Genomic DNA, 72089 nt, shown 5'->3' with positions numbered 1-72089 from the left:
AGTAACCTCAAGTTTTATTGCCAAAATATCAGGTGTGTCTACCACCTCTACACTCTTCGTAATGTTGTCCTTGATTGGTTTTATGCTTGTGCATCCCAATTGAACCTTTATTGAAACTTTGTTTCCCTTCTTCATCACTTCCCATTATTCTTTGATAATGCCCTCCTTTTTTCTAATATTTTCCACAAATTTCTCTACCCTCATTTTTCTATATGATTTGTATAATTATTCCCTTGTCTAAATTTCTCGTTATAAGTCCCCCATATTTATGCTTCCTTATCTCTAGGTGAGACCAACATAACCTCAGCATGTTTTTCAAGAAATTCTTGGCTAACCTATTAACCAAGAATGGTGAATAAATATCTTTCTAGGATCAATAACCTCCATGCATGCCAAATTATTTTCAACCATAAAGCAATTTATATCTGTATACTTCTCCACAACTAACCTAGGTATTGTATGCATATATTTCATCTCTATTTGAAATCCCTTGAACAAACCAAGCAGATCACAAATAATGTCACCTTTGTATTACATGTGGTAGTGTTTAGTTACCAAAGCATTTTTTGGTACATAATTAGTCAAAGCATGTGGGTGCATGTTTCTTTTCTTCATTACAAACACAAACATTTTAGTTTAATCCAATGGCTTTGCTCAATCGTTTATTGCTTAATCGTTTAATGTTTAATGCTGATCATATGAGCCCTATAATATCTAATGCCATAGAATTTTAGGGCCACCAGCCGACATCCCCACGTTCCGTATGAAATCATTTGAACATAGGGAGATCTCCAGAAAATAAATGATTTTAGAGATAACTAAAATAAATGTGAGTACTTCAAACTTATCATAAGAAGGAAATCACTTATTATTTTCTTTTTTACGTTATGGATGATTTCAACTTTCAACTTCACCAAAAGACCAAGGATGCGTTGAAATATTTCACTATTTTGAATGCAATTGTAGTCAGTATATTCTAGGTTTAAATGTGTCAGATTATAGCAATTCTAATTTTTTTAGATACACTGCTGGATATTTTTTGTGTAGATATTTTGTATTCAACATTTTGATTTTGTTGATAAGTTATCCTTCTCTAATTAACATACTCTTTCAGATGGAAATAATTAACATACATTGTCTATAAATCCACATTTTGCAAACATCTATGCCTTCTAGAAATTATAGGATCATTTTAGTTACATTTGAAAACAATAATCAAGAAAAACCATGTGTGCCGATATAAACATTAATCACAAAATTTCCAATTTATTTGCAGATATATTTTCCTGTGAAGAAAGACCACGCTTGACAATATGAATGCTGAACAAAATGAGACAATGGTTGCATTGTAGGCTCAGTTTTGAAGAAAACCTAATAAATGTTATTGTCCTTGCAAAAAGTGTAAAGGGTTAAAGACTTGAAGAATTCTAATCACAACAGCCCAGAGTCATTGTAGGAAACATGGTCATGTTGAAGGGGGCCATGATTTTTATCCATTGCTAAATGTGGATTTCGTATTGGAGGAACATGGAGGTGTGAATATCCAAGCTGAGGATAACACTCTCATGGAAGAAGATGATAATGTGCCAGAGGACATGATTGAAGAAGATGGTATTGGGGCAGGTGATGAAGAGGCTCACAATGATGGTACTAGTGAATCTGATAATGATGATGAAGATGGTCTTGATATACCTTTACTTGAGAAGGCACATGAGCCCTTATACGAAGGCTCCCAAACAACTCTGCTCTCGGCTATAGTGTTGTTGGTGAACTTAAAGGTTATGAATGGTATATCCAATGTAGCAATGTCACATATGCTAAGGTATGTCATTTTTGTCATCTTCAATGTTAGCATACAATTACTATTCATTATATTAACAATGCATATTTTTTGTTGTAGGTTGAATAGTGAGTTTTTGTTACCACCATCAAACATTTTGCCTCGTTTGTACTGAGAATTATCTAACATTATGGATTAGATTGGAATGAAGTATCAAACAATACATGCATGTCCCAATGATCACATTCTATATCATAAACAACATGAATTTGCAACAGAATGCCCTAATTTTCATAGTAGTAGATATCAATCAGATCAAATAACAAAAAAAGTGCCTCACAAGGTTCTTCGGTACATTCCCATTATTCCATGTCTTCAACAGTTATTCAGGTGCGCTAGCTTGGCACAATTTATGGATTACCATGCACGCAATAGAAGTCAGGATGACATTATGTGAATGCCTCCTGATGGTTTTACATTTGAAGAGATAGAAGAAACATGGTCACATTTTAAAGAAGAACCTCGTAATTTGAAGCTTTCATTGGCAGCAGATGGTGTCAATCCATATGGAGATATGAGATCCGTTTACTCAGTGTGGCCTATTCTTGTTATTAACAATAATATTCCTCCTTGGATGTCCATACAGAGGGAGCATATAATGTTGTCAATGGTTGTGCCAGGTATTTTTTTCATTTTATAGTTATCTAAATTAATTTATAAATAGTACATGAAAATGGTCATAATAATAATGTAATGTTTATTTTCATTCAATTGCTAGGTAAATACCAAGTTAAAGATATGAACATGTATATTGAGCCCCTAATTGACGAGTTTTTGAAGTTATGGAATGGCATCACTATGTATGACATCTCTAGACTGATAGGACATCGACAATTTCAATTCCATGCAATGCTTGTATGGACAATACATGATGCCCCTAGGCTAACTCATTTTTGTGGTATGTTATATTGTTAATATCACACATTTTTGGTCTATTATAGTGCTTACACATTACTATAAAATTTTTAAGTTGCACATGATAATTGTACATGATCCACTTGTACATGATCTTTTAGGTCTTTAGACAAAGGGAAAATTTGCATGTCCAGTTTGTGGTTCGAAGATGAAATCTTGTCATTTGAAAACTTTAAGAAAGAAGGTGTTTGATGAGCTTAGACACTTTCTCCACAATAATCATAGGTATCGAATTACTGAAAAACATCTTTTCAATGGAAAAGAAGAGACATCATCAAGGCCATGAACAATGACACCTCATTTATGGAAGTTGGAATATGATCGACTAAATTGTCGAGGTAATATCCAATTTGTCGTTTGAATTTTAAAATTTGTATTTTGATATTGTCTTATATTTACTAATGTTGTAATTGATGCTTGTGAAGGTCGTCAATGCATCAATGACCAACTTCCTAGAGGAATGAAAAGTTATCCTACTCAATTTAGTAGGTTACCATACTACAAGGATCTTCTAATTGCGCATTTATTTAATGCTATGCATATTGGAAAGAATGTAACAAAGACACTATGGAAAATGTTGGATGGAAGGTGTGATAGAGAAAAAATTGCCAAAATTTGTACTGACATTTATGAATCCAATCATGCACTAAAAGCTTCCATTGAATCAAATAGCAATGGAGACTGCATAAATACAAGTGCCCTTCCTTGGTTATTAACGGAGCAACAAAGTGATGCATTAAAAGGAGTCATAAAAAAAACAAAATTTCCAATAGGATTTGTTGCAAATATAAGCACTCTTCTATCAAATAAAGGTGATTTTGGGCTAGGGTTGAAAACACATGATTGGCATACCTTCGTCAAGGTAAGTCATGTTCTCTATTTATAGTATATTTGTAAGATTGAATGTACTACCTATTGAATTATTTAATAATATATTGAAATGATGATTTTTAATGATTGCATATCATCCTACCTCTATCCTTTCCACAATAGTTTGACAACAGTATTAAACAAATTAGATATGATCTTGGAAAATACACAAGGTTAGAAGTGTTTTTTCTTAGATTTGTAGCTTTTTCTCTTAAATCTATTGTAAAAATTTATTTGAAATCTCGCTTATCTTGTTTTGCGTGTTGAATCTCTTTTAGGTGGTTATCATCTAAAGAAATTGAAAAAAAAGATATAAAATATTGGAAGAGAAAAATTCCACTGCTTATGTGTGAAATGCAAAAGTGTTTACCTCCAACCTTTTTCAATGCTCAAGAACACTACCTCATACATCAAGTTGAGGAGATTAAATTGTGTGGACCTGTACAAGCTAGATCAATGTAGATGGTTGAGAGGCACTTGAAATTTATGAAGGGCTTGGTTTGACAAAGAGCACGTCCTGAGGGTTCTATGATAGAGAGATATATGATATACCAGACCATGGTGTACATTACTGAATATCTTCCAAAGTTTGCAACAGATATCTATGTAGATCGCATTTGGGATCCCAACTCTAATGACAAATTCAAAGGGGAGTACCTGACAGGGAAATGTAGAATGAGAAGGTTGAGAGGTAATTATAAGTTTTTATTTTTAAGTTTAATAATTATTAGTCATCATCAATATATATAAGTTGTTTGTAACTAGTGTAATTGTTTTCTTTATAGTTGGTCATGAGTGGGATGCACTACACTTGTATATTGCAAACAATCTTGATTGGATGATAGTATGGATTGAACAGTCTCAAGAAAATGGTCACTCATTAACATGGGATGGTGTTGTATCATTGGTTAAAGAAGCTCATCATAATGGAGATCCCAATGTTACACAAATGGTACTTGATCTAATATATGGCTTAAGAGATACAAAGGTACGCATAAGATTACTAATCATCACACATAAGTTTAATATCAACTCACAGATCAATGAAAATAATCTTAACATGTTTGAATAATTTTAGGTCAAACACCACAAAGCTATGTACTACCATGGCTATAAATTTTGCACAAAAAAGTTAGATGAAATGAAGAAAACGTGTGATTCCAAGATAAGTGCTATCTTTGCGGTCACCAATATTTCATCTAGAACTGACATACATCCTCAACAATCTGAAAATCAATACTATGCCATTTTGGATGATATACTTGAGTGTGACTTCAATTCATTCAAAATAGTTCTATTTTTTGTCAAATGGTTCAGGTTACGACTGAATCAAAATTATCCTGATAGGATTGTTATTGAACATGATAGTGGATTTACTATGATTAATACAAGGTCATTTGAGCCAGTCAGAGATGAGCCCTATGTTCTTCCAATCCAATGTGAGCAAGTGTTTTATTTTGGTGTTCCACACAAACCAAGTTGGTCATTTGTTGTTAGACATGACCCAAGAGGAAGGCCGGTAAAGTATAATGTGATTGAAGAAGAAGAAATTGAAGAAGTAGAAGAGGAAGTAAATGATTATCAGGAACAACAGTTACCCAGTGATGAAGATGAAGAAGATGGTGATGATTTTAGTCATGCTGATGATAATGGTGATAATGATGATGATGATGTTGATGATGATCATGATCATGTCGATGATGGTCATGATGATGATGGTGATAAAGATGATGATGATGGCGATGAAGATGGTGGTGGTGATGACGATGATCAAAGTGACAAGTACAATGATGGTGATCATGATGATGACATGGATGAAGATCGTGATGATCAATGAAATGTCTAGCTAGGATCAATGTCAACTATGATGGGGTCTTGTACGACCAAAATTTTTTCTCTAAACCATATGTGCACATATAAACATTAAGTAGAACATGTAAAATATTTTTTTAAATATACACATTAGTTACACTAAATTTTTAACTTAAGACAAATGATTTACATATACAATCTACTTTATTATTAATATTTTTTTTTGGTAAGTCTATTACTTTAATTTTGCTACTGATTTCTAAGACTTACTAATTTTTTTCACAGGGCGATATGGATGCACCATCTCAGACACCTTCAGTACAGGTAAACATTCAATATTGTAAATTTTAATGTTAATATGGAAAAAATTGTCATTATTATGTTCTTTTCTTTATGGTTTTGGAGTTTTTTTGATGAAATTTTACTAATATTTGATGTCACAAATGATAGGAAAAAGCTAGAATGACCGCTGATCAAATGTGATCTAAAATACGGGCTTCATATCTACATAACATTGCCCTTAGTACTAACCCTGTGTTCATCACCCATAAAATCAAGAAAATATACACTGATGAACTTGTTAACATTATCATCGAGGCTGATAGAAGTGAGGAGAAAGAGGCACTAACAATAGAATTGGGTTGTAGAATTCAATCTTTGCAGGTAAGCAATAATTCAACTAAAGCAATAATAGAAGTTCAATAGATATGAATATTTTATACTATCTTATGGATCATGATCTCTAATTTTATGTGTACTTGTATAGACATTTGTACCATTTGTGACATCACATGGTGAACATGGTGATGGTCATTGTGCACAACCTTCATGTAAGTAGCACTTTGTTTGTTTTCATCAACATTATAACACTTTGTTTTTTTTCATGGACATTTGTAGCTATTATTCCATTTGATCTTTATCCATTGCAAATGCCTTTGCTAACAATATTGTATTCTTCAGCTCATGATGAAGTGCGGACTCCTCCTTCAGTTGCCGGTCCACTATTTCCTAGTGCATCGTCAGCAACAAGGGGCATGCAGACATCCTCATCTATGCTCACTAGAATTGGTAAAACCTTGTTTTGCTATATTTTGTAATGTATTTGTACAAGTTGATGAACAATGAAGTAGCATATCAATGCTTAAATGATGTCTATAGAAGCCTCCATACACACAAACACATGCATACACCCACCATGCATACATACATACATACATATTTTGCATTCGTGTGAAGACCCTGCTGAGATGCAATGATTGCTATATGTTCCATTCATGAGAGATGAATTCTTCTGAACTAACTACTCATAAAATCCTTATAAACTATTGCAAAATCTAATTGTTAAAAATAGGACATGCAGTCTAGGACATGCAATCCTTAATGGAATGCAAGAAAAAAACATTTTTGCTAGTCAATTTCTTCAATTTGATTATATCCATAAGTGTGCTTTAATCCATTTGGTGTCTGCTTTAATTGTCACGATGTTTTAGTATCTATACTAGTAGAGAGCAGTACTGCTAAAGCTAATCCATTTCCTGGAGCAGTTCGTGTGATTAGTACTGGTTCATATGAAGGGACATTATTGCTGAATAAGAAAACTATGTTTCCGTTAAAAGAACGAAAGCTTCCAAGTGCTTTAAAAATTTTTTTATTTAAAGTGTAAATTTAATTTATTTTTATATTACTCATTTTGGATTGATAAATCCTTTATGTTTTTGTAGGTAATAATGTTTTATTTGACCATCTTTTTCATATGACATTGAGACTATTCGGACCGACCATACGTAAAAGGTACATATTTTCATATCATTGCTACATAATTTTTCTTTCCTTCCATTTATTGTAATATATTAAAGTTATTGATCTAACAATCTATTTGTTTTTACAAAGGTGGAATTTACAAACTGCGGAATTAAAAAATCAGCTCATTGCATCTTTTGACGAGAAATTTGGAAAAAACATTTTTGACAATGGCCTACTTCTGAAAAGAGTAGCAAGGCCTATGAATAATGTGAGGGATCAATATAGAAGGGCTCTTAAGGATAACCCAAAGTATGTCCGTCCTGCTATGATTCCACCAATGGAGTGGAATGAAATAGTAGAAGATGCAAAGGAGAAAAGGCTATGTGAAGATAGAGATAATGAAGCTATACAAGGCAAAAAGAGGTATGTCATGATAGTATTAAGTACATTGTAATCATGCACTAATTATTCATATTTGTAAATATATAATCTAAGATGTTTGAAATTGTTCATAGATTGCAGGACACATCCGTGGCTATAAAAGCGAGACTAGAAAAATTTGGCCAACACAAACTTGGCTCTAATGGCTATATGAATCTCCAGTCTCAAGTTGTAAGTAGGAGCAATGATATGAAATAATTTTTTAAAATATAATGTTGCAAACAATTTTGTCTAGTGAAACCATACATACAAAAATGATGATATTAAGCAAAAAATACAGGGCACAGAATTCAATGTGGAGGTCACAGATGAAGATAGAAAACTTGCCTTGAAGGAAGGCTATAAAGTCATGGCCGAACACCTACATGAAGAATCTGTAAGCCTTGCCCAAGAATCTAGTTCACCAAATGATATCTCATGGATAAATTGGTTAGATGAAAAGTAAATGAAATTGAATAGTCGATTCTTTTCTTTTTTGGTATTAGTTTTGAACGTAAATTGACTGCATAACAATGTGCATAACATTTTATTGTAGCCTTCACATCCTACCATAGAACTTGCTTGTGACAAAGGCCATAATGTGCATTATAGTGGTGGAGGTATTAATTTGCTATTGGAAATTAACTATGCAATTATGAATACAATTTAACATCTTCAATTGCAATTTGACGTGCATCCTTTTTTTGAATATTTCAGAGCATGTTCAACATCAATGCCGAAGGAGTGGAACATGTTCCAAGTGTTCAACATGTTGTCGTGGCAGTGGATCAAAATGTTAATGTACATGATGTGGCATTGTCAGGTAATAAAAATGCATGTTATGTTGTACTAGCACTTAATTATAGACTAGTAAAAATAGAAAAAGAGTATGCCAATTTATCCCATTCACTTGTTCTTGCAACAGAGCCCCCTTTAGTGCAACAACCTCCTACTCCTGCAAAGAGAAGGAGCCATCATAATTTGACATTACACGTGCTAGAAGAGGAGGTGAATGATGCAGATATGGATGCTCCTATGAGCGCTTTTCTTAAGAGAGCTCAGAAAAACAAAAAGAAGAAATGATGTTTTAAAAATCTTGTTTGATAAACCTTATTGGATAATGAAAGAATTTTCTTTTAAGTAATTATGTATGAATGATGCGTATTAATACTGATTTTTATTTTATGTTAATGAAAATTGTTATGTCTTAATGATGTCTTGATTAGTATTGTGTATTAATGAATTTTATATCAAATTAATGAATGTTATGTGATTGTATTGATGGAATGTTATAGTTCATAAATGGATGAATGAATAAATGAAGTATGTAATTAGATGATAATGGCTACTTTAGATAGATGTTAGGGGGAGGGGGGTGAGGCTAGATGAGCTTCCACCTTCACGTGGTTGGCCTTGTTAAGTAGAGAATATTATAGTATTCTTGAAACCAAGTGAAGCTCAAACTAACATAAAATGGACTCTTCACATGTGGTAGGTCTAAAATGATCCATGACTACTGCTGCCCATAACATGAATTTGTGAAATACATTCTAATATCACCAATTTCAACACTCTATTTGAAGCATAGGAGTGGTCTATAGTCTTAGCATGAATTTTGAGTAATGCCTCAGTCTAGATTGCCTCAGAAGTGGCTGGAAGAAGCTTGCATGAGTCCGAGACTATGAACTCTCCCTGCCTTGGCCAAGAGAAACTTGCCAACTCTCTACTATTATGGAAAACTACAAAGCGGTGTGGCTAGTCTGCAACCAACCAATAAGTTCACAATTAAAGGAATGAGCCTTTCTTCGCCAAGGATTGCCAAGCAACGATCTCAACTGTACCAATTTGATCAATGCTCCAAACATGTGAATGTTGAGGTTTGAGGTTGGATAAGTGTGAAAGTTAAGCTTTTTTTATAAACTTCACCACACAGAGGGAAAATGACTTGAAAATTTTTAATTTTTGGTGTCTTCAAAAAACAAGGCAACAACTAATTCTAACTGGGGTCAAGGACTGCGAAGAAAGTAAAGAATCAACCCAGGATCTCCCAGAAACCAATGCATTATCCGATGGGCACTAGAGTCATAATGGGAGGCAACACAGAGTCTTACTAGGGAAACATGCGACAAGCTAAAAATGAGACCAGCACAAAACAATTTGGGGTGGATATCAACTTTGGGTCTTCTCAAAGATTTGGTGTCCCCTTGGACTATGGGGGCCCCTCATTTATATTGCTTGGTTACATCCTAAGAGTAAAACTGAATGATGTCTGGGAGGATTATTGGAGTTAATGTGGATTCCCATAGGAATCCTGTGCAAAGGATGGAAATGTAGACAAGGGAGCAATACATCAGGCAAGATAATAGCACTAGAAATATCTACATGATACAGGCACTAATTACAATATATCTTCTATGTATGCAATCTATCATGGTCTGGAAGGATTGAAAAAAATGTAGAATGTGTACATGGTTTGGCGGGAGCATTTATTAGTGGATTAAAGAAATTGGGCACTGTTAATGTTGAGGATGCTCCATTCCTTGATATTGTAAAGGTTATATTCTTATTGTTAAGCAAGGGGAGATGGGCATCAAAACTTCTATAATCACTATCTTAGCTCATGGAATGAATCCTGCAAGTGCTACAATGTGTGGAATGAAAATTTTTGTTGTTTGAACTGTTGCTAAAGAAAATATCAATATGGAGAAACTAAGGAAGGAGGGTGTTAAATAAGATATGTTAAATCATTCAAACTTTAGCTGATAATTCTATCATAAAACTCTACAGGTGTGCAAACTGTGGACATAGAGATGAGCATGCACAAGATAATAGTTGTTGGGTATGTGGATCAGAAGATGGTGCTCAAGACTGTGAGAAAAATAGGAAGAAGAGTAGAGCTATGGCAATTGAATCCTTATCAGCCTGGTCACATCACCACTTCTATATGTACCAAAGTTTATAATAATTATAGAAACCACGGATACATTGCGAGTTTTGGGTATTTCAAGCTTGTAGATGAAGATGAGATTTCAAATAGACGCACTTTCGTGTAAGTCGGAGCAAAACCCAATAAAGTAACTCAAACCCTATTTTATGTTTCATCCTAACCAATGTTTATAAAATGTGCTGATGGATAATCTTGTTGCAAGTTTATGTTAAGGTCACTTGCTAGATCTTTTCACCTTCCAAAGAAGAAAATAATCAGACGTTCCAATGTTTAATGCATTATTGCAAATTTATCATCTTTAATCAATTCCCAACCCAAGTAGTCTATTACACAGCCCCACCTTTGACAATTTTCTGAATATTGTGATCATTATGCTTAACGTGGGCTACTGATATTTTTAATAGTTGTAAATGCTCATTCTTGAGCATATTCTAATTGGAAAATCTCAATGAACAAATACACGTGATTTGTAGATTTTGATTATAAAATTTATTTTTGTATAAGGAGTTTAAATTAAATTTTTCAAACCAGTTAGAGGAGCTAATTATTTTGTCATGTTATCACAGTTTTGGTTCATAGATAAATTTTATGAAATCGTCTCCTAATACTGAGCAGAAAAGTTAATTTTATTAGAAGGAATAGACCAATACTTTGGGAATAGACCATTACTTTGGGACATTGTCAACGGCCTTAAAGAGGTGATTTGGTGGTGCAGATTGGTGAGCCTACATAGAGAGGCCAACTTGGTGAGACGAGATGGTGAGTCGACTTGGTGAGATGACCTAGAGAGCTAACTTGTTGAGAGGACTTAAGGAGTTAATCTTTATTGACTGAAAATCAGTGGTTAATTGTCTACAAATTTGGTTGGAGACAACTCCTTGTGTTTTTCTAGTGCTTGGACCAATTTAGTTGCCTCTTTGTCAGTAGTCTTTGATTGTTACCAAGTTGAGCGCTACATTTGTCTAATTTCACTGCCATGTTTATGGTGACTCACTACAAGTTATGTTCTCTATTGTTTATTTGTATCTTGAATCCTTCTCCCCAATCCTCAACCTCAATGTGGTTCCACTATCTTTTATCCCTGCCTTATGTTAGTATTGTTCGATGTTTTAATTTTGTAGCTTCTATTGTTAGTATTGTTTGATGTTTTAATTATTTTCTTCATGTATTTGCTCAATGTAGGGGGTACTTCATGATGGAACTACAGTGGTAGTAAAGAAACTTTCTTCCAAATCATTCCAAGGACAAGAATAATTTTCCACAAAGAAACTTTTCATTAGTCATGTGCAGCATCAAAACCTTGTAGCATTAAAAGGGTGGTGTGTGAAGGAGAAAGAGAGAGTACTAGTTGGCTGACACTCCAAGCTTCTCCAAGAAACACACTGCACAGATAGCTTCAGTTGCACAGAGTTCACAAGTCAAAGACACCACGCTGTGATAGATTAACAATAGCTAGTGCACGTTGGAGTAATTGGGACTTAGGAGCCTTGAACTGAGATCATTAAAATCATGCCATAAACAGTAGCATAGTTCCTCTATTATCTGCAATTTATACTAGGTTCTCTTTATCATTTGTTTGTGTTGGTAACTTGTGTTAGTAATGTAAACATAGATTAGTTTCTTGGGATACAGTTAGTGATTGCTCCTTCATGGTTTCGGATAGATTAAATGTTGTATGAGCTCTGCTGTAGTGGAGAATAATAAAAATTCAGAACTGTTATCTCTTGAGTTTTCATATTTTTTGCACATTCCTTTGGTCTTGTTACTATGTTCCCATGAGTGATTTCTTACAGTAGTATCCAAGCTTAAGACCTGGGTTACATGCTAACTATTTGATAAAATACTTCTAGCCCAAGCTTGATCTCCTTGATCAGAGCAAGCAGGGATTATTACACTGTTCTTGATATCCGTTATTCGCATTTCAATTTTATGAGTTTCATTGGTACATTCAGCATTACAAATTTGATTCTCATATTTAGAATTGGCTTCGTTTGATGAAGTTTTAGTACTATCATTTCTTTCCAACATATTATCTAAAATTCAATCTAGAAGAATCACTTAAAAATCCCATAAGAAACTGCATAACGGTGAGGGTTAGTCATTGTCAAAGTGTTTGATGAAATGTCAAACAACTGAATTGAAAAGGAAATTGGTGCTTATTGAAGCCATACCCAATTGGGGTTATTACATACCATTGATCTTTATGTAGTTTTGATAGTTTTCTTGACCACTTAGAACATTTTCATTGATTGTTCGATATGGCTCATTTGATATTCACTGTTTCAAATCATAGAGTAAGGTAGTTCATTTTCTTGTTTGAATACTTAGAAATTATTTGATATTACCTCGTTGAAAAAGCTTATTTGCCTTCCATTCTGAATGGATAGATCTGATATGTATCAGTCATTGTAAAGAAGTAAAAGTTGTGTTTTCATTTTCATAATCTAAATTGAGATAAGATTGATTTGTTTAGAAGGCTTTTGAATTTCTTGTTTAAATGTAGACCTAAGTCTTTGAGTGTATATACAAAGTTCAAGAACATGCATATGCACGTGTGTTTCCTTTTATTGGTGATAATATTTCCTTTTGCAAATTGTGTTTTGGATCAGATATAAATATCTGATCTACTTAGTTTTATCTGTGGGTGGAACTGTTACAAGATGTTGCAATTGATTGTCAAATTGCCTAAATGTCTTATATTATTGCTTTTAGTTATCAATTGACATCAATCTTCTAAAATATATCCAGGTTTCCATGTTGAAGGGAAGAGTAAATATTGCTGGTGGCACACCAAGTAGGTATTATGGTAATCATAACTCTGATGCAATTATATTAGAGTTTGGGTTATGAGCAGACTTTCTAAGTCTTGATAGTAAGATTCAGCTAGGAAAAATGAGCAGGAGACAGGAAAAAATTTAAAAAACTAAAGCCAAAAGGATAAGACACTAAAAGGAACCTTTACAACTCTAATTTTCCATTTAAGGATACTTCTGGTTTTTGTTTTCATGCCATGGATTTTAACTTCTATGTGCCTAAGCTAATATTGCTAAATGATTATAAATATTCTAGTCCACCCTGTAGCTCTGATCCATTTTAAATGTGTCCTCCAAACCTAATGCCAACCCTAGAATGGAGTGATGCCACCCTGGATGAGGTACGGCTAGCCATGGAAGCTAAGGGAAAGTCTAAAAATTTCTCCTTTGATCACTGATTTGCATACTAGAGTACTCATTCTGCCTGATACAATCCAACTCAACAATTGACCCATTTGAACTTCCTATATGAGCTCATGCACTTGTGATTGTTGTCCACTATGGTCCATGCAACCATTATCAAACATTGATTTATTTTCTATCCGGTTGGAGGCATTGTCCTAGGTTAATGTAGTGTTGTAGAGGATAAAAGTGCATACTTAGCACTTCTTTCAACTTTTGTTATACACCCTTCATCCATTTCATTAAATGTGCCATTCTATTTGATTCAATGGATTTTAAAATTTAATTGTATTCAACCTCTTCCTAATCCTTTTATTTATTTTTCCACTGTGGTCGAAAATGTGGATATGATTAATATTGTAGACACAAATTTGTGCAACTAATCCACATTCTAGTTAAACTTTGTTTGAGTTGGCTTTCCTCCAAAATTGGTTTGTTTCTTTTTTGCTTACCTATGTAATCTAAGAGAACCACTTTTTTTAATAGATCTTGTTGAAGAAAATGGGGAACATGTTAATGAGGAACAACCTTCAATGTTTCAAGTAAATACTGATTTGGTTTTTGCAAGTGTCCATGTTTTTCTTATGTATGGAAATTGACATAGTTTCTTTCTCTTTTGTTTTTAGGAGGCTCTGTTTGGAGGCTCTAATTGGAGCACATCTGGTGGGAGGTGGTGTAAATGCAGCTATTGAGTTAATGCAGTGGATGAATATGGAAGTTGGCATTGAAGTCAAATTGGTAGAAATTGCATCCCAACGCTCTTTCAACTATCCGAGGGTCTTGGACACAAATTTGGATGAATTGGAATCATACCTAAATTACCACTTTTTTAATCAATGTCTTTTAGTAGAAGCACTCACACATGGTTCACTTACTAAAGTTGAGGGACCTTCCTATTAGGTACACTTTGTTTCACCTTACCTTGAACAATCTGTATATTACTTTGGTAGTAGTTAATTTAAAATTCTTTTAGTGTGTTGATTTTGAATGTGTAAATTATAATTATGACGTTCAAATATTACCTACACCACCACTCACACCTTTGCAATATGAAAACATCAAACAAATGGGTACCATTTGCAATCAGACATTACATCTCTCCTTACAATATGGTTGTCTAGATTGTTATTGAAGAAGACAATAAAAAGTTTGTGTGGTGCTCAATTTATTCTCCCATTGCACATTACGAGAGAAATGAGCTGTGGAAATGGATATATGGGCTTCAATACATCCCTTGGATTGTGGGAGCTAACTTTAACATGTTTGAGAGTAGGGAGGACAAATCTATAGAAAGTGAGATAAGTGCAAAGGAAATGAAAACTGTTAATAGAATAAAATGAAAATTAAGCTCAACCTGTTCAATCCTCTTGAAGGATATAGAAAAGAAAACCAAAATAATTGGTTTACTGGGTGTAATTGCCAAAAAGTGAGTATAATGATATACTATAGATTGGATATATTTTATTGCAATAAAGATTTTTTTAGCTTTGATCAAACTGTCATGAATGTAGTGTCAAGGTTACCCCTTGTTCTTTATCTGATCATCATTATTGCTACTATTAGATTCATATATCTAATGATCAACATTAGGACAATGAAAAGCAAGATAAATTCCTTCAAAGCACCAATTTACTAAAAGATGATTGCAATTACCCAATCTTTACCACCAGGGAAATTAATAGATGGACGTTATAAGATAAAAATGCAATTAAAATATGGAATGTCAACAATAAAAATTTGGCCACTATATTTCAAACTATTGGACAAAAGAACAGCCTTAGACAATAGGAAAACAGAAAATGACCTTCAAAAAGATTTGTTCAAACTAGAGAAGAAGATTCAAATGACCCCAATAACTCAAAATTGAATGAGGAGTTAATCATAGCAAAAAAATTATTGAGAAATCTACATGCTAAAAATATACAAGGATTAAGAGTAAGAGCCAAAATAAATTGACTTAACAATGGCGATAAGAGTTCAAAACTCTTCTTCAAATGTATGGAAGTTAAGAATGTCTGAGAAAAAGTTGACTATATATGAGTTGATAATAAATTGCTAAGTGATCTTAAAGAGATAGAGAAGAACTTTCATTTTTCTATAAGATACTTTTCTCATTTCAAGGACATAGTGCAAGAGATCTAAGAAAAAATATAATTCACAGTAAGATTACAGATGATATTGCAAAAATAATTAATATTTAAACTGTATCAGAATAAGAAACAGTAAATGCAATTCAAAAGCTGAATGATGAAAAGACCCCAGCAGCAGATAGTCTCCCAATTGAATTGTATAAAGAGAACTTAAATTGGTTTGGAGATGACCTGCTTTAAGTCTCTATTGAAGCCATTAGATAAAGGTTGTAATTTATTCATTTGCCTAATGTTTTCATATTTTTAATCATTTCCTTGTTTTCTTCTACAAGGTTGATGAATTATATGAATGAATGTAATCTTTTATGACTGAAGTGTGTGTGGTGTGTGTGTGGATGCAAGCCATACATCGATGATCTTGTTCATCTAACAAGAATGAGTGGAATCCAATGAGCTTCAATGAAATTGAACATGCATGAAGAGGATGATATCAAGCACTTTGTGAACTATGAGTTGTTGTCCATATATGTAAGGCAGTAAGACATTTTTTTAATTGAGCAGTGAGCTCTAGGCATTGTGTCTAAATGCAAGTGCATCCCTATTTGTAACAAGTTAATACTTTTACTAGAGTATAATTTATTGTAGGTTTCAGCCCCATCATCGTCCCTTGTCCCCTCCTAACATGGTTTCCATGATATACTAGAATCTTTTCTGAATCACTAGAACATGATATTAGATCTTACTGGGCTCCCGTGTCAAATGATTTTCTTTCAGATGAGGCCACTACTAGTTTTGAGGCTATTGTGATATGTAATGATATAACCAAAGATAATAAGAAGACTTCTATCATTTTCAGTAACTCTCATCCTTAGACATTTGATGTGTGCCATATAAGGGTAGGTTGGTTGGGGTTGAATGTCATGAAATATGATCTAAAGTACTTTGATTATAGTTCCAAGGATGTTTGTGGGGTGCTTGTTCAGCACCCTAGGATAGAGAGGGAAGTTATTGATTACTCTTATTTTGTTAAGAATGTTCATGCTAATGGTGTGAAGGTTGTCATGGCCTCTGATTTTTCTACACTAACAATACTAAAGCCTCCTGAGGAATTTTGGGGTGGATATCATCTTTGGGTCTTCTCAAAGATTTGTTGTCCCCCTGGACTATGGGGGCCCCTCATTTATATTGCTTGGTTACATCTTAAGAGTAAAAATGAATGATGCCTGGGAGGATTATTGGAGTTAATGTGGATTCCCATAGGAATCCTGTGCTAAGGATGGAAATGTAGAGAAGGGAGCAACACATCAGGCAAGATAATGCCACTAGAAATATCTACATGATACAAGCATTAATTATAATATATCTTCTATGTATGCAATCTATCATGGTCTGGCAGGATTGAAAAAAAATGTAGAATGTGTACATGGTTTGGCGGGAGCATTTATTAGTGGATTAAAGAAATTAGGCACTGTTAATATTGAGGATGCTCCATTCCTTGATATTGTAAAGGTTATATGCTTATCGTTAAGCAAGGGGAGATGGTCATCAAAACTTCTATCATTACTGGTCTCAACTCATGGAATGAATCCTGCAAGTTCTACAGTGTGTGGAATGAAAATTTTTGTTTTCTAAACTGTTGCTAAAGAAAATGAAGGATGTAGAGGAAAATAAGGAAACCTTGTAGCACTTATGATTACCTATCCTTCAATGCATGGTGTGTATGAGGAGGGTATTAAATAAGATATGTTAAATCATTCATGACAATGATAGTCAAGTGTACATGGATGGTGCAAACATGAATGTGCAGGTTGGACTAAGTAGCTCGAGTTGAATTGGAGTGGATGTATGCCATCTCAATCTTTACAAGACATTCTACATTCTACATTCTGGTATGGGGCCTATAGGAGTAAAGAAGCATTTGGCACCATTTTTACCATCACAAACTCTGGTACCAATAAATGGAATTACTACTCCTGAAGGGAATCCACAACCACTTGATATGATATCAGCAGCACCATGGGGCTCAACCATGATTCTACCAATATCAATAAAAAGGGAAATTACAAAAATTGAGAATGGGAAAATGGACATTAAACATACTAGTTTGATGGCAGATAATGTGTATAGAGAAAAAATTATAAATCCTTAAGTTTTGGAATGACAAGTAGGGTAGATAGAGTTGAATGAAGGCTCTGACAGGAATAAAAAGAAACACAAGGCAATCAATAGTCGTAGATAGTTCAAGAATTGACTTATTCCTAATATAGAAAATAGTACAAAACTTAAAGAGAGATTAACATTTATCAAGTGGATTTGATCGTCTCAGGGTCAGATAAACTTCTATTAGTTAGGAATAAAATAGAAGATAAAACTCCATTGTAAAATAAACAATTTGTAAGAAAATATTATCAGACCCCAATTCTTGAGTAAATTAGGAACCAAATGTTGACAAAATATCCTCACAACCCTATTCAAGAGAAAATTTTTACTAACAACCATTAATATGATCCCACAACTTAATTTTGGAGTTACCTATAGATATTTCAAATTCACTATCAAGGGAGCTTCCACAAATTAGAGTGGACAGTCCATGTCAAATCTCTTTAGCGTATAACTTGTTGTGCATAGTTGCCAAGTTTGTTTATTGTATCAGGCATATTAATGAACAAGCATATTAGTTATTGTAGGTGTTTACGACAGTTTGATTAGTTGCTATCGATATTTTTTAGGTATTCTATAAAACAGTTCACATGCCTTGCATATGATATGACATTTTGCATGCATCCTGCACTCTCTCATTCAACTAATGATGGATTACAGAGAGTGATCTGAAACGTTGATGCTAAAAAACACACAATCAAATCTAAAATGAACTTGCATTACAAATGGATTATGGAAATCTAATATTGTTGATTTTGCATGCATGTCTACCAGGACAATCACAACTTAAACATATATGCATGTTTAAGTAATCAACAATATCAGATTTCCACAATCCATTTGTAATGCAAGTTTATTTTGGATTTGATTGTGTTTTTTAGCATCATTGTTTTAGATCACTCTCCCTAATCCATCATCAGTCGGATGAGAGTGTATGATGCATGCAAAGTGTCATATCATATGCAAGGCATGTGAACTATTTTATAGAATGCATGAAAAAAAAATTTACCCAGGCATTGGTACAAATTTCTACCTTCAATGGTCAAACTTTTTGACCTTCATTGGTAGAAATTTCTACCTTCATTGGTCAAAACTTTCGACCTTCATTGGTCGAAATTTCCAGTTTCAATGGACAAAATTTTTTACCTTTATTCGTCGAATTTTCTAACTTTCTTGGTCAACATTTTCTACCTTCAATGGTCAAAATTTCTACCTTTCTTGGTCAACATTTTCTACCTTCAATGGTCAAAATTTCTACCTTTCTTGTTAACATTTTCCACCTTCAGTGGTCGAAATTTTGACCAGTTCCAGACAGAGTTTGCACCATGGCTGTGAATGTTTTTCGACCAATATGTTGGTCAAAATTTTGACCAACTAGTCAGTTGGTCAAAATTTCAACCGAAAAAATTTTGACCAATGAGTTGGTCGACGTTGGTCGAAGTGTGGTGGAAAAATGAGTCAAAATTTTGACCTTCAATGGTCGAAAAATGGTCTCCGATGTAGTAGTGGTTGTACAACTATTCCAACTTTTTTAAAGCAAACAATTCATAAGGTTAATTATGAACTATTACATATGTCATTTAAATTAATTTTGCTTCAACTCCAATCCTTATGTAATGGTTTATATTGATGATTGTGATTTGTGTAAATGGTTTAATAGCATATTCTTAAAAATGATCAAAATTAAAGATTTAGTTTAGATTCTAGATAATGGTATTCAAAAATATTATAATTTGACTTATATATGTCCTTGAATATATAAGCAATTATGAAAAATATATATTTTTGGTAAGTAAAATGTAAATAAAAATTTAAATTATGATATTGAAAATATTATAATTTTAATTACTATATATGTCCTCCAAGTTAAACTGAATTATACCTAAATATGCAAATTTTTTAGTATAATTAACATATAATATGTTTCCAATTAATAAAAAAAATAAAATATTGTTGAAATACCCTAGTCCAAAAAATGATGAAAAATATATAATCTTTAAATACATTTTTTTTATTAATATGTATTTCTATTTAGTAATCAACAAAGTATTGTCAATAATCTTGTATATAAAAATTATAGTTATGATACATGTATATCATGTGTGTGGCTACTCTTAGCTTATATATATTTATTCAAATAATATCTATATTAAATACAATGATTGATATCTTTTAGACGCACCAATCTTCAATCATATTCAAGTAAAAGATATAATAGGCGCCTCAAACAACAAATCGATCAGCATATTTAATTTAGATATTATCTAAATAAATAAATATAAGCTAGTTATAAATACATATTTTTTAGATATATGCATTTTAAAGTTCATAATAACGACTCTTGTTAATTTTAGATTTAATTGTGTTAAGACCATTTCTAAATCATTTTAATTGACTACACTTATTCTACCCTCTTTTCTTGTTCTACCATACTAGAAAATGATTACAAAATTATATAAAAAATGCAATAGAAATTTTTGTAATATATAAGTTTTATTTTTTTACAATATACAATTTTATGTACATAAAAACTTTTAAACCATATAGGTTTTTTTTTAATTATAATCTACAAGTGTGTGTGTGTGTTTGTGTGTGTGTGTGTGTGTGTGTGTGTGTGTGTGTGTGTGTGTGTGTGTGTGTGTGTGTGTGTGTGTGTGTGTGTGTGTGTGTGAGAGAGAGAGAGAGAGAGAGAGAGAGAGAGAGAGAGACCATGCTCTGTGTGTGTGTGTGTGCACGCGTGCGCATGTATATATAATTTAAATAACTACCAATCACACTTTAATATTCTTTGCATAAAATAGAATTTTACAAATGTTAGAACTATTGTTTTCATGAAGTCTCATTATAAGTTTCATGATCATTACTTTTATAAAGTTTCATAATAATTGATGTAAATATATGGTGCATGTAGAGTGATGCAAGTTATGGATTTTGAATTTTCTTTGTAGTCTCTATATGCTTGCTACATTGGGGTGTGTCAATTCTATGGACAACATGGTCTTACGAAAGTCTGGCCATTTGGGATCTTCTATAATAAGAATGAGAAAGAGGGAAGAATGTCTAATTTGTATGAATATGTCAAAAATCTCCCTCTTTACTATTTTTAGAATGGTTATCTACCACAAATTGATGAGTTGAATAGAATGAGTTGCTCAACAAGCTTGTCATTGGGCAAGTCCTTTAATATTTGGTACATGCATACAAGTGATATATGAATAGAACCACCAAGATATTTTCTAATAAATATTGATGTTGTCTCTTGAGTTATGAAGTACCTAAATTGGGAGTGTTGGTCAAACTATCAAAGAAAGTGGTGAGCATGTTCATGTAGCTTGAAATCTTTTATACATTGTCATTTGAATGTGTCTTTTCCTTGTGGACTTTTGTTGTATATTCATTGATGGGAGATGCAAAAAATTTCAGGCATTGAATGATTGGATTTTTCATCCTTACTCTAGTTGTAGTAAAGATGTGGATTTTTCCAAATCTCTGCCTGAAGTGGTAGGTTTGGTACAAATAAATTTCTAGATATGATTTCCTCTAATGGATCATATTTTATCACTTCACTATGAACAAGGGATATTCTAGGATTATCTTGACTTAAAATGGTTGAGTATAAAAGATTTAAGAATTTTTTTGGTTAAAGGGAAAAAGATGACAATGTAGAGTCATCTACTTGTACATCTGTCTAATATGGATCATTGCATATTTTATATTTTGGTGATTCACAAACACAACTTCTACTAGCATAGAAGTTGTATTGTTGATTTCTGATGTATTTTCTATTAACTATAATAATGTCAAAGCCATCTATCATTCTTAGCAAGAATGTTGTAGATATAGAAATGTCTTGAGGAAAACATAATGTGTGTGCTCTATATTATAGTGGGCCACCTCTTGCTTAAGTAACTTGAAGGATAGGACTTATTCCTACAATTGACATCTTCTCAACTTGAGTTAAAATTTGTAAGCATTATGGCTACTCTCTAGAGGCCACATTATTCCATATTTAGAATTTATTTTCATTTAGTATAGATGTGCATGTATAACTAGTGGTTGATCCATTTTATTTCCTTGGCATAAGAAAATTTTGAAATTTTATGCAATTTGCAATGGATATTATCTCTAGTTGAGTAATAATCCTTAGAAAAATTGGGCAAGCATACGTGTTCTAGCTGATTGAGTTGAGTAACATTTTGTATTTCATTTGATGAAGACTAAATTAGATTTGTCATCTATGATCTTTGCATTGTTTCATATGTAGTTTAAAAAATATAATGTTGAAGAATTAAAACCTTACACTCTTTTATCATTATTTTGATATACTATGATTACATTATTTCTAATTAAATGAATAATATAGAAGTGACACATGTTGACTTCAAATTCAACAAATAACCTATGCCTTCCTAGACATGATCTACACACATTCCCAAGAAGTCGTCAAGATCTCTAGTTTATTAGTTCTTTACTCCAATAAAAATCTATAAATAGATAAGTTATTCAATGTGATATGATTTAAATAGAACATTAAATTTAAAATTAAATGTCACTAATACTTATCTAATAATTGTTTTTATTTTTCTTTTCAAATACTAATATTATTTTGATTTGGAGCAAGTTCTTCTTGCATATGCATGGCACTCACAAAAGTGAAGTACTTGGACTTTATAGAAAGGTACTTGTACTACTTCAACCCAAAGAAATTTATTGAATAGTGGTTTGTTAAAACCCATCCCCCATGAGTATGAATGGTCAACTTAATACTCTTGCATATAATTGACACATACAAAAACAAAGAATTCAGATTACTTGATAGGTTTTGAGTAGTGGTTTGACCAAGCACATTAATCATGGAATTCATCAATATATAAAACTCATAACTAAATAAATATAAATGATCCACTTGATACTTTTTTCATCTAAATAAAATTTACAAACGTGATGGATTGAAAATGCTATGCTCAACTTCCAACAATTTTCTCAACCTCAAACTCACTACTCACAATTAAATATTCAAAAAATGTAAACAAATGAAATTAACTGAAAAAAGATAAGTCATTTACTCATAATTCACTATTTATAAAATATAAATAAATAAAATTATCTCCAAAATCACAAATCATTTAATACATTGAGGAATTGGTGTTATGATACAAAAGTAACTTAGTTTTGTCCATAAATTATGACTTTGAAGAAAGATGTTTGTTATACTACTACAATTGTAAATAACTTCTCAAGCAATTCAACTAATGCATCCTCCACTTTTCTTTTTTCTTGTATGTCTTAATAATTTATTTTTCTTGCTATAGATACCCTCTACTAGTAATCCTGCTAAGAAACATACATTCTAGTGTAATCATTCACATCACTTCACAATGGAAGAAAGATAGAGTTGTTATAGAGACAGAAAATCTGAAGCTCTTCCCATTGCAACATTATGATATCATGAGCCTCTCCTATCTAATCTTAATCTGGAAAAAGAAGTTGAAATCACTTTTACATAAATTTAAAATTTAAATATACTAATTATCTTATGATGTTTAGAACTAAATTCAAATTATATATGGGATAATGTAAAAAATCATAAATAGAAAGAATATTCAAAATAAAAAAAGTGGGTTGCATATTTGGCTTCTTCTTCAACCATTTTACTCCCCACTACAACCTAACACTCAAACAAATTTTTGGTGAAAATAAATATCAAGCATGAAAATTTGCTAGATAAGAATGTATCATAGATGACATCAATTTCTCCTAGGTTTATTTTCTCTCATTTAATGTCTTTGTCATGGAAAAAAGTTAGCCTTGAATTGGAAGTTTCTCTTCTCTCAAGAATGTAAAGAACTTGACCTATGAAGGCCACTATAAACCACCCAAAAATCTAAAAAATTATAGGAATGGGTAAAGGAAAAATAATATAAAGCTCAAATAGACACAATCAAGCAAACATTTTTTCAGTAAAGGTAATAGAAAACCAATTCAGATCATTAATACATAGTAGAAAAATTCTTAGGCAATGTAAAGGGAAAAAATAAATTCAAGCATAAATAAATGCAAGAGAGTTGCAAAATTCTTTGGTAAAGGAAACTGGAAATTAAAATTTAGAGCATAAAAGTACATAAAATAAAATAAAACTCTTGGGAAAGGGCAATGAAATGAATAATGTAGAATGATTACTCTCTTGTATTTCATTTGATGAAGACTAAATTATTTTTGGCATCTACGATCCTTTTTAGTGTTTCATATTTAATTTTAAAAATGTAAAGGCAAAGAATTAAAACCTTACACTCTTTCATCATTATTTTTATGCACTGTGATTACATTATTGCTAATGATTTCAATATTATAGAATGATTACTCTAATTAAAAGGATTGAAAATTTGCAATAAATCAATCACAAGATTTTAGTATCACAAGATTTTAGTTACACAAGTTATAACTTTAGAGTGTTATAATTTAAATTAATTATTTAAAAAATGGTTTTAAATTTTATTATCTTTAAAATAATTACAAAATATTAAATCTTAGTTTAATGATGAAATTTCTTATAGTGCATTCCACAAAACTATTCTATATGTTTTGTAGTTGAATTTATGAAATTTTAAAAAATTATTAATGTATTATTTTTCTATTGATACACATTTCATTAAAAATAAAACTAAAAATAAAATTTTAAGAAAATATAATTCAACATTAGTTATATATATTTAATTCAATTTAAAAATAATTTAAATTTTATTTAATTATATTATAATAAAAATACAACTATACAAAATAGGATATTTGAAAAACTTTTGTGCTTTTTGGTACAGAATATTTTTATTTCCCCACTACAAATAAAAAATGATAAATCATTTCTATTTTTTAATAAATGATAAATCAATACCATTATATATGTATGTATTTTAAGAATTCAATAATATATATGAAAACTAGTTGAATAGATAATACTTGGCTTTTCACTTTTTGGATTTTTGCACTATTCTCACAACCATATTCTACTGGGATAGTAAAATTGAGTTACAATTACTAAGGCACAAGGGACATGGATGCATATGGGAATAGGCATCCAAGCCATGTTTAAAGAATTCACAGGATAGTCATTTCCCTTGGCATTGGGTAATTGGCAAAAAATTTGCACTACCTAGTTCCTCATTCTTGCTATGATCATGCATGCCACAATTATTTACTATACACATCCATTATAAATGCAGTCAAAAAATATTTGAAAACTTAAAAATGTACCATGTGCAGGACCCATTATAGGTTATCAAATGCTTAAAGATTATTATTTTTAAATATAGTGGCTCATAAAGAATATTTTAGATTGTTTAAGAAATTTATTAACTCTCTCACTTAGAAAATATAATGAACTTTTATAAGTATGAAAATGAGTTAATTTTTAAATAGTCATTAATTTTATCTTAATAAAAGTAAAGTATATATTTTTTTAAGTGAGTAGATATATAATCAAGTTTAATTTATCTTTATATCATAATTAGATAATTTTTCAAAAAATTAAACAAATTATTAAATATTTTTTTAATTATGACACTATTAAATAATGTAAAAATACATAAATGTGTTTTTTTTATTTTTAAAAGAAATTATTATATAATCAATATTAGACTAGTTTGTTTCTTCTTTCACTTTTAATCTATATTATGTAGATATATTATATAAGATTAAAAAATAAAAAATAAAAACCTGTTGTTACAAAATACTTAGTATTGAACATTAAAAACTATTTATTAAGAAAAATTTAAAGTGAATATATGAAAAATAGTAACATAGAATTATATTTTTTAAAAATACATAAATAGATATATTTTAAAATTTAATTAATAAAATAATAAATTATATTTAATTTGTATTAAAGTAGTATTGTAAAAACAAATATGGAGTAGTGTGATTTATAATATGTTAAAAAATAAATAAATGAAATTATTTTTAAAATAGTATATATAATAATACAAGTATTATTTAAAGAAAATATTAATACATAATTCATTAATAATACTACCACTAATATGTTAACATACGCTTAAGTGTAATAGCTCTACAACTTCCTACCTTTGAGTCTACCAACAACTTCAATGCATGTCTTCATAGTTCTCAGTGGGATGGAGTCCTCTCACCCCCCGCTAAGAATGCCTAAGAAGGGTCTTATTCTACTTGGGGTCTTAACCTAGCTATGGAACTTGTAGTCCCTTATGAGTTGCAATGTATGGGACCCTAGCCTCTAAGGGACCCACAAATGATATGAGTCACATGAGAATTGATCCCCTCCAACCAAACTGGTTGGAGGTGGTTGTCAGATCCAATATTCATGTCGCGCCTAGGGAAAAACCAATGGTCATTTCAGGCATTAAAGGGCTAGAGATTTTTATCTTGGATTTTGAAGTTGATTTGATTTTCTTGAGACTCTCTATAAGCCTTGTTGGTAAATTTTTTTCTTTCAGGCCTAATGTGGACATGTTTAGGAAATTGTTCTCTTCTAGATGGAGTACATCTAGAATAGTAATAGTCTTAGTGATGGTAGGCTCCCTCTTCCTATTTAGATTCACAACTAAAACACACTGGAACACTGACCTGGCAAGCTCTTGGCACTATGGAAACCATTTGTTGATGCTTGCTAAATGGAAATTGGGTTTCTACCCTAACTGGGACTTATTCAGTTGGGCACTTATTTAGGTCAGATTACCCGAGCTTCGTTTAGAATATTGGGATGAGAGTGTTCAAATGGATTAGAGATGCCTTTAGACACTTCATTAAGGTTGACTTAACCACTAGCTCTAAGGCTAAGCTATGTTTTTCTAAGATATGTGTAAATTTAGGGATGAATAAATTTCTGCTGACTATAGTGGATCTAAAATAGAAATGGGGTGCTGGGTCACAACCAATCTTATATGAAAATGTTGCATACTTTTGCTAAAAATACAATATTTTTGGCCATTTGGTTGTGGACTATAGGAAGAATGAGAAACTTAAAGAGAAAGTCTCTTCACCTAGAGTAGTTGTGATAGAATTCTTGAAGACTAGAAATGCAAAGGACCAGGCCAATGTGGAACCATCAAAGATCGCGGAGCTAGTAGTAGCACATTCTTCTACTAAAAGGTAGAGGGTCTTTTAGAACGATGAAGAACGAACCAAGGAAATGGAGATGGAGAGGGCCCTAGAGATACATGATACTACTAACTTAGAAGAGAGGGAGATTGCTACCAATACTACTATGGAAGAGGGCGATATAAATTATGAACTTGAAGAATGGGAGATTGATGCATTATAGATTAAGCAGGTCACCTTGCTTGTTGGCGGTAAAGCAAATTTTTTTTGAACCTCCTAAATGGGAAGGGGTGGTCTAAGGCCATAGAACCCTGTAAAATCTCCCCATTAATGCGGCATATCTTACTTTTTAGGTATGGAGCTCTAATGGTTTCACTACGAAGCATTATCAAAATCCATTTCCCCACCCAAAATGTATCTAATATTGACATTGTGGATAGGGATGGACGAGTTGTCCCCAAGAGGAGGTTAAGGGGTGGTAACAATGCTGATATTGGGACAACAATCCCAACTAAGAACCTTTGACAAAAGGAGACAACAAAAGATATAGAACAAGGGAAATACAAGACTATGGTCAAGATGCAAACACATAGAAGATGAAGATAATATCCTAGAATGTGAGAGGGTCGAACAACCCCAGGAATTAGTATGAAGTTAAACAAAAGATTGTGGAACTTAAGATTGACATGATGCTTTTGTAGGAAGTAAAAATGATGGAGTAGGTGTTCTGTAGAGTTGTTGAATATATAAGGCCAATAGCTAAGTTCTCTTATAGTGTTGCAATAGGTGTTTTGGGAGGCATTGTGATTCTTTGGAATCTAGACAGAGCGGTGGGTAGAGAGATTTTTCTAAGCCCTTATTTTATGGTGGTAACTTTCATTGCCAAAACTTGGAACTGGAATTTATTTAAATTCTATGCCCCTAAAACCTGTAATGGGAAGATTTTGGTCGAGGAAGAGGCAATAAAATTGTTGATACCATGAGGCATGAAAACATTTTCTGTATGGGAGATTCTAACACCCCTTTGTATTCATTAGTAATAATTGGCTGGGCTAGAGGACTTGTCTAAGAGTATCAATGACATAGCAAGATTCCTAGTGAGAAATGATTTGATAGATATTGATCTCCAAGGAACCCATTTCACCTGGTCAAATAATAGATTAGGTAACAATTTGGTTTAGGGTAGGCTTAATTGTGCTCTTATCTTAGCGGGTTGGGACATTCTCCCACATAGCTCCTTAAATGCCTACCTAAGGACCATCTCTAATCACTCCATGTTGTTTTTCTCATGGAAGAAAGAACCAGTTAAATATGTGAAGAACCTTCTAGTACATGATAATGTGACACTCTCACCCAGAGTTTAGAGAGCACATTTCCCAATGGTGAAACATGCCTATCCAAGGTTTTGCAATGTTTCATGTTGCTAGGAAACTTGGAAGAATAAGCAAAGAGATCAAAGGATAGAGAAATTCTCCATTTAGTTACATCTTTAAGGAAATGAAGATGATAGAGAAGAAGTTAGAGTCCCTCCAAACCAATCTGGCAAGGGGTAATTCTTTTATGAATCATCAAAATGAGGAAAAGGAATGTCAAAGTAAGTGGAAAGTTTTGTTAGAAAGGGAGATAAATAGAAATAATTATCTAGAGTGTAATGGTAGGAGGAGGGAAATAGGAACATTTCCTTCTTCTATAGATTGACATCAAATAGAAAAAAGTGAAACACCATCAATCTATTGGTGGACAACAATGGCTAGGAAATATCAAAGGAGGATGGGATAGAGGACTAGGTGACTAAATGTTTTTAGGAGATCTACACACCCCACCAATTTGAATTAGGATTAACACTCAAGAGAATATTTTAAGGATCATGAACTTGGTTATGGATGAATAGATGAACAATGCCCTGATTGACAAGGCTATGGATGAAGAAGTGAGAAAAGTTGTGTTTAGTATGAACCAGTTCAAAGCCCTAGGACCAGATGGGTTTCCCACTATATATTGTTTAGGAATTCTGGGATATCATCAAGTATGATATTTGTCATGCTATTGGTGACTTTGTGTGAATGGGAAATCTGCCAGAGGAACTTAACAAGACTTTCATAGAGTCAATATCAAATAAAGAGGGAACAAGACATCCCAAGGAATCTAGACCCATAAGCCTATGCAACAGGATTTATAATATCGTCTTTAAGGGAATGGTGAACTATATTAAGGCCCTACTTAATAAGTTTATAGGTCCATACCAGAATGGATTTTCCCGGCCAGACAGATTGTGGATGTGGTCATCACCACTCATGAGGTGTTACATTCCATGGAGAGGTGGGGGAACCCAAGTATGGCTCTCAAAGTTGAAATTTATAAATCCTATGATAAGATAAGGAGGGAATTGTTATTTGATATTATAACCAAGTTATGATTCAAAGAGAAGTTTTTTAGTATTATCATGGCTACAACTAATACCCTCTAGTTATTGGTCCTAGTGAATGGGGCCCCAAGTAGATTTTTCACCTCCTGTCAAGGGCTTAGAAAAGGGGACACATCATTGTAGCAAAGGTAATGGGAAGAAACTTAAAGGCCCTAGTAGGTATTGGCAAGATAAAAGGCATTAAACCTACTTCCTCTATCCCCCTACATGCAATCTAACAATTTTTCAATGGCACCTTCCGATTTGGCCTATCTTCTATCCATGAAGCTAGAGCTTGGAAGACCCTTATTAACTAGTATGAGATGGTATCGGGACAATGTATAAATTATAAAACAAGAAAAGGGTAATTTTTTAATACAAACAAGGATCTGAGGAGGAAACATATCAAAATTCTAGAATTTCAGAATGCAAGTTTACCAAATACCTATCTTGGTCTCCCTCTCATAATAAGAGAAGAGTCCTTGAAATGCTAGAATGAGCTAGTGGAACGCATACAAAGGAACCTTATGGGCTAGAAAGGAAAAATTTGGAGTAGTGTGGGGAAAATTCAGCTTCTCTTAGCCTCCTTATAGGGCATCCATGTGTACTTCCTTTTACTGTTTAAACTCCCAGGTAGATATAAAGAGATTATTGAAAAAATTCAAAGAAATTCTCTATGGTCTAGAATGGGGAATAAGAACATAATAAGTTTATTTAGCTGGTAGAAAGTATGTCAACCTAAGTCCCTAGAAGGCACTGAACATTCGAAGAATTGGGCATTTGAATAAGGCCCTCCTCGCTAAGGGTGGATAGAAACTGATGAGCTCTCTGAGTAGTTGGTGTAGTATTGTTAGGGCTAAGTATCTAAGTGGAAAATCACTACACCAACATCTTTGGACCATGACTCTCCCCAAGTGATAAAAACTTTAGAGCTATATTATGTAAACCAACAAAATTTTGAACAAAGGTGCTCACTGGTTGTTGGGGAATGGGAAAAATGTCAAATCTTGGGAGGATCATTGGCAACAAGTTGGCCTCCTCATGAATACCAAGTTCCAAACTCTATGAGATTCCTGTACCAGGCAATATGATACTGTAGTTTGAAACTACATTACCCTTGAGAGGAAATGGAAGAGATTTTACAATAAGGAGAGTCCTAGAATGAGGCTAATTATGGAGCTTCAGGAGATGTTGCAGAATTGTTGTATCCCCTTTGTCCCATTGTATGATTCTTTCATATGGAAACTTACCCCCTCTGGGTAGTTCATGGTGACATTTTCTTATGCTTGTTGTCTTTAGGGTGGTGAAGCATCAAGGGAATGGAAAGATGTTTGGCACCCCTGGATGCTACCAAAAATAAATTTATTTTCGTGGATGGCTCTACACAATGCAATCCTCACCATTGATATTTGCAAAGGAGAGGATTCTAGCTAGCTAACTGATGTGTGTTATTTTATAATGCAGTGAAATCCATTCAAAACCTCCTCATACATTATCCCTTTGCTATGGAGGTTTGGAGGGAGATTTTCTCTATGTGGGAGATTTAGTGGTGCTTCAATGAGAAGCTTCATTAGTTTGTTAATAGAGTGGCCCCTCTAATCATCCAGACCTCAAAACCTTTCAGAGAGTCATCCCCCCTTATGTGTCCTAGAAAATTTGGAAGGAATAGAATAATTCTATAATTCGAGACAAGGTTTCTCCTAGTGTGGGGGTGGCTCAATATGTGATCAAGCTATTCAAAGAATGTAGTGGGATTAGGCACTAGAACATCCCCCCTAAGTCAAACCCCCTAAGGGACCAAGATATGAGATGGGATAATTCTTGGGATTTAAGTCTGAAGGTGGTAAGATTTGATAACTCTAAAGTTGATGGTGGATTAGAGTAGTTTGGCACCCCACCAAAAGATTGGTTGAAACTCAACTTCAATGGTTCAGCCATTTTTGGGAGGACTATGGCTAGAGCTATTGTTCAGGATAATAGTAGAAAGGTGGTAGTTTCCTATGTTGGGAACTATGGGGGGATCAATTAATGTCATGAAAGCCTTGGCCCTACTATGGGGAATGAGGATAGAGAGAGCTAGAAGAATTAATAGACTAGGTATTGAGGGGGATTTGATATTAATCGCCAATGTTGTGAAGGAAAAAGATGGAAACTGTACCTAGAAGATAAAAGTGACAATAAAGAAAATATGTAGCCTATTGAATGGGTTGCTTGAAGTCCAAATGGAGTACATATATCAGGAAGGCAATGTAGTTGCAGATGAGCTGACCAAAGTTGGTCATAATGTGGAAGGAATAAAGGAATGAGATGATGTTAGCCAAAACCCCACCATCCACATAAATGATGGTGGAAAGTGAACATGTTCTTTGTGGTGCAGTTTAATGAAGTACAACAAATGGCTTATTGATGTGGATCCAGGTGGGCAGGAGAACCCAAGAGTTAAAAAATATAGAGTCAGGAATATTTGGAAAGATTTTGTATTTATTTCAATTTGGGGTTCCCTTACTATAAGAATTAATTACTATCACGAGAGGACGATCCATGCAGATTTAGTCAAAATGATAAAACTACCAAAGACATGAGTTGTGAATTATAATAATGGCAATTCCCTTATGCCTCACTCAATTAACAACTAGTAATGGTTAACTTTGATGGAAAACTTGTGCTATTCAGACATGCTCAAGCTAGAGGGGGATTGGAAAATGTGAAGCCTTGTTATTTTATGATGAGAATCAATTGCTTTCTTAGGTTCATTGCTAGCATTATATCTTTAAATGAACCTAACTTTTAAGTTCTATAGTACAAGAAGTAGATGTTAGAACAAATTGAGGATTTGGTAATTGAACTTGGTGAAAAAATGGGTGTCATAGAGCACATTGATTGCATAAGATTGAATATTCTACTAGGGATAGTCAAGTAGCATGGGTTTATCTGCGGGAAGGTGGTTTTTTGTCATTCATGAATGACATTGAAGGGTATGACAAGCATGTGTCCCTACAATTCATCAATAAATTGAATAATAAGAAGGTGTAGATTGATGGGGTGGTGTTCAAAATGATGGAGAAGCTTGTCATGATACTTGGTGGGTTATCTCTTGATAGGAGGAGTTGGCATAAGCAAGCTAGGGTTTTTGATGAAATGAGCTTGGTAAAATTCTTCCACCCTAAGGATGATCTTGTTCACATGAGGGGTGGTTTCTTGAGGGAAGACCTCCCAAACCTTGGTAAATTGTATGCTATGCCATTATGCACTACATAACCCTCAAAGATTAGTTGTAGGTATTGTATTCTTACCACTCTTTGATTCTAAAACATTTTAGGATCCATGATCTAATTTCCTTTCCACGCCTTATATTGCATTTGGTGAAGGATATTGTGTTTAATGTTAGACAAAGAGGAAGGAAAGAAGAGCCTTTTATATTTTGCAATAGGCTTTCATGTTTAAACTTTACAAGTCCCAACTTGGCCTCAACTCACCTCTTCTTGTTAACCCTCTTTCCACCATTACTTCCCAAGTTTCCATAGACACTAACCTTGGTTTTACCTTGAATAAGGTAGACCAAAAACCATTGAGTAATAGGAAAAACATCATTATTAAACTGACTTTGATACTAATACTTGACGAAGTAATAAAGTTGCAAGAAGGTCCAACAAAAGGCTTAAAATGGAAAAATTTAAGATACCCCCAAAATAGGACGTGAATTCTGAGTCTGCATAGAGTGAAAGGAGATCCATGAGAAGAAAGAGGAAGGTAATGCACCCTAGGTCAGTGGGTAAGGAGGTTCCAAGCCCTTCCTACATTTTGGACACCCTAGAAGCCAACTCGTCCCTAAATAAAAGCTTAGGGGAAGGTATCACATTCCCAATGAAGGATATTACTAAGGGTGGGGGGAAGAAGGGGTGTCATAACCATGGGAAGGATCAAAGAAAAACTTTGTTGGATACGTTGGAGAATTTGATGCATGACCTAGCTGATAATTAGGATGCCAATGCCAAAAGGTTGAAACCCTCGTGGAGTTCTCAGTGAAAGTCATGCACTCGAAAGCCACCGTTGTCTAGTTTTTACAAGTGAACAAGGATGAGAAGGACTAGGGAAAAGAGAGTGAGACCACCTACTCCCTCTACAACTTCCTAGTAGATGATTGGTTCAAGAATCTACTGGAGAAACCTATTAAGGAGGAGGTGGAAAAATCAGCTAGGGAGGAGGATGACATGGAGGAGAAGGAGGGTAGTTAGCCCACATGCTTTTTTTTTGTTTTATTATGTTTAATGTTATGGTTATCTATGAACTATATGCCCTTGGTGGCATTTTTTATTTTGTTGGATAATAATCATTTTATAAGAGTTGCTTGCAATCTTGGTTGCTAGATTATTTTTTGGCATAGTATATATGTTAGGGGTATTATAGAAGATATTGATATTTTGAAGGATAATGCTAAGGGGTTAAATGTTATGATTTTTTTGATTTTTTTGATGTCTACAAAAGGGATTGGTTAGATAGTAGGGGGTAACTATAGACTGGTCTCAAACCCTATGTACCATAGGGTCGACCCCCCTTTCTAGCTACTATCTAAATATATCAAAAATACTACTACTGATATTATTATTATATTCATCTAATTATATAAATATGTATTATTTAAAATCTAACTTTTGTTGAAAAACAATTCATCAATTGATGAATTATATAAGAGTAATATAATAAAATAAAATATTTAAATTAATTTTAGAGATTATTTTCTATATAAGACATTTTGAAACAAATATTTGAAAAATATTTTTTTAAAGAAAAAAATACTTTTAAAATTTATATTTCAATTTTTTTTAATATATTTATATTTTTACTTAAAGTCATTATTAATACTTATATATCTTAAAATAGTTTAAATAAATTTTATTTAATTTTAAATGATTTTTGAAAATTGGACTAGTATAGAAATTTAGACAACCAAAACCTTGTACACAACTAATATCCATAACTTTTGATCAAAATAATAGTTTTTAAAATTGAATAAATATTAAGATTATTTTGACATTAAACATTTTTATATCTAGATTATTTTGACTCTTGAATTTAAAAATTAAAGGAAAAGAATTGAAGGATAGGCATGACAAGTCATTATTAAAAGTATATTACTTTAGTAAAAACTAAAGTAGTTTGTAACAAAAAAATTCAAAATGATTAAAAAATACATATATAATATATCTATAGGTTATAGATTAAAATTGAAAGAGGAAAAAAACTAGTCTAATTTTGAATAAGTAAGTTGGAAAAAAAATTAAAAATTAAAAGGCAATCTTTTTTCAATTTTTAGGTTAATTTTAATATCTTACAAGCAAAATAATTCTTAATACTCTATTAAATATAATTTTTTTCAATAAAATATTAGACTATTAAATGATTACCCATTTTGATACTTAACAGAAATCATGAGAGAATGAATAAGTTTCCAAAACAATTAAAACATTCTTTGTGAGCAGCTATAGTTTTAAAAAACATAATCTTTCTGTGACACATACAAATTTTTGACTTGTTAGCTACTGCCCTTGCCCTTTCGATCTTTACTATCATTTTGATTAAAATTTAAAAACTTTATTGTAGAAATCCCTTTGATTTAATTTATTAATTAATTTAAAAGTCACAATGGTTTTTTAAATTAATTAATAAATTCAAAAAATTATTAATTAATTTAAAAGTCAGTAGTTTTTTAAATTAATTAGTAAATTCAAAAGAATCTTCACATGCATTTTTAAGGCTATTTAGCTAGGGTGATTTAATGTAAGAACCTATCACTTGTCTTAGTTGCAACTATCCCAGTCAATTAACTTCTTGAATGTCGTACTGCTAGATTAACGAATGTTGTACATTAATCAATGGTAAAAGCAAATGTTGACATCACAGAGTTAGACAAGATGTCTATCCAAGAGGAAAGTGTATGAATACAATTTGCAGTTTTACACATGATATATCAAGCTATACAAAAACAAATCTTCCTTCAAAGCTAGACGAAAGAGACTATCTAATATTATCACCTCATGAATATAGATGTCTTAATTAATTAAATCATTTATACACAATTTGTTTATTAAGTAAATGTTGATGTTAGATGGGTTGGGTTTGAATATAATAGACCTTAGATAACAATAATTAATAAGTGAATTGAGCTCACATTTTTCCTCTCTATTCTCTCTATATTTTCTTAACAATTGATTAATATCATTTATTTATTTTTTATTTTTCTACAATTCAAATATTCAACTCTTCATTTTAAATTCCTTAATTAAATAAATTATGTTTTCCTCAATTCTTTATAATTTAATTAATTAATTTCTATTAAAAATTAAATTATTAAATATATTATAAATAAAAGATTAAGTAAATATACATAAGAAAGACTTTAAAATTAAAAAAAAAAATTTTTAAGTACTTAATTTTTATTTCTTAACAATTGATTAATATCATTTTTTTTATTTTTTATTTTTCTATAATTCAAATATTCAACTCTTCATTTTAAATTCATTGATTAAATAAATTATGTTTTCCTCAATTCTTTATAATTAAATAACTTAATTACTATATAATTAATTCTTTATAACTAATAATTATATTATTAAATATATCGTAAATAAAAGATTAAATAAATATACATAAGAATGACTTTAAAATAAAAATATTTTTAAATACTTAATTTTTATTTTCATTTACAATCGCTAACTAAATAAATTGAATTTTTCGCCGTTTCTTCATAATTTAAATAATTAAATTTCTTTTACTAATTAAAATTTAAAAAAAAAAAACATTTATTGATTTGAAAATAACGAATTTTACCATTCTATTTACACATATTTTCTAAAACAAATTAAAAATATAATAGTTTTCAATTTTCAATTTTTTCAAATTAATAAGAGATAACATAATTAGAATATATTAAATTTGGGGAATAAAACAAGTATAAATGAAACATTTTAGGCACTTTTTTATTAATTGAAAATGATAAAACCTGTCAGAAGTACGAAGATGTTGCTGATATTCCACATGACGCATGGGGACATGTATGCCATTGGGTGGAAGGCATGGAGTGGAGGGGCCCGGCCGGTGCCCTTCTGAATACATCATTCAAAGATCTTAATGCGTTGCCAGATCAAATAAGAACGATATTCAAGTCATTGATACAGATTTCGCCCCGCTGAACATACGACGCAGGTTTACATCTCAAAGCGGAGTGATAACGTAGACAATCATACATTTCATAGAAACGTGGTGATCAAAACATCAGCGTAAATTAATTCTACCGAAAAAAGCAGAAAATGTGGTTGTGATGACCAAGATATACTACGAGACACTCCTTTGTGGCGTGCAGGAGCAATTCTATGATGTCTGAACACGTGCAGTACTGCCGCAGAAGTCAATATGCTCGGCAGAAAACAATTGATGTCCATACCTATCCTAATGTGAGTGGTTGAGGGTAATGGTGAATGCATGCTGAATGGTTCCGATTTATTGAATGGTTGCCCAACCTTCTCCAAGAATTTCGACCATTGGTTGTAAAAACCAGGCCCTGCACTTCGTATGAGAAACGCCTACGGGCTAATTATTCATAGAAAGACCTTAAAGCTGTCTAATGTCCTGTCAAATCTTTTCCTTATTTGATTCCCTGTCGAGAGAGACCACTAGTGTCATATCTACGCCTTAAAATCTTCTTGTTTTATTTGTTTCCTCGTACTCTCCTGGTCGAACCGGTGACTTATTGACTTCACACTTAATCGACGTTTTAGAGTTACCATGTTCTCGCACTTCAATACTAAAATGTTATTTTTTTCCAATAATGGAATGGCACATTAGCATAGAATCCTGTTATGGTGGACTAGGAGCATCTTATACGAAGGAGCATTAGCATTTTCTAAATTAGGAAGAGAAATACGGAAAAAACTTATCGCGTAATGTAGATTTTAGTCAGGCGGTATCTAATTTTCTTGTAGTTCAATGTTTGGAATTATTGGCTATTGGCTACAGGAAGTGAAATTTCTGAACTTCCGCGAGATTGACTGGACCGCGTCTGCCATGTTACTAATTTGGTCGCCTGCTTATTTTCTATTTAAATTCGTTACGATTGTTAAGAGAGATACGAACGCCATACTTATTGAAATGGGGAAGAAGTATTTTTTCCTAGCAATTACTGTAATTATTGCAGAGCACTACTGCAGTTCAGTAGCAGGGGAATGTGGCGGAGTTACAGTTCCATGGGGGGCTTCACTCACTAGAAATCAGACCCTAATCTCCGAGAATGGCAAGTTTGAATTGGGATTTTTCAGTCCCAGTGGAACAAACACAAAGAAGTGGATGATAGACTGTCAACATGATGTCAATCAATCTATCTTTCATACTAAACATTTATTGCAAAAATTTGTTAAAAGGAATGGAATTGAAGTCATTCTTACCTTGAAATTCTCGAGAGCTATTGTGAAGTGCGATCTTCAGAGTATCCAATCAATTTGAGCTAATTGATAGTGAAAGATTTCAAATTCTCTCAAACCCTACCGAGTGAAAATGGCATCTAGCAACAACAAGGCAAAGAGAGGATCAGATATGTTGGTTCGTGGAGTAGAATGGAAGGCACCATGCTTCAAGCTCACTCCTGCAATCACCAAAATTCTAGATCCGAGTGGAGTGCAGTCTCAAATCCCTCCAAAGCTACTATTGATCAATGATATTTGCACTCACTTTATATGTGTTATTCAAGAGATTGGCACTTTAGAAATGGATGATTCCCCAGATAAACTATGTGTAATTGGAGTTTTAAAACCCAAACACCAACACCTGAAATCTAAAGGGTTAACACACATCCCTCACATGCCCCGTGAATTTCAAGTAAACTAAATTAGGTTTATCCTTAGTCAAGTGCATAATGGACAGTTGTGGTTGGAGCAAATAGTATTGATCACAAAGAAGATGATTCATCAAATTATTGGTCTCCCAATGTTGACCAAAGCTAAGACAACCAAAAACCTATGTTAGGATGAACTTAAAAAGAAAGCCTTTACAGAATGGGATGATAGAGGAATGAAGATTAATAGTGTCACAAATATGGAGTTGAAATTTGGAATCCATATTATTGCACACAAGATTTATAGCTCAAGCAAGTTAAACAATGTATCATGTGAAGTAGTTGACCTCACATACAAGGTAGTGAAGAATAATATATCTTTCAACCTTGTTGAGCTACTATTAAAATAGTTCAACAAGAATATGGAAAGCATCAAGACATCAAAGAATAATCCATGTGAGTTTGGCTCCCTGTTAACATGTCTATTCTTTTTTGTTAAAAAATTCATCCATTCAAAAGGCACTGTTGTTTGGAGAAAAAATGTGCCTGTATTTTATTAGATCAATGAGTATATTGCTAAGATGGATGAGAACTATAATAGTATTATGGATAACTATATTGATGCTTTCAAGGAGAAAATGAACAATAGATACCGAATCCCTAAGAAACTTGTTGAATATTATAAAGATGATATATGTTTCATGGTGGATAGTGAGAAAGTATACATTTAGGTAGTTAGGCCTAGAATTGCATGGGTAAAACCTCTTGTATATGAGGTTAATATTGATGAAACAAAAGATATCATTGAGGCACTTGTTAATGAACCAGTTGATCCTAAGGCTGCATATTTTGGTACATATGATGAAGCAAAAGCCAGGATAGAACTAGAAATAAAACTCCTTCAGGTAGTTAACAAAGGAAAGAAAATAATTGCTAAGCTAAAAGAAGTTGTACTCTTTTGTTAACCAAGGAAAAAGGTGAGGATGAGCAAGAATATGACAAGGAAGAAAAGGATGAGGAAGCAAAGGATGAGGAAGAATCTAAGGAAGAAGAACAATTAAGGACGAAGGGCAAGGTAATTATTACCAAGCCAACCAAGCCATCCACTTTTGTGTTTACCAGGAGATCAAGGAAGAAAACTAAGAAGGAAGGAGAAGACATTATATTCAGAAAACCTCCACCCTCCTTCCAAGATAGACTAAAAGAACTATAAGGAGTAGGTATAACAAATTTTAAGGCATTAAAATATGAAACTAGGATTGAGGAAGAAAAGAAGTAGATTGAAAACCTAGTGATGGACAAAATGAGTAAGTGGAAATACTCACCAAACAAGCTTACCTCTCAGCTCCCTAAAATTTTGATGAATAAGATCAAGCCAAGATGGGAATTTTCCATGCAAACTATCAAAGACATCTATGGGAAAACTCTGAAGCAGCTTATACCAAGCATATTAGATGTAGAGGAAAAAAGAATCACTAAAAATAAATGAGGAAAAAATGACTCTAAAGTTGAACATGTTGTAAGGAATGCAACTAACACTTGAAAAAATAGCTATCTTTTACATAAGCTAAGTGATTTTCCTGTTAATGTAAAAAAATGATGATGAGGATAAATAAAAGGATGAAGAAGGAAATGATGAAGAGCCAACAAATTTTGACAACATTGATGATGAAGAGGAACAAGAGTAAGAGGCTACTAATGAATAAAAGCAAGATGATGAGGAAGTTGATCTAGTTAAGATAGTTGTAGTAGTCATTGCCTCACTTCCTCACTCTCCAAGAAAACTAGTGACAACATCAAGCGTGGTGATAGCCCAAACAAGATTGATTGTGACCACCAATGACAACCCCAACATCCAATCACTCTTTGCTCCTACTTAGCTTAGCACATAATTGATTGAAGTAACCTCCACTTTATCTACTAAGCTCCTGACTCTTCCCTCTTCTATTGAGTTGGCTACATTAGTTTTGAGCACAACAATTTTGGACACATCTGTGATTGCTACATCAATTTTGGATTCTTTAGGTATTTATGCTAGTATTCCTTTAATAAGTGTAGTATCAATTTTTACAACTAGTCCTAGTATATCTACAATTATTTCTATTCTGGGCACACAATCAATAACTGCAAGGATAGTTGAGACCAAGACTCAATTGAGCACAAATTTTTTAGGGTAAAGAAAAAGAGATGGAGGAAGAAATAGACCTAGATGAGGAAATTGTAATCCCAAATTGGGACATTTCCAAGCTTACTCTAGACCAAATGTAGACATTTGGTGAACTCCTCTAGAAGAAAGCCAAACAACAGAGATTAAGAGAGGAAAGAGATAAGGAATTCAAAATTATTGAGGATCCAAAGAACATTTTGGTAGAGGCCATAGGCATTGAGTTTGATTCTTCACAACTAATTTTGTATCAACTAGCAAAGGTTGTTCAAAAATTTAATGAAGATATTGATGGGTAGGATAAGCTAGTGCAAAAGGCAGAAAAGAAATTTGAAAATAAAGTGTTGGAGCACATTGCTCAACAAATAGCCATCGTCAAGTAGAAGTTTCTATAATTTTGGGTTCTCTGGAAACATCTTGTACAAATGTATTATCTCTTTTTGGTAAGCTATGTGATGTTTCTAATTTTACCAAGGAAATAAAGGACAAATTATCCAAGATAGATGAAGAACTTAAGAAAAGTGCTTTGTAATTACAAATTGACCCTAGTTCAAGTTCTGTACACTTCAAGAAGATAAGATTTTTGATAGATATACAAGAAGAATTTCTTAGAGAAGAAGCAAGGATCAGATCCATATTGGTACATATATATCATATGATTCTTCCCGACATGGATGCACTGTAGAAACACACTTCACATTCTAAAACTCTCATCCATGACAACAACTTCTCCATAGTAGACCATATGATAGAGTTGTCTACAAATGTATAGATTGCACTACATAAAAGTAAGGTCCTATAAGAGGACTGGGATAAGACCTTGGCAATCATACTCAAGGTACATTTAGAATTTTTATCTCATTTTGGCATTAACATGTAAATAAATAGAATAATCCTTTGGCATTAATGTCAAAAAGGGGAAGAAAGACATATGTATAGGGTAAGTATATACTATAAATAAGTAGATATGTGAATGATTTTATGGGGAAGAAAATATAATAAGTTGTAAAAATAACAAGGGAGAAAGATATGCATAGTAAGTATATGTTGTATACAGCAAGAAGATGTACAATATATATATATATATATATATATATATATATATATATATACACACACATACATATACATACATATATACATACATATACATATATACATACATATATATATATATACATAAATATACATATATCTATATATACATATATATACATATATCTATATATACATACATACATACATACATACATACATACATATATATATATATATATATATACATATACATATACATATATATATACATATACATATATACATATATGTATATATATATATATATATACATATATACATATATGTATATGGATATATATATACATATATACATATATGTATATGTATATATATATATATATATATACATATACATATATACATATATGTATATGGATATATATATATATATATATATACATATACATATATACATATATGTATATGGATATATATATACATATATACATATATGTATATGTATATATATATATATATATGCATATATATATATATATGTGTGTGTGTGTGTGTGTGTGTGTGTGTGTGTGTGTGTGTGTGTGTGTGTGTGTCTTACAAAATCAATTTTGAAAAAATCTCAAAAACAATATACTCGATTGAGCTAGTATCACAAGGTAATGCCAAAGGGAGAGATTGTTGACATATAAGTCAATTTTTTTATTAGTGACTTACACTTATTCAAATTGTAAATAGCTACTAAGCTTATTGTATAGTTAACAATGTTTGCCAAGCATTTTAGTTACCACAAAGTTTTATAGTTAGTATGAAGTGATTTGGATAAATTCCAGTGTTCACCAAGTAGTTATAGTTACAGTGAAGATTAGTAGTGTAAATTGTGCATCTTAGTGTATGTCGAGTTTACCAGTGCAAACTAAGATGTGCAATGCTGACAAAGTTTGTAGTTTATGTGATGCAAGTCCAGTGTCAATCAAGCTACTTCATGTTAACCAAGTGACTCAGTATATACTGAGCTTGAGGTGATAGTGTTTACTAAACTATATAGAGGTAAACAAGTGATTCAATTTATATGATGAGTTTCACAGTATCTATCGAGTCATTCATGTAGACCAAGTTCAAGACTACTAGAAAGTGATCATTATGGACTTAGCTTCTATGTCTACTAAGTGCATGATAATGCCAAGCATTGATAGTGGATGAGTATTAGAACTTCACCAAGTCAGTCTTCAAAACCCAAGTGTCTACACTTGAGCTGACTTTGTAATATTTGTGTAAACTTGTATAGTGTCTGACTTAGTGATTTGTATAATTGGATTAGTATATATGTATTGTATTGTATCACTTCCAATGTGTGACTGTGAATTCAATGTAATCGAATATAATCAAAGAAGAATAGAAACACAAAAATTACAAAGGCTACAACAATATAAGGAGCAAAAAAGACATATCTATCATAGCAAGTTGATTAGTACATAAAGGAATCTCATTCAACAAACCAAGTTGCTGATCAAAGATTAGCTATTGTTTCATCCTAATAGGTGGATTAGTCAAATCATTTAACCAGGTAGACCTAGCAGGCTTTTATAAATCTCTTTATTAAGTGCATACTTCATTGTATGTTTGTAAATCCTTTCACAAGGTAGACCTAGCAATCCTTATTGCTCCTAATAGGGCAGATCATCAGAAGTGATCAATATAAGCCTTAACATGCCAACTTTATACTACAATACTAGAGCTTGTTGGTATCATCCCCACCCTAGTTTTACTTTCTATTTGGAAGGTTTCTACATCAACAAATCTATGTGTCAAAGTGTTATGAATTCTTTCATATTTTTAGTTTCTTATGCATTAAATTAGATAAGATTATATGCGAAGGATTAAATGCTAATTGGATAAATGAAGTTAAAAGTTTTGGATGGTTACTGATTCACCCTTCCCCTCTCAGTAACCTAGCCTATCTAAATATTTCCAACATTTCTTATGTAAAATTTGAAGCCAATTTTGTCTTCTATTACTAATACTCTTAAAATTTAAAAATATTGAGATTGGAATGTTTTAAAAAATGCACCTACAAGAGGAGAAGACAGGAACAAAAAATCCATAATTAAGACATGGGAAGTTGGTACAAATTAATTAAAAAATTTGAGTATCATATATGGCATACTTAATATATTCTTATAATATTTTTCATAATTGAAGAATTAGGCCCACTTTTATCAGAATTCAAGAAATTTCCATGGTCTATGGCACTTCCCAGATTGAAGAACAACATTTAAAATTAGTCATATAACTACTAAAATTGATAAGATAAAGTAGTAAGCTTAATTATTTCATAAGGAATCCACCATAAATCTAAATGTTTACTGGACTAGCTTCAATCCTCACCAAAATCCGAATCAACTCATGATTGAACAAGAAATACTAAATCTAATGTGCTAATCTAGTTTTGGAAGCAGAAGGGTAAGAAAAGAAAATTAGGGTTACATTCTTGAGTTGGTTAGAGTAGGGGCATAAACTAGAGTAGGAGAAACTTTTGAAACATCCTAAGTATTTACCACCTTAATGAAATTGTGGTTAACAATAGACTGAATGAAAATAAAAAATTACATAAAAAAGGTGGTGGATATGGTCATGAACCCAAGAAAAGAGAGAAACAAATCAGAGAACATTCTAGGTCATTATGATGGATATGGCGGTGAACAAAAAAATTAAAGAATTTTCCAATAAAATGACAAGAATTTTTTGTTGGAGTTAATGTTCCAATGGTAGTCAATAATAATTGTTTTACATGTGGCAAGCCTTGTCAAGCTATTGGCAGTTACACAAGTTTAGTTTAGGATTGAGTTAAAGAGCTTTACTTTGAATCAAGTTCTTATTGTAGATGTGTTGAGTTAGGTGTCCATAAATTTTAGTTAGTGTCAGATTTATGCATGTGTTGTCAATCATGAAGTAGTTTTTTGTTAATCTAAGTAGTAGTCATTTAGGAATGTTGTTGAGTCAAGGAATTATATAAATTGAAATCTATTATTGAATAAAATAACAATATGAAAGTTCTTTCTTCTATTCTTTTTTACTGCTATTCTATTTTTTCCAATATGGTACTAAAGCCATCTCTGTTTCAAAAGAAGTTACTATTGCAAGAATCTAAGTCTCACGCTATTGAAGATTTTATTGTTGTGCAACATTGAAAGGTATCTTCATATTTTTATTTTAGAAATTCTGAAAATGGATAAGCTTGTAGAAAAATACTATGGTCAAAAGTTTCATGCATGAAAATTGAAAACACAAATGCAACTGATGAATAAAAGTTTGTGGGGCATAGTTAATGGCACTAAAATAGTACCTAAAAATGCTAAAAAGAAGATTGATTGGGAAAAAAATATGAGAAAGCTATGTCTATTATTGGTCTTGCACTTTTAGATTTAGAACTACATCATTTTGATTTAGAGAAATCTTCTAAACAAATTTGGGATGGACTAACTAACTTGTTTGGAGAAAAAAAAACTAATGCAAAATTTTCTTTAAAATTGAAGCTATTTAGTTTTAAAATGTTTGATGAAATTACTATGTCTAACCACATTAGTAATTTGAGATCTCTAATCAAACAACTTGTTGAAGCTAGTATTGTAATTCATAAAGACGATGCTAAAGCTATATTGTTAAGTAGTTTAGCTTCGAAATATAACAATGTTGTTTTTACTATCAGTCAAATATCTTCACAAAATTTAGAAGATGTTATTTTGACACTCTTGGTTGAAGGAAAGAGAACAATTATAGGAGATTCAAGAGAAAATACTCAACTCATTCATGCATTATACTCAAAGAACAAAATGGGAATTTACACAATGTATGGTAAGAATGAAATTGAATGATTCTACTGTAAAAAGTTAGGACATATTGAAATGAATTGGAAAATTCATGCAAATGACCTTTCTCAAAGGTAAAATTAAAGAATCAACAAATATAGTTGTTCATGCTAAATTACCTAATGTTATAATTAGTGATGATGATAGCATTGAAAATGAAGATCTTGTTTTATTTTTAAGAAATGTATGCTCTAAAAATACAAAATAATGTAGTATAGGCTAGATGAATACTCAAATAGTTCTAGGTGCTATAGGATTGAAGAAGCTATACCTTTACAAGGATTGTGAGGAATTCCATATGGAGATGGTGTGTCCAATAGTTTAGGGATATTTGAAAGTCTAGAAACTTGGCATTATTTATGAGACATTTCATATGGAGATGGTGTGTCCAATGGTGTTTGAAAGCTAGATGATAGCTACATAACTATAATAAAGTCTTACTCCTCTATGACATATTTTCAATGTATAATTTCCAAATAATATTTCCTTTAGTTGTCACATTAAGTTAGGTGTTGGAGTTAATGTTCAAACAATAATCTATAATAATTATTGCACATGTGGAAAGCCTTATTGAGGTGTTGATGACACAAGTTTAGTTTAGGATTGAGTCAATTAGTTTTAGTTTGAATCAAGCTCTTATTGTAGATGTGTTGAATTAGGTTTTACATAAGTTTCAGTTAGCGTCAAGTTTATGTGTGTGTGTGTTGTCAATCATGAAGTAGTTTGTTGTCAATCTAATTAGTAGTCATTTAGGAAAGTTGTTGAGTCAAGCTATTGTATAAATTGGAATCTATTATTTAATAAAATAACAAGCTAAAAGTTCTTTCCTCTCTTCTTTTTTACTATTGTTCTATTCTTTCCAATATGGTATTAGAGCCATCTCTGTTTCAAAAGTAGTTGTTGCCATGAGAATGTAAGTCTTATGCTATTGAAAATTTATGAAGCTAAAAGAAGGGAGAAAATGATCAAAGAACATTTTATTTCACTATGGTGAATATTGTAGAAGTTGATGAAAGACAACTTCCTAGCTTGCCAATCACCTACATGAAAATAACCTAGTGAAGGGAAACCAAAACAAAGGGTGGATGGAGCTTGGAGAAACTAAATGGAATGAGAGAGAAGATATTGCAACAATGAAAATTTATTGTTGTACAATATGATATGAAAAGATATAAAAATACAATAAGAGAGCCTATTTATAAAGGCCTGAAGGAAGCTTGTTGAACAAGCTAGAAAGTGCTAGGAGATAAGTATGACAAATAAGCATGCATCCACAAAAGGTGGGATATCCTCGATCAAGGTGAGAAGATAAGTATGACTTAGATAGGAACAAACTCCCATGATGTCAAAAACTCTTGGACTACAACTAATAAATATACACATTTAACTAAGTAAGCTTAAGTAAAAGCATAAATAATAATTATTTACTCTAACACCCCCCCTTAAGTGCAACTTAGGGGAATGCAGTTAAGCTTACAAAAGCTAAGATGAAATGTAGAATGGGTCCTAGCAATGAGGCCATGTTAGATACCCATGTACAATGCAAAGAAATATCTGTAAACTAGAGAAAAAGGAGAAAACCTAGTGGGAAAAACCTATCTCCCAAAAGAGATAGCTAAAAATCTAGTGAAGGATTGAAAAAGCCTCCAACTAGAGGAATGCCGGAGAAAACAAGAACAAAGAGAAGATCATGAAGAGCATCACTAAAGCATGAAGAAGCCACAAAATCTATCAAAAAGAAACTGCTGATTTGAAGAACCTCCATGAAAAATTGAAGGCATGAACCAAGTGTGTTTATATGATAGATGATCCATCTCACTAAAATACATAGGTAGCTAGCCAATGAAATCACCTAGTATATAGGATCAAATACTGAATACATAGATCACACTATTGAACCATAAAATTTGGGAAGCATTAGAACAATAGAATAATGCCCCCTTAATGTAGATAGGGTGAGGTGACAAGCAACTAAGAAAGTGGGCCAAAGGTCCTCTATAGAAAGAACCAAGAACAACAAGAGAGAGGAAGAGGTACAAACACCTATAAAGGCATGTGTCACTGACACATCATGGGGCTAATGTCATGGAAGGGAGACTCACTTAACAAAGGAAGACATCACAAAAATTGACAACAACTAACGACCCCCCCCCCCCCCCCCCCCAAGGTGCTTTATAAAATAATGTGAGTACAACTATCTCAAAAAAACATTCATGAACCCAAAATGCAAGAGTGGCACTTTATCTTAGTTCCTTTGCATAAAGATGCTTACAAATGATAACAACAATGATCAAAAAAGGGTAAAAAGTTGATACAAAAGATAGTACAACCCAAAATAAAACATCTCATGCCATGAAAATGATCCTTGGACCTAGAACACCCAACATATCCACCATAGAGCAAAAATGCCAAAAATATGATAGATAGAGCATGGAGTAGAATTTGAAGTAAATGATAGCATTTCTAAAAGGATTATAGAACTAGCTTTCCAAAAATATTTTTTTTTTCAAAAAATAGAGATAGGATGCACAAGATATGCTTGTTGGAGTGGAAAATAGAACATCTAAATTTGAATACAAGAATAGGCAACAAAACTACATCAAAACTATAAAATACCTACACCAATGTCTCTATCTCAAAACAAGTTTTTTGGCATTTCTTTTGGATCGAAAAAATACCTTCGTATGCTCAGGTTATGGTCAAAAAACTTTGAGTAGGTCAAAAAAGGACCTAGAGTGCTAGTAGGAAGGTGTTGATATAGTGATAACAACATGTTGATGTCAGCATTTCACACCATTAAATTTGATGGCTCGACATCTATTGTGGCAAAAAAAGAATACCGCATGAAATCCACATGGTAGGTCTGTTGAGATGGCACTAATGTGACACAGGCCACATGGCACACATAGAATTGTCCATGTGAGTAGGAAGGTGTATGATGGCAGGTGGTTGTAGGTGGGTGGTGCGCTAGTGGTTGCAGGTGGCTGCGGTGGCCATAGGGGCAACAGTGTGGGTGTCTCCACTAGTGGGGGTGGTGGCCAAGCCTGGGCATTGTTGTGGTGGCATGGCCCACTATGTCAAAGTGCAAGCAGGATGGGAGTGGTGCCACAGTGGCTGTTGGGCTATGCCACGGTGGTGTAGTGTTGGGTATTTTTATTTTTATTTTTTTCTACCAAAATTCACCTGTGCGGCCTCTCGAGAGCATAAAAAATTTTCCCTGACACTACTATCACCAAAAAGAAAATTTTTTATATGGATCCTAACTATAATGGGCCTTCTAAACTTAATGAAAATTTCCATTTACACCCAAAGTGCTCTAAAAAATGCTTTTCCCCCTGATTGAAGAAAAAAATCACAAACAAACTAGGGTTTGTGTCTTTGAATCACGACTTCAAATATCCTTCAACCAAGAAGTAGTAGGGAGGCTCTAATACCATGTAGAAGTTGATGAAAGCCAATTTCATAGCTTGCCAAGATACCTGCATGCAAATAACCTATTGAATGGAAACCAAAGAAGGAAGGGTGGAGCTTGGAGAAACTAAATAGACTGAGAGAGAAGATGTTGCAACAATGAAAATGTATTGTTGTACAATATGATATGAAATGATATAAAAATACAAGCCTATTTATAAATTCCTCAAGGAAGCTCGTAGAACAAGGTAGAAAGTTCTAGGAGATAAGTATGACAACTAAGCATACGTCCACAAAGGGTGGGATATCCTCGATCAAGGTGAGAAGATAAGTATGACATATATAGGAATGAACTCTCATGTTGTCAACAACTCCTACACTAAAACTAATTAATAAATGCATTTAACTAAGTAAACTTAAGTAAAAGTGTAAATAACAATTATTTACTCTAATAGATATGGCGGTGAACAAAAAAATCAAAGAATTTTACGATGAAATGACAAGAAGTTTTCACCTTTAATAGAGTAGATTGTTTTAGTTTTTTCTCTATTTTAGCTTCAAAAATTGATTTTCCTCCTTAGTTTTACTGGTAAGGGCTAATATAAACTTAGATAAATATATTATTTCAAATATATAAAATATGTCAAAATATCAAAGAATATAAAAAATTTTAAAATAAATTTTATTGAAAATTTTTAGTTACAAAAAATAAATATAGGTCCTCATAACTTGTGAAGGCATTTAATGAGGTAAGCTCAACATTGTGTTGTTCCCCATCCTCAAACTTTTCTTTTGTTTACCATTTCTCAAATATTCAATCCCTAACCCCCAAGCATGTATAGGTTTAGCATCCATTTTTCCTAAAATATTTCTAGCCCTTTATAGTGTTTTATTCCCCCTTAGTAATATATGTTTCTTTCCCTTCAATAGAGAGAAAAGCAACATGAGTATGGATAGTAGTTATTGAAAATTATAGAAAAGGTTGCAAGGGCTTCAACTCTCTCAAGAGATTCATGGAAAGGTGAAGATCCCAATTGTAGGTCTACTTGATTTTTGAGCCAAAGACAACCAACTATTTAAGCAAGGCGACTATAAAGGGGCAATTGTGTGTTATTTTGAATGTATAGATTTTTCTCTTAAGAGTAAAGAGGAAGTCTATAGAAAGGACACCATGGATGAAATTCTAAGTTGTTACTCTAATAGGGAAGAGGCATGACCAAAGCTAGAGGCCTATGAGAATGTTGTAGAAGACTGCAAGAAAGAGCTAGAACTTAATTCTACTCATGAAAAATCTCTCTTTTGTAAGGGTGGGTCTTTTCATGGACTCAAAGAGTACAACTTAGCTTGTCTATGCTTTTGACTGGCTCTAGTGTAGTCTTCAAATGCCAATGAAACAATGTTGCATTCAAAAAATTCGAAGAAGCCAGATGAAGAAAAAAAGGTAAGTTTGACCTCTCTACCAATTTTGTGAATGGTTTTAGAGTGAAAAATATTCAAGAGGTGGGTAGTTATATTGGTCCAGTGATTATAAAAAAAGTTGCATAGCCATGGTCATGGTTTGCTTTCTACCAATGACATTGGGATTGGAGAAATTGTTCTTTTTGGTAATGTGATTCTTGTGATTCATGTGTATCATAGATCAATGGTCATTTGTATGGAAGTGAACCCTCCCACCATACTAGAGGGTCTTCATCGAGATACAATGGAGATAAAAGTTGACTGCACAATGTCATGTCCTAGAATTTTGTAGCAATGTATGTACCTTACTAAACTATTTTGGCGAGAGGAGATAGAGGTTCCTAACATTGAGTTGTTTAGGGTAAATAATTCTAGTTGAACAAATTTGGGGAAAACATAGTGAATTTCTAGATAAATAGGTTTAATCTTAGGAAAGCTACAAAACTAAATAGTGTAGTCACATATATTACCACCTATGAAGAGAACCTAGTGAAAAGGGATGGAGGAAATGTTCTTAGGTAGATTGGGTTAGAGACTGAGAATACCATAGCTGAAAAATGTAGGCTTTGGAGGCTTCCATATTTCATCAACCACTTGTGCTTTGTAAATGCTAAATGTATTATTTCCAGAAAGGAAATGTTTATCATAGCCACAAGAGGAATCACTAAAGGGGAGGAAATAACTATATCTTACTTGAGAAGCCATTTGTTCAAAATCTTAATGGGAAACAAGATATAGAGAGGGTAGGGTGGGGGAGAGTGAATAAGGATATATTAACACTTCCACTAAGAGAACAATTAATTGTACTCAGAACTAATCCATCTCATATCTTACATCTCATATCATATAAACATAAAATTGTAATGCTAAAATCAAATCTATGTAAACATAACGTCCATGAGAAATATCAACATGTACATAATGAATTTGGTAACCTAGAAACACTTGAAGTTAAAGGGAAAATTTGGGTGGGAATGAAACCCATAAATCTTTACCGCTGCAAAAATAAATTTTTCTTATTAGGTATACAATGTGATGATATCTAATGATGTACCCTGTGAGGGGTCCTATCTATTAAAAGGGTTTAAGGCTGTCAAGTTTTACCCTATTAAAGGATTTTAAGCTTACAAAAAATTATGGAGTCTGTTAGGAGATTTGAATAAGTCTATTCAAACCACTCTATTAAGACATTTTCCCAAGCTTAATCTATTAAAAATAATTTAGTAACAAATAATTTGGTTTTCTTTAAAATCTTATTATAGATCTTTTCAGTTAAAAATCTCAATCTAATCTCCTTATCTGATATGTCTATTGTGTCCTTCACTACCTGGTTTCTCTATTTGATCTCTTCTCAGACTTAACCTTTCTTTGCTACGTACTTATCTTGTTCAATCCTTTACACTTTACACTTGATCATTCATAAACCATTACTCTCCTAGGGTAGGACCCTTCTTAAATAGATAATCATAGAAAATTCTAGATTTGAAACAATGATCCACATTTCATCCATTTGTTATTTTACCCTTTTGATTTTCTAATAGGTTAATCTTATTTTCTTAGGATTAATGCCTTTTGAAAAAACATGTAATCTACTCCTTAAATGTCTCTACAATCTTTAAATGTCATGTAGAAGTCAGATAAAATGATTTACACAAGTGTTTGTGCAATTACAAATTCATTTGTTAAAACTAGTTTACTCGACACTTGAATGTTCTAATGCTTAGTCATAACTAACATTCATGTTGTCACTCAGCTTCTATATGCTCAGTATATACTAAATCACTTGGCATTAATTGACTTTCCAAATGTTCAGTCTCTTTTGTGTTACTTGGAAAATATGCTAAATCAATCTCTACTAGGGTGGTTGACAACCTCTAACTTGCTTGGGTTATGATAAAATGTAGCAAGTCCTTTGTAAAGAGGCCTTCTCTAGATGACTTAGTTGTAGTGATGATCATCCAACACTTCCCTAGAAATGACTAGGTGTTAGACACTAATAGGAAACTTGGCCTCATACATAAACAATCTCCCCCTTTGACATTAGTGGAAAAAGTACTTTGTGATGACTTGGCTTTCCATGCAAAAATAATACTCCCCTTGAGACTATAACATGGTCTTCAAAACTTAATCTATGCTATATTTGATGCTACTCACTCATCTAAAAATTTTGCTTATGATTTCTATCATCTTCCCCTTTATTTAAATATTTTCCCCTTCTAATTAATTTTATGTCATGAATATATTTTCCCCTTTTTTTCTTTCACTTGTGATATTGGGTTTGTAGGGCTTAATTTTTATTTATTCAAAAACATTTGATGACTTGCCAAAATTTCTTTGAGTCCTTTTTTCTATTTGTCTCTTTCTGATTCCATGACTTGAATATGAATCTCTTGCTAGGTAGCTAGATCAATTAAGCTCTCTGTAGTTGAAAGATGTGCATCTTTATTCATTAAAATTTGAGATATAGATAATTACCTTTGAATTATCTCCAAATATAGTAGTAGCATGAATTGAATTGAAATCAATTTGTTCCTTATGCCATTATCTCTAGCCATTAACTTGGCTAATATTTGTTTATCAAATGTCAACTTATTATATGAAGGTGGTCTTGAACTTGCGTTCTTCCACAATAAATGTCTACCCACCTTCATATCTTCCTGAATCATATCAATAGATCCTTGATTCTCTAATGTGAAGAACTTAATGTCAGAAATTTTCATGTATAAATAGCAAATGACTTTCAAAATTCCTTCCAAAAAAGTGGTAAGGTTAGAAAGTTTAGCTTAACTAATTGCAAGTTCTACTAAAATGTTCTACAAAACTTTGTGCTCAAATCTCATCTCAAACCATCTCACCAATTTATCATTGGTCTCTATATCCTTAGTCTAAAACTTATCAACTATATACACTAATTGGTCTAAAATTATATGTTTCATATTAACATAAAAAACCTCAAATGCATCAACAAAGATATCATTTACATTATGCAATATACCTACTTCTTTTTCTGTTCTCTCATAAACTATTCTTGTTTTTTCTTGTGATGTAGCAAGTTTGCAATTCTTCCATTTGTTCCAATATCATATTGTTAAAGTCATACATAGTTAATTTGATGAATTCATCTAAACTCACTATTTTCTTTTGTGTATCATCTAGATGTGCCACCATTTGAGATCGAGGGGTGCTATCACTAGATAGTGATATGTCAAGTTTTTTTCCCTTTGCACTTGATCTGGGTGACTTCTCCTTTTGAATTGATTTAATCTATTGTACATGTGTGAAGATTAAGGTCTTCATAGGTATGGAGCTCAACAGTTGGATCAGAGCTTGGATAGCCTCTTCTTCTTTGGGTTTTTCCTTATATTTCATACATTTCTGTACTTGTACCTTACTCTCATCTAGTTTGACATCTCTGACATAGGTGAATTGTAGAAACACAATTATTGCCTTGCCCTCTATCTTGAAACTCATGTCAGAAACCACAATAACTGATGTAACATTAAAACCCTTATTAATTACACTCTTAATCTTTCTATAGTCTTGTACTTATAATAAAACTTGATTGGTACATGGCAGGGAGGGATCTGAGGCATCCAGAGTAGCAACTTTCAGATCTTCCCCAGTCAATAAATTTTGATTCTATGGGGATGAATCAAGAATTTCCTCAATTGTGACAACATCTTGTTGTTCACACCCTTCTACCATTTTTCTTATCTCCTCTATGAGTTTTGCAACCTCTTTTGTATCCTCCTCCTCTTCCTTTAGTTCTTTACCTCTCTCTTCTTCTTCCTCATATTTGTTAGCCAGTGGAATAAGCAACCAAAATGCTTTCTTGCATATAAGAATTCTCTCTTGTTGAACTTCATGATCTATATTCATCAAAATTTTATAAGACCTTTCTTTAGGCATGAATTTATTCACAAAATCTTTCAGGGCTATAGACATATGTGTCTTTCCTAGATCTAGCATTGTCTGTGCTAACATTGTCTCCCTGATCTGTCTTTTAATGAATAGTGCCCACTTCCAGTTACCATCAACTTTATTATAGAAATTTTTAGGAATTCCTTGACCTAACTTTATAGGTGTAGATTTGAACTATATCATCATGTCTATCATAGCTTTTTCACACTTCTCTTGGTCTTATATATTTAAAGAGTCAAAATTGATTTTTATTAATGCTTCTATATTGGTTGACATTTTCATTGTCTCATATACCTAGTCAATAGTTGTTGGAGGTGATTTGGGTACAATCTAAAGTTTACTTAGATCATCAAACACCATTTCTTTATCATCTTCCTCCTCCTCATGTGTCATGACCAATTTCCTTCTTGGCCTCTTAGGTAGATGTTCCTTTGGTGTTCTAGTCGACTTCCTCTTTTTTAGACCACCTTTCTCTTTTTCAGCTGGGGACTGAGCTCCTTTGACTACTTTTCTTTTTGGCTCTAGCTCATGTGTTGTGACAACCTCATTTACACCTTTCTTTAGATCCTCTTTAACTTTTGGATCGATAATCACTATTTTTTTCTACTTGGTTGCCTTGGCCTTGGTAATAACTAGTTCTTTTCGCTTAGATGAATCAACTTCAACTTCATCTCCTAATTTATCATCCTTTCCTTTTCTTTTAGTGATATGGATTTGACCTTCACCAAGCTCAACCTCAAATCCTTCTTTCTTTTCTTATCTATATTAGGTATTTTTATTTCCAATGTCAATCTACTCTTTGTAGTGTCATATGCACCAAATGACTCTACATTCATATTGATCATTTTAGATAGTAGTACAATAACTATTGTTTTAGATTATGGTAAAAAAAGGTTTTGAAAAAGGGACCTCAAAATCCTTTCACATCCTCAAAAAAGGAAAAAACAAGCCATCCAACAGGAAAGAGCCCATAAACCTACTTTAAAGTAGCATCAAAATTAGGTTTTATAGAGACCTGAAACCACTAAAAAAGTTTAGATAAAATACTCGGGTTTTATAAGGACCTAGAACTGACAGTACAAGTTAAAAACTAAAATCCAAAGAATAGAACCAAACACAGGAACCAGAAGAACCAGCCAGCAAATAGGACTTGCATAGGAACCCGACCAGAGAAGAAGACCCAGGAAACTATTGCAATTACATAATCATCTTCACAGCCTCCTTACCAATCTTAGGCATGTTCTAGATGGAGTTAGTAGCTGAAGAAGCAGCAGCAATCAAAGCTTTTTTCCTTGAACTCTTTCTTATCCTCTTGCTTGGGCCCCCCAAAGATATGGTTCCTTCATTAACTCTTTTACCCAAAGTTGTCGTAGCTGCATAGATGCTAGAGGTAACTTGCTCTATTTTTGTTCCACTTTCCCTGATGAGCAGTCTAAGATTTTGCTCATAATCCTTTAGTTTTTTTGGGATATCTCCCATTTGCACCTCCATGTGTTGAATAATAGCCCAGTCAGCCTCCTAGTTATGTTGCAAGGCATCCATTTTCTTCTTTAGCCCCATTATTTCATTATATAACTAGGAATTGACCTGAAGGAAAGAGTCAGCTTTTTTTTTAGTAAAGTGAAGGAAGGAGAGTTTGGTTTCCCTCACCAAGGAGTCACCCACATCATTAGTAGTGGTGTATGGAATAGGGCCATCTTTATCAATATGAATCCCCCCATCCAACAGCTCCACCTCACCAGGCTCCACATGAATATGCTAGCTCTAGCCCTCCTTATCATGTCCCTCAATCTCCTTAAGAGGAGTGGAAGCTTCCCCCATGTTTTCCTCCTCACTCAAAATGGATAAATCATCATTTTCTTTCTCTTTAGCACCTCCCCTAGACACGATATAAGTGTCCTCATTTTCAGACATGCTCTATTCTGAATTCACCTCCATGGTATCTTCCTCTCTCTCATCCTCATTATTGTATTTCAAACCTAGGTAACCATCCAGGTTAGAGCTAAACTCCCCAGCATCCATCCCCTCCTCTTCCTCAAGGGCATCATTATCTGAGCCATCAGTGCTCTCCACCTTAGTTTCCTCTTCCTCAATTTGTCTTCGAGAAGTGAATGGATTCAGTTTAGCCTTTATTTTCTTTTTAACATGCTCTCATCCATTTTTCTTTTAATAGGATTAGGACTCTTATGGTTGCCAATGGATGGGGATGAAGCAATGGACTTATTTTTACAAAAACCCTCAATGAGTAAAATTAGACCTTCATGTAATATGGGTCGAGACTATTTCTTGTTATGGGCATTCAAACTTTGGAGAAAAGAAAATTGCAAATGGAAAGGGAAGGAAATTATGTCCTTGTACCTAAAATGGTTAAGGTAGATAAAGTGGAATTTGTGCACCCTTTTATTTCTTCCATCAAGGATGAAATATTCGCGAATACAACCAAGTACATCATGCCAAATACCTTTTATCTATTGCACATCATAGAAGTTGCCATTCTTTTCCAATTGCAGCTCCTCTTCATTTTTCTTCAAGAATTTTTTGTATGGCGGATAGGAAATACTAGTCTACTTTGAAAACTTGATAAATTTCATGGGAAGACTAGTCACTTCAGCAATGAATTCCTCAGTCAGCTTAATGGACACACCATGTAGAGTAACTTTGTCGCCCACCCAGTTTTTGAAGAAGGAAGTGGTGACATGGGGTTTGAATCCATGCAACTGGTACAGGTAGCTGACCACCTTCCCTTTCTAGAGAATATTCCAAACATCCTACCTAGCCTTCCAATCATCACATTTTCTGGGTTCCTCCTTCCTCAGTTCACCTCCCATATTGTAGAGCAAACAAAAAACTAGAGACACCAAGATATCAATAGAAGAGAGGTAGAAGTGAGACCAATTTTTTGTGACATGATATCGAGGATTCCTTTTTGAGGATACATGCAGAGAGCACATAGCCTTCACATGAATGTACCTCCTTGGGAATGCTAAACTGACAATTGTAAGGCCACTGCTACAAATCATTAAATTTATAATCTGAGAAAATCTTTCCCACTCTGGAATGAATAACATCATAATTAATAATCGCTGTAAGATCCACATGTTTGTGTAAGTCATTGAGCCACCTCATCTTTTGCCCCATTTATACTGTGTGATTAGCAATCCAATCAGCAACCTTGTTGGCCTCTCTATAAGTATGAGAAATGACCACCTTCTCAAAAGTTTGAAATAGGGTTTTGATTTTCATAACTATTGCCTCTATAGACCAAGAGGTAGTATTTTTATTATTAAGAATATTTATAATATTCAGAGAATCACCTTCCAACCATAATTTGGAGTACCCCAAATCAATAGCTAAAATAGTAGTATAAAGGGTAGTAGTAGCTTCAACAATATGACTATTCAAGTGACCAATAGGGATAGCAATAGCATCAATAACATTTCCCATATGATCTCTAAGAACACCTCCACATCCTGCTCTTACCAGGTTACCCTTGGCTGCTCTGTCAAAATTTCCTTTGATCCATCCATTAGGAGGAACAAGCCATTTTATAATCGGTCTAGGATTATCAATTTTCAACTTAGATCCTTGAGATCTTAAAGGGTGATCAAGTTGGAAGGTCTGAGCAGGCTCCCTCTGGGACAAAAAATTCTCCTTGAAGGCTCTAATAATATTCTGACCAAGCACCCAACCTAGAAGATCTTTATTTTTGAATATCTTGTTATTTCTTTCTTTCCATATGCCCCACCAAAGATGGGGGAGGGTTAGTTTCCAAAGAAATTGAGCATCAAGATCCTTTGAGGGGCATCTCCAACTCTTGAAAGCAAGATCCACATTGTTTTGATGAACCCATGTCATGCCCCAAAAATTCAAAATCTCAGTCTAGACTTCCTGGGTTAAAGAACAACTCAAAAACATATGATCTCTATCTTTATATCCCTTTCTGCATAAAGAACACCTGTTAACTAAATTTATACCTCTTTTTTGCAAGTTATCAAGAGTCAAAATTTTGTTTTGGAGAAGAGTCCAAAAGAAAATGTTAATTTTGGGAGTGAAACCCTTAATCCAAGCTTGAGTCCAAAGAGGTTGACTATTCTTATCCTTAGGAGCAAAGATATAAGAGACTTTGAATTTCCCACTAGGTTCAGCAAACTAGATAATCTCATCCTCCAAACAAGGGTAAAGAGAAACAACATTAAGGGATAATTGGATATTATCGAATCCATGACTTACATCAGTTAAATTCACTCATGAATCATTCTGCCAGTACTGACAAACAAGAAGGCCAAATCTCTACTTACATCGATCAATTAAGGCCTTTTCATTAAAATATTTATTCAAAGGGTGATCCATAAGCCAAACATCTTCCCAAAAATTTGCTTTAAATCCATTACCAACTTTCTAGGCACATCCTTTTTTTAAAGATTTCTTGGTCCCCTGAATAGCTGCCCATATGGAGGAAGAGTGAATAACATTAGGAGATTCAAGGAAATTAGGAAGGGAGTAAGCATTGAAGAGATACTTATGTTTCCAAATGGAACTCCACTCTTTATTGTCATGGTACACTCTCCACCCCTGTTTGGCAAGAAGGGCTTTATTCAAACTACTAGTTTTTCGAATTCCTAATCCCCATTCACTGCGAGGTTTACAAACTTGATCCCAAGAAATTAAAGGCATTCTCCTTTTATCCTCTAAGCCAAACCATAAGAAGTTTCTTTGAATTTTATCAATTGACTCAGCAAATTTAAAAGGAATTCCGAAAAGACTTAAAGCATTAGTAGGAATGCTCTAGAGACAGGCTTTGAGAAGAGTTAACTTACCAACTTGGCTTAAAAGAATACCTTTCCATCCCACCTACTTTTTGCTGAATTTGTTAATAAGATCTTCCCAGAAAGCATCAAGAACCTTCAAGCCTAGGGAGAGCCCAAAGTAAGAGGAAGAGAGAGAACCTATAGAGCATCCCAAGATTTTAGCAATTTTAACTTGTCTATGGATAGGGGTGTTAATGAAGAACACAACACTTTTTCTCTAGTTTACCCCTTGTCTGGAAGCAACAGAATATAAATTAATAGCCTGCTTTAAAATCCTAGCTTCCTTCACTTTAGCCTTACCCATGAAGATAGTATCATCAAAAAATTGTCCATGGGAACAAGTTAACAGTTGAGAAGAAGGTTGTAAGCCCTTAAGAAAACCTCTTTGGACCAAGTCCCCAATAAATCTCCCCAAACAATCACCCATAATAAAAAAAAGGATGGGGGATAAAGGATCTCCTTGTCTCAGCCCTTGAGAAGGAAAAAAGAAGGGAGAGGAGCTACCATTAACCAAGACCGCAATAGATACAGTAGAAACCAATTGGTGGATCAGACTCACAACCTTATGATCAAAGCCAAATGCAAGAAACAAATTACTAAGGAAAGACCAATCTACTATATCATAGGGTTTAGCAATGTCCACTTTCATAATGAAACTCTGATTGTTAGAACAAGACAAGGAATGAATATTCTCATGAGCAGAGATGATAGAATTAAGGATTTGTCTACCAGGGAAAAAACTATTCTGTTGATTAGAAATAATCAATTGGACCACCTAAACAAGTCTGGAAGTGAGAACTTTGTAAATAATTTTATAGAAAGAGTTACAAAGGCTGATCGAGAAAAACTGATCTAGAGAATTAGTCCCAACTTTCTTAGGAATAAGGCTTAGAAAAGTGGAGTTGAGTTCTTTGAGCATTTGTTTAGCCCCATAGAATTCCTTAACAACATCACAAACATCTTTACCAACCACATTCCAAAGCTTCTTGAAGAAGAACATGGGGAATCCATCAGGGCTAGGGGCTTTATCTCCTCCCAGCGAGCTAATAGCCTTGAGAATTTCATCATCCTTAGGAATAGAACATAAAATTTTATTCTGATCCTTAGTAATCAATGGTGGAATCACTTTGAGGAATTCAGCTTGATTTTCTACATTAATGTTAGAATCAACTATCATAAGGGAAGAGAAAAAAGTCACCATCTCATTCATGATAGCCTTGTCATCAATAATTTTCACATCACCCATTTTAAGATGTGAAATACAAGTTTTGGCATTATGCTTCAAAGTGGAAAGATGGAAAAACTTAGTATTTTTATCCCCTTCTCTCAACCATAACAATTAGGATCTCTGTCTCCAAAAAATTTCTTCTTTAGTAATGATGTCATAGTATTGGACAAGCTTTTCATTCTCTTCAAGGAGGAGATCAGAGCTATAGCCTTCCTTCTGTATTTTTTCTTGAATATTAAGAATATCCTCCTTAACAGTAGATTTTTTCTCAAAAATGTTCCCAAAGCTATTCTTGTTCAATTTTTTGACTTCCCTTTTAACATTTTTTAGCTTGGAAGAAATTCTAAAGAGGGCAGTACCTTCAAACTCTTTATTCCACCATTCTTTCAATTTAGTTTCAAACTGACGGTGTTGCATCCACATCTTCTCAAATCTAAAAGGAAAATTCTTCTTGAGATTAATCTTTTCAGCAATGAATATAAGAGGGAAATGATCCCAACCAATTTTTTGACAAGCCTCCAGTTTAGAAGTGAAGTCTTTAGTCTATTCGGGAGAAATAAGAGCACGATCAAGCCTAGCCTAAATACATTCATTAAAAATTCTCTTGTTACTCCACGTGTACTGGATACCATGGAGGTCCAAATCCATTAAGCCCTCATTATTGATGAATTCCGTTAGATCCAATCTTCCTTCAAATTAAGTTGCATTGCCTCCCATTTTCTCGTGGTCATAAAGAGGGATTTTAAAATCTCCCATCATGATCCATCGATCAGAATAGTTTTTTCTTTTAAAGTTAGAAATAAAATCCTAGACCTTTTTCCTTGAAAGCTTTGAGTTAGGAGCATAAATATTCACAAGATACCACTCTTCCCTCTGGTTTGAACTAGACATTTTGGCTATCATAAGGTGTTTACTAGCAAAAAAAATTGTTCTAGAGAAACATTTCTTCTTCCATAACCTCAAAGTTCCTCCTGATGCTCCTTTTGAACTACTAGCATTTAAAGAATAGTTATTAAAAGCTTTAATCTATTTCACTTTCTCTTTATTCATCTTAGTCTCTTGAAGCAGGAGAAAATCAGGCTTTTGTTCTCTAACAAAATTTCTAACAATGTCCAGTTTATGAGTATTGTTCAACCCCCTAATATTCTAGGTTATGATCTTCATATCCATTTTTAGGAGAAGAATCCAGAATAGTCGCCTACCTACCATCAGCAATATTCTGCATACTTTCTAACTCTCTAGTTTTCTTCGTAGATCTTCTTCTAGGATTACTTGGGGATCTAACATCCAATTTTACCTTAATGTGTTGATCTATTTTGTTTCTAGTTTTTTCTGGATTAGAAACAAGAGGTTTTTCCTTGCTATGGTGATCTATTTTGCTACCTCTAGTCTCTACCCCCTTGGTATTGTTATTTTTTCAATCCTTTAACTTTGGATAGGTTTATGAATTGAGCCATTTTCTTTCACATCATCCAAGGGAGGAGGTTCCACCATAGAAAGGTCATTTTCTATCTAGGTTTGCATCTGAATCTCCCTAGATTAAGAAGAAGGAAAAACTCCTTCCTTTGGTAAATTTCTAATATCAGCCAAGATTTCACCATCCTCAAGCAAATTTTTTCATCAATATCTCCCCATTGTTCATCTATCCTCTAGTAAATAACAATTTTTTTACAGATATTTGCTTGATTTTCCAATTCTTTTTTAGGTCCACTAGTTTCAAATTGTAAACTAAGACCTTCTTTCTTAGAGTTGTCTTCCTTAGAAGCGAGCTCTTTCTCTGCCTCAACCTATTGTGTTTGAAGTTTTTCATGGCTTTTTTGTTCTTGGCATTGGCCTTCTTTGGGTTTTCAAACTTTCTTGTGCTAAATATTATTCATTTTCCTTTCCAACCCACTGCTAGCCTATTTTTTACTTTTAGAGGGACAATTCTTAACCAAATGCCCCTGCTTCTTACAACCATAGCAAGAATTAGGCAAATATTCAAACATGATTTCTTGAGTTCTTTTACCCAACTTGGAGATTAGATCCACCTTAGCTGGGAGGTGATTCGGGTCTGCCACCTTAACAAAAAGTTTGGCACACTAAAGTTTGGATCTAGAAGCCGTAGCATTATCCATAGCCACTAGTTCACTAAAGGAACTCGCAATACCTTTAAAGATATCTTCATGCCAGAATTCAAGAGGGAGTCTAAAGAGTCTAGCCCAAATGGGAGTGGTTAAGAAGAATGAGTATGAAAGATCCATATTGGGTTCCCATTTTTTAATGGTAAGAGAACTTTTTCCAAAAGACCATGGTTCTCCACAGAGAACTCTATCCATATCTTCTTTACAGTTGAAGATAAATATAAAGAAGCCATTCAGCATGGGGGCAACATCTACCTCTCCTCTAATAGCATATTTTCTTTTCACCATCCTTCTAAGAGTTTCAATATTAGGTCTAGCGCCTAAAAATTTTCCCACTGGAGTGAAATCCATGGAAGACACAAAAAAATCAACTAAAGGGTCTAGTATAAAGACTTGAAATTCACCTTTCTCCTAGTAGGTCTTCGCAGTCACTGGTGGAAAGAGAGACTTTCCAGTTGGTTTCTTGCTAAATAGGGATGACTAGGATTTTCCTTACAAGGCCCCTTGCTTGTGTCCTCCAAAAGTCTTTTCCTTGAAAGAGACAACATTTTCTTTTTCCTTCTCAAGATCCTATCCTGACACATTAGAGGCAGAATAAGATCCCAAAGGTGGGACATAGACCCCACACAAAAGTTTAGTTTCTCCTGCATACTTTCCATTTTCCACCTCAACCAAATATTTTGACCCCATAAAATTCTCAGCATCCTCTGTCATTCCCTCAGGGTCAGTACCACTAGCCAAATTCCCCCCTACCAGTTTCTCGCCTGCACGTGATCTAGCTAATTCAAATTTTGAAAGAGCACCCAACATGGTCCTTAGCTCATTCTTGTTGTTACTTCATCAACATTTACTTCATATTGCATCAACCTTAACCATCCAACCCTTGATAATACTCTTTTAGAAATAGGAGCCCATTCTTTAAAAAAATGGGCACTCATATTAGTCTTAGATGATTAATCAAAATTTCAAAAAATGGGCACCCATTTTAAAAAAATAATTAGGTGGCCATTTTTGAAAAAATGAAAAAATTGATATTTTTACAAATGAGAACCTATTTAGAAAAAATAAAAATTGGGAACCCATTTTTCAAAAATCTAGTGCCAATTTTTATTTTTCTAAAAATGGGTGCCTATTTTTTAAAATTAAATTTTTAATTTTGGGGGGATTTAAAATACATTTTAAACATTGATTTTACTTTTTCAAAATGGGCACCCATTTTTTGAATTTCAAATGACAAGTGCTCATTTCTTACAACATGGGGTAGCATTTTTCTCTTGTCTCTGATTTCAGTTTGGGATAGGCTTGGTAAGACCAAGCCTATGCCTTAACTTCTCAAGATTTGGTGAAGGCATTTAGTTGAAATATTCAGGGATTGTCATAATTTTTAGAGGGTCTTCCTAATAAAAAATTTTCAGAAAACAAAAACCCATTAGAGTTTTCACTATTTTATGCACATTATTTTTTAATCAAAGGTGATGCCTAAATGTAAAATAGCGAGGTTCACTAAAAGTTTAACAACTTTTTTATTTTATGGTTTTTCTTATATTAATTTACATGCCATCAATATACAAATAATTATTTAGAATTTTTTTTTTTTTTGAAAAAAGTTATATTTTGATCAAATTATGGTGTTCATACATGAGAGGTTTTAAAATTCACCTTTATAGCCAATTAAAAGTTAATAATAAAATAATTATTTAGTAAATAATTAAGGAAAATTATTTTCATCAATCTTTGGTGTGTTAAGCAACTTCCTTTAGAAGGATTTGCAATAATTCATTAATTTGTGTCAAATTATTACACAAGTGTTGTATGGTCTCGAAAAATGCATTTTGAGAAATTAGTTTTTAAAGATCCATACCAAAAATATATATATCATATGCGTATAAAAATAAATTACATATTCAAAAAGTGGGTTCCAAGTGCGACAATTTTTTTTTCCTAAAGTTTTTAAATATTTAATCTCTAAATGGTTCAAATTTTGAAATCAATTGATAATAAATTTAGAAAGAAGGAAAAATACTTCTACTTTTTGCCCAAAAGTGAGACCCAACTTCTTGCACTTATCCATATATCATCAAAATAGTTAGCTACAATTGACTTAGGTATCCTCATTTAGTTCTTCATCGTATTCTTGAATTCTTTGAAATAGTAATCAATTATTGCCTCAAAAGTTTCTCCTAATTGACTTATCAAGTCACTTATCCATTCTATTGCTGGTCTACTCCTATTCCATTCTATGGTGTTGATGATGGGAAATAAATTTTGTACATAGAAGAATATGTAGACAAGTAGGGAACTAAACATACATGATATATTCTTCACTTTCCTTATCACTCCAATATTTTTTTATAATTATTATAATTTTAACTTAGCAAGATGATAACTACGATCTTTCTTCAAATTTTTTTTTCTAAGGTCCACTACAATCTAGGGCATGTTATTTAGTCTTCTTGATTGATAGAACTTGTGTACTACCATACATACTATGAACTCAATGACAAGGTCACTGATTCCATTGACTGACATGCCACAAACATTCCACATAATTTACTTCATTTTTTTCTCAAAGACATGGACTTCACAGTAATTCTTATTGACATAGCTCTACCTAGAGTAGGATAATCAGTAACTAGTAATTCAACATATGATAGCCTTGTTGATCTTAATTTTTCCACCCTCTAACTATATCTTGTCATATACATGACTCAACATGAACTTTTCCTATTCAACTTTGAAAACTTTTAGAAAGGCTAGGGCATAGGTTAGCCCTTTCTCAGAAACAATTTTGTGCTCTTCCTTCAACACTCCATTATCACACAATTTATCATATACTACATGAATTTCATAGTCTCCAATTTATTTCACTTTAAACATATAACATGATTTTACATCATGAACTATTAATATCCTTGGTAGAATTGATGATAGGGCACCAAATTCATCGCCATTCAATGCAATGTTTCAATATTTTTTGAAATTTGGTGGAGGATAGTGATTGTTCCTCACAATCTGTGCATTGCTTTCCTTCAATATTTCTTTCATAGATGTTGATGTAGATGATGCCATCTCTAAACTAGGGTTCAAAAAAAATTACTTCAATAACTTTGAAAATAACTTACTTGGCACTAAAAAATTAACTTATTGTGATCCTTCCATTTTCCGATGGCATGTTATGATTCACTTTATATATCATTGAAATCAGCATTAAATCGCTTGAGTTCTAAAAATTGCTAGGGAAAATGAAAATGAATGTCAAAAATTTGATATATACCTTCAATCTATCTAGTTAGGACTACAATAAATGTGTTAGGCATCACGTAGGTGAACAATAGTTGTCTTAGCCTTTCACTCATTATTCCATTCAAATACTCAATCACTATCACCTTGCTTGGTCAATATCAATTTGTTTAGCCAATACATCATCTTAGCTGGTCTAAGATCTCAATCTATATTGCAATGATTGGTCAATACAAATTATATTACTGATGCATGATACTTAATAGTGAAACATATTTGATTCCCTAATACTTCTCTCAATTCTTTCCTAATGAATCTTGATTCATGTTAATATGCACTTTTAACCACTTTTCTTATTAGGAACTAATGTATGATATTAAATTTCTATATATAGTCCCTTAGATACCTTCTTTTCTTAGTTAGATGTGTTGTGATAGCTTGATCGATTAGATTGGGTGATCTCATATTTTCTTTCTCCACTGCTTCTAGCTTCTACTATTTCTTTCCATATTTTTTTCATCTTAACTTTACTTTTTCCTTTATTCCTTTCACTATCTGGGGCTAGTGCTCAGGCCTTGTAGTTCTTACTAACATGTCCAACCTTAAGACAACTAAGATAGACTAGGTTTCTATTCAAACACTTCATATAGTCACCTCTAAAATGTGTCTTAATGTAATTCTCTAGAATCTGCCCATACTTTCCATACTAATGATAATTATACTTATAAGATTTTTCCTTAGGGAAAAATTCACCCAAGAATAAGAAGCATGATAACTAGCACAAAAGACCAACGGAGTATGATCAGAATAACAATATGATATTTAATTCATTGTAATTGATTGATTAATGTACACTAGAGGTTCCTATATATAAAGGACTCTATAATGCGTCTAAAATGCCTAGGAGTTAGCAACATGATAAGTCTGAAAACTAGGCACATGTCAACCAGGTATGGGTTATCCTCCATTAAGTATAGGAGTTAGTGCAATGATGAGAGAATAAGCTTCAAAAGGTGTCTCACGTAAAATTATGTTGTAGACACAATGTGCTAAATTGAGAGTTTGAACAACTATGTTGTCAACATGACAACTAAGTTGATTATGTTAGAGTAAATAATTATTATTTATGCTTTTACTTAAGTTTACTTAGGTTAATGCATTTATTTAATAGTTGTAGTCTAGTAGTTGTTGACAACACGAGAGTTTGTTACTATCGAGGTCATACTTATCTCCTCACCTTGAGCAAGGATATTCTACCTTTTGTGGACATATGCTTAGTTGTCAACCTTATCTTCTTGAACTTTCTAGCTTGTTCTACAAGCTTCCTTGAGGCCTTTATATTCGATCTCTCTTATTGTAAATTCACATCATTCACATAGCAATTTCATTTTCTTATTGTGAAATATATTTTCTCACTTTGTTGAATTGCTCCAAGCTCTTGTTCCTTCATCTTCGATTTCTCTTTAGCAAGCTATTTGCATGCAGGTGATCTTGGTGCACTATGATGTTGGCTTTCATAAACTTCTAGATGGTATTAGAGTCTCCCTGCTGCTTCTTGGTTGAAGGTTTTTTGAAGCTGTGACTTGGAGACACAAACCCTAGGTTGTTTGTGCTTTTTTCTTCAATCAAGAGAAAGAGCATTTTTTTAGTATTTGGAGAAAAAGGAGAAAGAGGGTTTGACATAATAGATCCAACATTTTTAAGGATTTTTTCTTTATTTTTTGGAGCTGTGATGATGGTGATTCAGAAAAGATAAATACAAAGGTGATTTTCAAACAATGATTGTTGGAAATCTGATTGAAGAGCTCATTGTTGAAAATCAAAGAGGGAGATTATGGCAAAGAAAGAAGATTTTTGTTAAAATAATATTTTCAATCATTTTTTGTCATTGATGTCAAAATTGCTACTTGTAGGGATAACATTTTCTTATAAGATCCAAGTTTTATCACTTAGTTAAATAATGAAGAGGATTTGATCGATAAGATGTAAAAAGAGCACCTAAGGGAAAGGTTGAGTTATGATATTGTATTAAAGTGCAAGGATCAGTTAAGAAAATGGTTAAATGATACATTGATAACATACTCAAAGATACAGAGGTTGGTCACACTTAGAAACACTGGAGGAAGAAGTTGTAACAAGGATGACTGCAAAGCTTAAACTAAGATCATTAGTGGGTGCCAAACAAGTTAGTTAAAGTCAAGAAAATTTTTAGTAGGAGCCAAGTAATAGTAAAATTGTAGTGTGTGCTGAGTGATCTTTAGGTGTTGAGCATCAAAAAATTCTTAGTTGGTGTCGACTGATCTTTAGGTGCCTAGCATCAGGAAAAATACACTTGATGCCGAGTAAGTATGTGCTGAGCACCAGCATTTCTACTACATTATTTTAAACGAAAAAGATTTGCCAAATCTTAGCTAACAAAGTGGTTTTCTTCAATTTTTTGAATGAGTTGGAAGATAAGGATGATGAGTCGATGGCACAAAATTCTATGTAAACCATTTTTGGGTGAATTCTAAAGGATTATTCAAGAAGTTTCGATAGGAAAATAAATATGGGTTAGATGCAATGAATCCTATCAAATCCATGTGAATTAAAATTAAAGAATGGAAGAATTGAGTGGAAAAAGAACTCTAAGACTTATATTTAAGGAGTCATAGACCAAGAAGCAAAGAGTCATTGATATTGTTGCTGTAGAAGAGCCAAACTGGGAAATAGAGAGAAGGATGTCAAGGAAGTGACATCTAGGAGAAGGAAGAGCACATAAGCTCTACTTCTATAAGTGGTTAAGAAGAGATGATTGCATTGGTACATTGAGCATGGAAACTCACAGAGACTAAGCTTGAAAGGAAGGCAAGTTGTTAGAGTTGTAGTGATTGACGGCCAGGCAAGAGTATGAGCTGAGAATTGATCTGAGATCTGCAGGATAAGTTGTATGTTATAGTTAGGTCAAAGATTTTTCTAATACTCTTCAGAAATTGTATTAGATCTAAAAATCCTATGGACTTAGGTTTTTTTGATAGCCATTTGTAAATCTTTTAATAGGGTGACATTCCAAGTGAATGTTCTAAAGTCCTTTAGCCAGGCCCACTTTCAACAGGGTGGTTAAATCCTTTAACAAGGTCACATTTAACAATATGTTGTAATCCTTTAACAAGGTAGGCCTTTCATAGGGCATCACTTTAGAATATTGAGAATTAAGTAGCATGTTACTAGTGGTTTTTCCCAAATTTGGTTTCTGCATTAATCATTGTTTTCAGTGTTGATTTAAAGTAACTTGCTGATTAGAAAAGTTAAAACTTGGATCAATGAATGATTGAATGGGCTCACTTTACATAGTGAAAAATTTTAATAGGACATTTTGGACCTTGAATAAGTGATTCAACCTGCCCCCTCTCAATTATTCTAAAGCATTTCTAACAATTAGTATCAGACCCATTTGCTGATTTAGTTTCAAGTTACTCGAAGCAGGAAGATCAAGATGTCCAAGAGAATTCCCAAGCTCAACAAAGAAAACTTTGTTGCATGGTAGAGTCTAATGAAATTGAACCTTGGATCAATAGGTGACTATGCACAAACCTCAATCAAAACAAAACATATAAATCCAGCAAGACCTCCTACTGCAGATGACTTGAACAAAAAGAAGGAGGACAATCAAGCAATTTTGGAGATTGCCTCTACACTCAAGTATGCAAAATATGATGACATCAAAGATTGTGGTAGTGTTTCAAGATGTGGAAAGCCTTATCAGATATCTATGGAGGAGATCAGAATGTCTAGAGAGCAAAGAGAGAAAGCTTAAGAGGAAAGTTTGATGACATGAAAATGGAGGAAGGTGAAAATGTTGCTTAGTATGATACATGAATGAAAGAAGTAGTAAGTGCAATAAGAAATCTAGGTGGTCAATTTGAAGAAGAAACTATCATCAAAAAATACTTAAGAACTCTACTCCCTATCTATGCTATTAGAGTTTCATCCATCCAAGAGCTAAGGGTGTACAAGGAAACACACTAACCTTTGAAGGAATAGTGGGAAGACTTACTACATTTCAGCTATTCAGTTTTGACAACTACAAATCTGAGAACTTTGAATCTACTTTCAATGCCAAGATGACAATTAAAGACACTAATGAGGAGACATCAAGCAAGAAGAGAAGAAAAGGACAAAATGCATCCAATGATAGCAACATAGATGAGGAAGATGTGGAACAATTAGAAGCACTATTGGTTGGGAGATTATATAGATGCAAAGGAAAATTCAGAGCTAAGCTCCCTATCATATGTTTTAATTGCAATGAAGTAGGTCATATTTCTACAAGATGTGCATAGAAGAAGAATTACAAAGAAGGAAACAATTACAAGAGCAAAAGAGAAGATGATAGCAAAGACTACAAGGAAAAACGTAAGAGATGCTACATTCTTGGAGAAGATTCCAATGAGAATGATGATGAAGTAGTCTATATGGCCATGAAGGATGAATTAGAAAAAGAAGATGAAGCAATAACATTTTTTACTTGTGTCAACAAGAGTGACAAGTGGATCATAGATAGTGGACGCTCACATCACATGATAGGAGATAAAAGTAAGTTCATTACCTTTACTCAATATGATGGAAATAGTGTTAGATTTGGTAATGATGTTCCATATCAAATCAAAGGAAAAGTCTCTATTAAGCTCATAGAGAAAATCTCATGTGATAATGCATATTATGTTGAAGGATTGAACTACAACTTGTTGAGTGTATTACAGTTAGGAAATGTAGGTTGCAAAGTTGAACTTGGAAACAAAACTCCCAATATCTATGAAACTAATGGAAATATCATAGGAAAAGGTGAAAAATCTAGAAGCAATCTATTTTAACTAGATATGGAAAATGTAACATGTCTTGTTGTTACACTTGACGATGTGTGGTTGTGGCATAAAAGGTTGTGTCATGTTAACTTTGATAATCTGATCAGCATCAGCAAGAAAAAGAAGGTTAGAGGGTTGCCCAAGTTGAAGAAACCTAAAAATACAATGTGTAAAAAATGTCAACTAGGGAAGATGACTACATCTAGTTTCAAAATAAAAACATACACTTCCAAGTAAGTACTAGAGTTAGTCCATACAGACTTATGTGGTCCAATAGAAGTGCAAAGCTACCTAGGAGACAGATACATAATGCTATTTGTAGATGACTATTCTAGGATGATGACTAGTATTTTTTTAAAGAAAAAATCTGATGCATTTCAAATTTTTAAGTGGTATTTGGCCAGAGTTGAGAAGGAAATAGGAAAGAACTTAAAATGCCTAAGGTCAGACAGATCTGCAATGACAAAGGTATCAAAAGGAAAACATCAGCACCAAGAACTTCACCATAGAATGGTATTGCTAAAAGAAGAAATAGGTTAGTGATTTACTATGCTAGAACCTTAATGATGGAGAAAAATGTTGCACTAAAGTAACGGAGAGAAGCTGTAAGTATTGTAGTTTACATACTGAATAGAGTTCAAGTCAAGAAATGTATAAATGCAACACCTTTTGAATTATGGTATGGTCACTCACTTAGTGTTAAACATTTCAAAGTATTTGGTTGTAAATGCTATATTCTTAGAGATAATTGAAACTTCAAGTTTGATGTAAAAATTGATGAAGACATATTCCTTGGATACTCCACTAGAAGCAAAGCATATAAGTATTTGAAGACTAATACTAACAAGATTGTATAGAGTGCAAATGTAAATTTTGATTAGCATATGTAGGACTAGAAAATGGGTTAAAATGCATAACACACTATGAAAAAATCACAAAACTCAATAATCATACGTTAGCACCCACTAGTCTACCATGAAAGCCAAACTAATAAAGAAAGCAATAGAAACCCCCTTTTTCATTTGTAGCTCCCATGTCCTTCTTTCTTTTCCAAATTATTGTAGCTACAATTTTCCTATAGTGCACACAAGATTGAAGCCAAAGCCTATGATATGGATAATGCCATGAGAATACTAGAAGTGTGATTTTAGTGTGAGAGAAAGAAGTGTAAATGCAAAGAAGTGGGGACTCAAAGACTCAAGAGTTTGGATTTTCAAGACTTAAGCATTAAGATCCAAGGACCAAAAATGAGAGAAAGAGTGTCCAATTTATAATCAACACTCAAAGTGAGAGCATTGGATATGTCACCCATAGATATGTGATGTGGCAAGAGATTCCTTTGAATTCATAACACATATGACAAAATATGCCAATTGTGTGATTCTATGACACATGAAAGTCAAACTTGGCTAAATGTGGAAGAGAATCTATGACAAGTCATAAGACACCTCAACCCACTTAAACCCAAGAATCTATGACAAATAAGCCAAATAGGGACATGTGTAAGAGTTAAGAATATTTGGTTATGACATATCTTATCCAAGTGTCAAAGAAGAATCTACGAGGTGTCACATCCAAGTGTCATGATGATGCAATATTTTATGGAATATTTGAATTAAAAATCCTTTTATTCCACAAAATAAGAATTAGTAGAAAGTAGAATTAATGATGGAAAATGA

At 32.9% G+C, this 72089-nt stretch overlaps 1 pseudogene; it reads left to right on the top strand.

The window, feature by feature from the left end:
• Nucleotides 1–16578: 16578 nt before the first annotated feature.
• Nucleotides 16579–37981, top strand: LOC149536576 (glycine dehydrogenase (decarboxylating), mitochondrial-like; annotated as a pseudogene).
• Nucleotides 37982–72089: the final 34108 nt, after the last annotated feature.

This window comes from Cupressus sempervirens, chromosome 10 (assembly GCF_028749045.1).
Source record: "Cupressus sempervirens isolate cs-2001-9-10 chromosome 10, ASM2874904v1, whole genome shotgun sequence".
Lineage (NCBI taxonomy): Eukaryota > Viridiplantae > Streptophyta > Pinopsida > Cupressales > Cupressaceae > Cupressus > Cupressus sempervirens.
The sequence above is the reverse complement of the archived record's forward strand: the minus strand, read 5'-3'. Positions and strand labels throughout refer to the sequence as shown.